At 42.2% G+C, this 72,089-nt stretch overlaps 1 long non-coding RNA gene across 3 annotated transcripts; it reads right to left on the bottom strand.

The window, feature by feature from the left end:
* Positions 1-17,745: 17,745 nt before the first annotated feature.
* On the bottom strand, positions 17,746-48,835 carry LOC308597873. Of its 3 annotated transcripts, none has more exons than XR_014013236.1 (4): positions 48,724-48,835; positions 42,458-42,507; positions 30,751-30,957; positions 17,746-18,293 (listed from the first exon to the last, which is right to left on the bottom strand). It is a non-coding gene; the product is annotated as an uncharacterized lncRNA (long non-coding RNA). The 3 variants fall into 3 exon arrangements; XR_014013238.1 differs by having other exon boundaries at positions 17,746-18,296; positions 48,724-48,834; XR_014013237.1 differs by lacking the exon at positions 17,746-18,293 and adding an exon at positions 20,372-20,458.
* Between the last annotated feature and the right edge of the window lie 23,254 nt (positions 48,836-72,089).

The raw sequence follows: 72,089 nt of genomic DNA, 5'->3' as shown, positions 1-72,089 counted from the left end.
TGGAGCTCCACCTACAGCCCAAGGAGAGGAGGGGGCGGGGAGGCGCCCGAGGGGAGGGGGCTTCGGCTGCCTCAGCCCGCGGGGGCTCCGCAAATAATAAATTTAATAAATTCCTGCTGAGCCTTTGGGGGGGTCCTTGGCTCCTTCGCTCACCCCCAGCCCCAGTGGCGTAGCGTGGGGGGTGCAGGGGGGCCGGGCGCAACATCTGGGGGGGGCGCTCGCACTCGAGTGCTAAAATCCACGGGTTAGGGAGCGCAAATTACTTGCCTTGCCCCGGGTGCTGACAACCCACGCTACGCCACTGGCTGCGGCAACTCAGTCAGATGGGTGGGGTATACATAATAAATTTATTATAGTCACCATCATCATTATGGAATAGGATGTCCCTATTTTCATTGGAGGGACGCGGGTGGCGCTGTGAGTTAAACCACAGAGCCTAGGACTTGCCGATCAGAAGGTTGGCGGTTCAAATCCCCGCGATGGGGTGAGCTCCCATTGCTCGGTCCCTGCTCCTGCCAACCTAGCAGTTCAAAAGCACGTCAAAGTGCAAGTAGTTAAATAGGTACCGCTCCGGCGGGAAGGTAAACGGTGTTTCCATGCGCTGCTCTGGTTCGCCAGAAGCGTCTTAGTCATGCTGGCCACATGACCCAGAAGCTATACGCCGGCTCCCTTGGCCAACAAAGCGAGATGAGTGCCGCAACCCTAGAGTTGGTCACGATTGGACCTAATGGTCAGGGGCCCCTTTACCTTTATTTTCATTGGAGAAATGTTGGAGGGTATGCACTAGCCTCCTGTCAAATTTGGCCCTTTAGGAATGGGGAGATAAGGCTCTGGCCCACCGGTCAGAAAAGGTCCCTGAGCACAAAAGGACACTGAGGGACTGGAAAGCATAATCACCGGACAGACTTTCAAGCTTGAGAGGAGCCTGAGTAACCAGAGGTGTAAAGGGGAGAGTGTTGAGTTTCCTTGCATAGGATATATAGGCAGTGTCTCCCCCCGAAAATGTTTCTGAGGCTTCACCACAAATACGTATCTAAATAATTGCACTCTATTCACCAGGACTAAGAATTCACTTTTTACATGCAACGCAAGACTCTTAAGATGTCAAATACCATATTTTAAATAATAATAATCTGATTGGTTTTGTTTATTATTCATCTTTTCCTGACAGAGTGTTTCACTAAAAAGAAAATCTTTTTTTCTTCTGGCTACAAAACGACTTAATCTGTACATTATTCTTTATCGGTATAATGGAAATGTCAATAAAATCAGTATTAAACAGTAAGCAGTAGTTTTGTACCCTTGAGGTGATTTTATAAATTTTCAGCTTTTTTATAATAAATAAGACAGATATCTGCTAATTAAATCTATATTCTTGAGAGTGCCTGTGCAAATTAGAACTATTTCCTCTGCTGTATGATGAAAGATATTGCAAAGTATTAAAATTACTATTTTTGTTCTGGAGGTTCTTATTAGTTTCATCTTAATCAATTTCAGGAAAAAATGGTTAACCTCTAAGTGGCTGCAGTTGGTTAGAATAAATCTGATGCTCACCCTTTTCCTATCATTACTTTATCATTGCTGTGTCAAGAGCTTATGTTCACTTATTCTGTAAGGGAACATGACCTTTTTAAAATGTGGAGTGCCAGTATCAAAGACCTAAATGTATTTACTTAGACATGATTCCCATTGATTTTAGCATTACTTACCTTCAGGTAAGAGCTTCTACATTTGGTGCGAGGATATGTGTCTGGAATTTCATGTATAATTTACCTGAAGCATTCAAATGTGAGCCAGTGGGCTGTATTCTTATTTCTCCAATATTAAATGTTAATCAGTGGTTGTATTTCTATTTATCTAGAGAAGTGCATTGCTTGATGTCCTTGAAATTCACCATAATATCATATTGAAGTATTGAGAGTGCCACTGCCACTCTTGGCAGTGGGCGTGAATTTGCCACAAAGTCCTCTTATCTGAGAAGCCCTGAATAGTTTCACTTGGAGAGGGATGGCTGTTGGTCACGTAAGGGCTTTCCAGCCCATTTCGGAAGGCGTGAGGGTCAGACTTCTTAAGCTGGCACCAACCCAAGGTCTTCCTTCATTCTCTTTGCAACCCAGCCAGATGGGCAGGAAAGAAGTGCTATTTTTCTAGAAAAAAATGATTCTGGAATTCACCATAAATGCATCCCTTGTTCTCTTATTGGAGTTGACCTTTAAAGCCCTAAACGGCCTTAGCCCAGTATCCCTGAAGGAGCGTCTCCACCCCCATCATTCTGCCCAGACACTGAGGTCCAGCTCTGAGGGCCTTCTGGCGGTTCCCTCACTGCAAGAAGCTAAGCTACAGGGAACCAGGCAGAGGGCCTTCTCGGTAGTGGCACCCACCCTGTGGAACGCCCTCCCATCAGATGTCAAAGAGATAAACAACTACATGGCATTTAGAAGACATCTGAAGGCAGCCCTGTTCAAGGAAGTTTTTAATGTGTGACATTTTAGTGTATTTTTAATCTTTGTTGGAAGCTGCCCAGAGTGGCTGGGGGAACCCAGCCAGATACACGGGGTACAAATAATAAATTACTCTTACTATTCTTATAATGGCAATGGTGGCCACCTGAGCAGGTGCTCTGGGTTCTGCCCAACATTGGAGGTGCCTGACGTGCATGTGTGATGTCACACACACCACATGTATGATGTCACATGGCAGAAGGAGGCCTGACAGGGGCCGTCATGCCCTCAGAAAGGCCCAAGAGGAATTGCCGTGGTTGTGATGAGCTCCATCGGACTCTCCTGCTGCAGTGTCAGGGGGACATGACTGCCTGGCTAGTGAGCCAGGTTCAAAGTGGTCAATTAGGGTTCGAGTTATGGGGAAATTCCTTTCTGGCCAGCTAGGCAATGCAATACAAGGAACTAACTTACTCACTCAAAATCCAAAGCTGTGCCATTTGGAATTTTTATCTTATGGCCTTTGCTTTTTTTATTTTTGCAAGCAAGCGGGATACTAAAACAAAATCGAAGCCTGTTTCAAAAGCAAGGCATGTGTTCTGGAAACTATACAATAGTCTTTCATAAAAGATAGATGACATCTCCTCCTTATCTAGATGGCTTGCCATTGTGGCTGAGGTTGCATTGAAGAGAGAAGATCAAAGTACAGCAAAAGGTGTCTCCCTCAGACTTCACTAAGGAAGAGAGAGCAAAAGGCAGATACAAAACATCTGAAACCAGAGGCAATGCCTCTAAAATGCTGTATGCTGAGGAGGTCGATAAGGATAAAGGTCGCATGTGCTGGAAATAAAAGATATTGCTTTTCTTCTTGTAATGTCACAAAAAGTGCCTATCAGGATTAGCCTTTTCGGAGGGGAGGATTTGATGTACTAGCAAACTGTTTCTTTCTTTCTAATCTCATGTTTCCTCTGTTCTTAATTTTGTTCTTCTTCTCCATTTTCCGCTCCCTTAAAACTCCTGAATGCCATCTTCTCTCAGATCATTTCAAGACAGCTTTCAATCCTTTAGAGGTGACAGGAAAGGAAAATGGCCACAATGGGATTCTGTGAGAAAGGAGATAATCTCCTCCTGCAAACTGTGTCTCTGTGCACAAGTTCTAATGAGGCATGGAAAATAATTCAGGACCACAATCGAGAAAATATTTTAAGAGGTCAAAGGTGACAACTAGGTGACATATGTTTCTCATGAGCATATCATGAGAACTGCATGAACCTAAACCAAACTGTGTACCACAAAGTCACCCAGGTACATCAGCAATAAAGATGTCAATCTGTATTAATTGTTCCACTATGAATAATCTTGCATTCCTAGCAATACATTTAGCTAAATCATTGGCTTGGAATTCACTATCCAAAAGCAACATTCTACTGTCAGAAGAAAGAAATAGACACAGAGATGTTATTTTCTTCTTAGAGAACATTGCACACAGTCCGTCCATTCCTAGGTTGTGGCTCCCCGTTTAGGGAAATTTCTCCCAAGTGAGGTCCACCAAACACCTTATTTAACATCTTTTGGGCATCAGGTAGAAAATTACTTTCCCATTCTTCCCCTGTCAGGCTTTTGATGGACTTTCAATATGTTTTTGCTGTTAGTGTGCTGCAAAAGCTTTCTATGGCTGTATGAGGCAGGGTGGGTGTTTTGCATGTATATTTGTGTGACTGTGTTGCTATTACATTTCCTTCCCCCCCCCCCCACAATGTTTATGTTTTCACATGTGCTGTACATATGTTTTTACATATAGATAGATAGATAGATAGATAGATAGATTCTTTATTGTCATTACACTAGTGCAACATTGCACAAGTGCAACGAAATTGGATGCCATCCCTTAAAAACAGTAAAAGCAAAACAACAACAACAACCAACCAAACCACCTTCCAACCACACCCACACCCACCCCCAAAAACTCCCAGATCTCACTATCGAGTTACAGCATTCAAAAAGGCCACAGCTCTTGGATAGAAACTGTTTTTCAGTCTATTTGTCCTTGACTTGATGTTTCTATACCTCCTGCCAGAAGGCAGTAGTGCAAACAGACTGTATCCCGGGTGAGATGGATCCTGCAGGATGTTGTTTGCTTTCCTAAGGCAACGGGAACCGTACAGTTCTTCCAAAGATGGGAGAGGGTGACCAATAATCCTTTGGGCTGTGGTTATGACCTTCTGGAGCACCTTCCTCTCTCTAGCTGTACAACTGGAGAACCAAGCACAAATACAGTATGTGAGTATGCTCTCTATGGAGCCTCGGTAGAAGGACACCAGCAGTCTCTCACTCAGATTGTTCTTTTTTAAAAGTCTGAGGAAATAAATTCTCTGCTGGGCCTTCTTCACCAGAGCAGTGGTATTTGCGCTCCAAGTCATGCCCTGATCCATAATCACTCCCAAAAACCTGAATTCCGCCACCCTCTCCACCCGTTCCCCGTTGATATACAAGGGCTGAATGTCCGCCTTTTTTCCCCCTGTAATCCACCACCAATTCCTTGGTCTTAGCCGTATTAAGAGCCAGATTGTTCTCTCCACACCAAACACAGAGCCGCTCCACCTCGTCCCGATAGGCGGACTCATCCCCTCCTGAAATGAGCCCCACCACCGTAGTATCATCAGCAAACTTGATGATTTTGTTGCTGGAGTAGATGGCTGTACAGTCATACGTATAGAGAGCATAGAGCAGGGGACTCAACACGCAACCCTGTGGTGAGCCGGTGTTAAGGCTAAGGGCTGTGGACACATGTGACCCTACTCTAACCCTCTGAGAACGTTCTGACAAAAAATCCAAAACCCAGAGACAGGTGGAGTTGGGGAGTCCAATCGTCTCTAGCTTGGACACCAGTCTATGGGGGAGGATAGTGTTAAAAGCAGAGCTAAAATCCACAAACAGCAGCCTCACATAATTCCCCGGCTGCTCCAGATGGGACAGAGCAGCATGGAGAGTGGTGGTGATAGCGTCTTCTGTGGATCTATTTGCCCTGTATGCAAACTGGTAGTTGTCAAAAGTTGATGGAAGACAAGAAATAATATGACGGCGCACCAGTTTCTCAAAACACTTCATGATGATTGGAGTCAGTGCAACTGGTCTGTAGTCATTCAAACTACTGATTGTGGATTTTTTAGGCAGAGGGACAATAGTTGACGACTTCAGGCAGGGTGGGACAATAGACTGGTGTAAGGACTTGTTGAAGATCGTAGTAAAGACCCTCGCCAGCTGATCCGCACAGCCCTTCAACACCTTTCCAGTGATGCCATCAGGTCCAGCCGCCTTCCTCGGATTCACCATCCTCAATACTTGTCTCACCTCGTGCTCCTCTACAGTAAATGAGGGGCCCCTATGGGCTGGTGGCTGTAAAGTCTCAGGTGGCTCCTTCTCGAAGCGAGCAAAGAAGAGGTTAAGCTCCTCCGCCAGCAAAGGGTCGCCGTCGACAGCGCCAAGGTTAGGTTTGTAGTTGGTAATATGCTGAATCCCCTGCCACATCTGTCTTATGTTGTTGCTCCTTAAATTATCCTCAATCCTCTGCCTATAATCCAATTTTGCCCGTCGAATGCCCCTCTTCAAGTTTGCTCTTGCCACACTGTAAAGCTGCACCTCGCCCGACCTGAAAGCCCTGTTCCTTTCCCGCAGCAGGCACTGGACCTCTCCATTCATCCAGGGTTTTTGATTAGGATAAAACCGGATGGATTTATTTACTGTGACAGTGTCTGTGCAGTGATTGATATAGCACAGAACTGCCGCCGTGTGCTCCTCCAGGTCCGAACGATCGAAAATATCCCAATTGGTTCTCTCAAAACAGTCCTGCAGCTGGTGAATAGCACCTTCAGGCCAGATTTTAACAGATTTTAATATTTTAGGAGCCCGTTTCCTGAGTGGGATATATGCTGGTACCAGGAACAGAGACATATGCTAGCCACTTAGAGACCTCTGTGTAAACAACAACAAAATCAAAAGTCAAATTAGGTTTCAATGAATCCTGTGCCTTTTAGGGATGTATGAAATCATTGTTTTCTGGGTTTGTCTCCTGCAGCACTGTTTCCAATATGCCACAGTTCATCTTCTGCCAAAGAACTACGCAATTTGTCTCACTGTTTCCTGCGACGAAATTACCTAACTCATATAATTTATGTAATTAGTTAGGTAATCATTATATTATCCAACCCCATTTATTTCAGTGTAAATGAAACACAATGCAAATGTGAGCAGTGGGGACTTAATCAACAACATATCCATTGTGGACTTAAAGCAACAAGGGTGAATACCGACTGCATTCGCACGATGGGCTTAACAAGTGAACATCTGCAATTTCCACTCCTCTTTCCATTTTGGTTGGAATTCTCCAACATCCCTAGTGCCTAGTCTTCTTTCAAAACTAATCTCTAACTTTGTGACCTTACAATATTTTTCTTATTTCTTCTTTTTCTGCCTTTCTGCCTTTCAAGAGCTCTGCAAGGGCTCATTACTACTGGAAAGATAAATATGCCTCACTTCCAGCTGTTCCATATAGAACATATATATTTTTAATTCACAGGGTGTCACCAGAGAACCTTGGTGAACTTTGAAAACTTGCCTCTGTGGTTGCACAGAGAATGATCATAGTAAGGAAACATATGTGAAAAGCTTCTAGCAACCTTCTCCTTTAAAAAATAAACTTTAAACTTAGCTACTAATGCTACTTAAACATCATTCTTCTGGAGCCTGGTAATGAAACAAACAAAAGATCCTGCTCCAAGCAGTTAGACTAATTATTTTAGCTTTATGCAGCCATCTTGTGTAGCCTCACGGCAATTTCAAAGGCACAAAGTGCTGAAGACATATGTAAACCACAGTAATCATATTTAATATGTGCAACTAGACATATTATAAATAAATTAACTGGCAGAGGCAGTCCCCTACCTTGAATTATAATTTTATATTCATAAAAATAAATGGGAAACCAATACTCTAAAGACTTGGATACTTTCACATACTGCAAAATAGCCTCAAAGTTTGCAAAATTTGCATAGGAGTCTACAGCACATAGGCTGCAATATGTTTGAGCCATGCCTGGAAAAAACTGTGAGAATGGGTTGTCCACTTGAGTACATGTGCTGCCTCTGCACAAGGGGCACCTTGAGTTGATCAGTGCCCCTGATTCTCCTTCCATGCTTTCATTTCTGCAGCACATGAATGCCTGCACAGGGTTCTAGTTTGCTAAGTAGCAATATGAGCTTTGGGGGTGGTGGGACATTGGTTTTCCATTGAATTAAAGGTAAAGGTAAAGGGACCCCTGACCATTAGGTCCAGTCGTGGCCGACTCTGGGGTTATGGCGCTCATCTCGCTTTACTGGCTGAGGGAGCCAGTGTACAGCTTCCGGGTCATGTGGTCAGCATGACTAAGCCGCTTCTGGCGAACCAGAGCAGCGCATGGAAACACCATTTACCTTCCCGCAGGAGCGGTGCCTATTTATCTACTTGCACTTTTTATCTACTTGCACGTGTGTATCTGAAGAAGTGTGCATGCACACGAAAGCTCATACCAAGAACTAACTTAGTTGGTCTTTAAGGTGCTACTGGAAGGAATTTTTTTTATTTTGATTATGGCAGACCAACACGGCTACCTATCTGTTACTTGCACTTTGACGTGCTTTCGAACTGCTAGGTTGGCAGGAGCAGGGACCGAGCAACAGGAGCTCACCCCTTTGTGGGGATTCGAACTGCCGGCCTTCTGATCGGCAAGTCCTAGGCTCTGTGGTTTAACCCACAGCACCACCCGCGTCCCTTGCATTGAATTACCCATTGGTAATTTCAAAATTAGCTGACAAAGAATCTCCAAGATTAAAATTGGTGGGCAGACAGACCTTCCAAGTGTCCCTCTTTTCCGGGGACAGTTCTGGATTTAAATTAGCCATCCCAGTTTCTGAGTTGATCCCGGATTGACCCGCTTTTCCTGGGATGTCCCTACAGGTGTTTTCATTGGGATATTGAGTTATGCAGTGCTTTTTTTCCTGTGGGGATGCAGGGGTACGCATACCCATAAACATTTTGTGAATCACTGTATTTTTGTCCATTTACTGTATTTATTTTCCCCGATTTGAACTATAAGATGGTGATTTTCTTGAGTCAAAATGAGGGTACCCCTAAACATTTATTTTTTTTAGAAAAAAAGCACTGGAGTTATGCAACCCCCGAGCCAAGGAGATAAGTAACTATACTACCTTTAGAAGGCATCTGAAAGCAGCCCTGTTTAAGATTCAGGTAGGTTGGTCTGATGCAGTAGAAATATATTTTAAAAACTTAAAAATTGTCCAGTAGCACCTTAGAGACCAACTAAGATGGTATCTGAAGAAGTGTACATGCACACAAAAGCTCATACCAAGAACAAACTTAGTTGGTCTCTAAGGTGCTACTGGACAATTTATTTATTTTTATATATATTTCAGCCCTGTTTAAGTAAGTTTTTAAAAATGTTTTATTATGTTTTTATGTATGTTGGAAGCCTCCCAGAGTAGCTGAGGCAACCCAGTCAGATGGGCGGGGTATAAATAATAATAAAATTACTACTACTGGTACTATGGAATAGGATGCCCCTATTTTCACCGGAGGAATGTTGGAGGGCACAGGCAGATTCTGTAAGGTGTGGAGGTGTTTTCAAGGTCCAATTAACTTGGGTGCTGTGGGGATCAGAGCCAAAGCCCCGGGCCACCCAATTTTATTCATTCTCTCCGCAGTCTTTTTGTAGCACATACCACAGAGGGTCTTGTACTATTTCATTCTGTGAAACACTTAAGGATCCAGTTTGACGGAAATATGCAATAAGCTGCGGTGCCTTGGGTAAAGTTCTCCCCATCTCAGCTCCAATTTATATTGTTTACAACAGTGATGTTCATTATATTTAGGCATGGCTTATCCTAAGGTGCAGGAAAGTCTCTGTGCAATATTATGTTGGCACTCACTTGTCTTTTGCTTGTTGGCTTCGGTGAGTAGAAAGGCAGAAAATGGGATGGTGTGTAGCTATGCAGTTTATGGGATCTAATATTCTTTCTATAATCACAGTTTAAGTGTCTTGACTCCATCTTGATTGGTTGTGGTTGATTCAGGGTCAGAGGCATTTAAGTAACCAAACTAGTAAAGAATAGGGTTTTCCCCCCCCCTGAAAAGTAGCAGCTGCCCACCCATGAGTTACAAAAACAATTACATTTAATAAACACTGCAATCCAAACATGGCTTAAAGCACTGCAGTTATTTCACGAATTTCCCTGCCATTTGCTAGTCCATTATCACAGCTGCTCACCTTCTGACCCTCTCCGGCAGGCCTGACTGAAAATAAGTAGCTCAAATAGGTCTCTGGAGCCTTTCCTCTGGAGGAAAAAAGCAGTAGCAGGGGATCTGATGAAAAACTGAAGGAGGATCACAGATGAAAGAAAGACCCACATCTAAATCTGTACAAATCCCATCTGGGACTGTGAGCCCTGTAAGGGGTCAAAGCAGTAAGGCATAATCTCCCACCTTGCCTGCCTGCATACACACACAGTGCCATAGCTGTCTTCAGGGACGAAAGAAAGAAAGAATAGGAAAGATATCATGGCTATCTTAGACTGAGAAATGAGAAAAACAAATGGATCATAAGGACTATTCTCATTTCTTTTCTTTTATTCATTTATTGCCTGTCTTTTTCCCTGATAGGGACTCAAGGAAGCTTACTGCAAAATTAGAAACAGCTAAAAACATAGGGGGGGGGAGCAATCATTGCAAAACAAGTAAACCTTTTAATATTTTCATACGCATGGGAAAGGACAGCGGGTAAGATCTGGAGCCTTATGTGTGCAGGAGCTTCCATGTGCATGATGAGGATAACCAGGCCAGAATTTCCCAATTCACTGAATACAAAGAGAAGCGAGAAACAGGAAAAAATTAACACGTGCATATCAGAAATGCTAGGATCACAAGAAAACTTCCCTAGAAAAAATGTAGAGAAAAACAAAGACTTAGGCCAACACCAGTGGTTTAATGACCAACCAAAGCAGGATAAAAAAATTCCTTCCAGTAGCACCTTAAAGACCAACTAAGTTAGTTCTTGGTATGAGCTTTCGTGTGCATGCACACTTCTTCAGATACACTGTGTATCTGAAGAAGTGTGCATGCACACGAAAGCTCATACCAAGAACTAACTTAGTTGGTCTTTAAGGTGCTACTGGAAGGAATTTTTTTATTTTGACTATGGCAGACCAACACGGCTACCTATCTACTACTGCAACCAAAGCAGGGTCGATTTAAGTGTTAGAAAGATACGTTGATGCTGTTTGAGTGATATTTACATTCTTTTGTCACCCTGCTTGTTGGAACAGTCTCCCTTGGGAGGTTGAGGACTCTTCTTCCTTGGAAGTTTTTAAGCAGAGGTTGGGTGGCCATCTGTCATGGATGCTTTAGCTGAGACTGCTGTGTTTTATGGGGCTAGATTTGGTCCCTTCCAACACTATGATTCTGTGACACATTAGATACTGTTCTTCTGTTCTTGAGCCAGTAATTCATAAACACTCCAGCCTATGGAACCAACACAGCACATTAACTTTAAATAAACACACCCCGAAAAGCCACTTTTAACATGGGATGAAAGTTTCAAGTCAGCTACATTGAAGAGAAGATGACCTTTTTGCTATTGGGATTTGCTCCACAAAAGCCAGATACTCAAATAACTTAGGCAGCAGATATAAGAAGCATTGAGGCAGGTCATCTGAAGGCGGGCAGCCTTTTTTCTTCTATAAAACAAAGCCTATTCCCAGAATAGAGGAATCATAGATGTACACTGGCCTTTCAATATGTGAACCTGAACTTACAAGAGCCACAGAGAGGAGAAAGCCATTCAGCTTGGCGGGAGATGAAAGGAATTTCAGCTCAGCTGTAGGTGACCTTTCCTACCCAACTCCATCACATAAAATACTATTTCAGCAATGAATTTGGGGCTTAGCAATATAAATTTGAGGTGACTGTGTGATTTGATTGCTCACTCCTTCTGTCAAAGACACCCTGGCTTTGTCATAAGGTTCGCAATGATGTAGGAACCACTTCACAAAAGTGGCCTCTGTAGCACTGTTTGAAGTTACATAAGGAGTGCGGGGAGTTGCTTATGTGAACTGGGTCTTTGTGTTGGAATGATGTACATTGGCACAATGGCTGCCAGTATATTCTCTCTCTCTCTCTCTCTCTCTCTCGTCTGCTCTAAATATATGTAGTTCTGGGCCATTGCCTCAAATTATATACATTGCACCAGCAGAATCTGGCATTTTATCAACCACATAGCAAGAAACAAGAATCATGTCCAAGTTAGTTTGGGAGTGTGCCCTTGGATATGAATGACTCAGAAGGAAGGCTGTCACCAATTGAGCTCTATGAATCAGGCTATTTTGAAAAAGCATATTATTTTCAGCTTAGTTAACGGCTGGCAGTATTCATTTTAGAATCTTGTTGTCACTAGAGTATTGTAAAAGAGTGACAAATACAGATCTACTAAACTCCTTCTCTGTAATGACACCAAAATACACTCCTTATAACTCTCAGAAGAGCTTCTGCGAAAGAACTGGTTGTTATATGTCAAAGCCGCAGGATGGAGGACAGGATTTTAATTTTTTATTTCTTGCTATCCTTGCTAAGTATCAGCTTATATACTCGACATATTAAATTATTCTGGCAATTTTTTTGTGACGAGCAGTCAAGGAATGCAGTTTCACTGATATTGGGCAAAGAAGTGATGATAGGTGAGCTAAAATAGGAAGCTGGAAAATATACAGTTTATGACAGTGTGTAATTGTAATTTCAAGCAGGGCATTTTTTAGCTGGAACTCACCAGAACTCAGTCCTGACACACCTCTCAGATGGGCCATTGTAATAATAATAATAATAATAATAATAATAATAATAATAATAATAATAATAATAATAATAATAATACAAAAATTGTAATTTATATCCCGCCCATTTGGCTGGGTTTCCCCAGCCACTCTGGGTAGCATACAACATATATAAAATGCAACAAAACATCAAACATTAAAAAAAAACAAAATATCCTATACAAGCAGCAAACAAACCAATAAATCAAAAGAAAAATAATATTAATAACAATAATATAATAATAATAATAATATAACAACAACAACAATAATAATAATAAACAGTTTGCAATTATAAGAGAACAAGAGAGGTGTTCATGGTGTTCTGGCATCTCTTTTTCTAGAAAAATAGCACTGATTTCAAATAAAGGATGTACAGTAAAGATCAAAGGATGTCCAGGTGTACAAAAAAGAAAAACATTAAAATTGAACATTGCCAATTTAATTAAACAATTTAATTAAACCATTAAACCCAACTACTGCATTTGGGTGTATGGCTGCCAAATCAGTATATGTATCACCTTTTGAAGTTTTTCCAGAACTGCAGCTTGCAGTTCAGTAGGAGCAGTTGCCAAAGGAGAAGTGGATTATAAGCTTTGATGGAGGTGTGCTATCACATAAAACACATCTGCATTATCTTTCAACATTGGATATTTCCCTCTCTCATAGGAGCCAGAACTAAAGGAACCTCCAAGAAAAATGATTGTTGGAAGATTCAGGAGAGACAAAGGGAAATACTTACCGTATTTTTCGCTCTATAAGATGCACCAGACCACAAGACGCACCTAGTTTTTGGAGGAGGAAAACAAGAAAAAAAAAATTCTGAATCTCACAAGCCAGAACAGCAAGAGGGATCGCTGCACAGTGAAAACAGCAATCTCTCTTGCTGTTCTGGCTTTTGTGATAGCTGTGCAGCCTGCATTCACTCCATAAGACGCACACACATTTCCCCTTACTTTTTAGGAGGGAAAAAGTGAGTCTTATAGAGCAAAAAATACGGTATTCCCACAGCACATAGTTAAACTATGAAAGTCACTGCCACAAAGGGTACTAATTATGGAATATTCAGCTCCATATAACCAATATACTTAAATCTAATTAATGCATGAAGGAGTTAAGACCATAGAGAAAGATATCCTGCTAGACTTGGCTAAGTTACTTTCCCTCACCTTGGGAGGAAGGGTTATCAAGCCTTTGTTCTTTTCATTCCACCATGTGAACTCTACCAGCAAGGAGGTCTAAGCTAGATGCTCCAAGCTTAGACCACGAGGCTTGAGCAAGCCATCTTTATGTTTCTATACAAATAATTTAGAAACATCCACTACTTTGGGACATAGGCTTTACTGCCTGTGTTTTCTAAATGCTGCATGAATTTGACCTTTGAAGAGTTTGTAAGTAAACCACTTTTAACTTACCAAATGTCTGGTCTCTTTCTCTGCTAAGGAAAGAGGGGAACTTTGGAAGGAACTTCGAAGGAGATGTTTAAAGGTCTAACTGCCTATGTTTCCACTGTTTACTTGGCTGAATATTTTCTGGTTTTAAATCTCTGCTGGGTTCTCTCACCAAACAGTACTTGTCCCAAACCAGGATCTTACGTATCCAGGGAATTTTCCTCTTATTTACCATATGTATTTTCTTTTAACCAAAACGAAAACCAACAGTGATGGCCACCAGGTTGACTGCCTGTAAAAGAGGCTTCGACAAATTCATGGAGGGTAACTCTTATCAATGGCTACAAGCCACAATGGCTATGCCCTACCTCCACTGTCAAACGCATTATGCTTCTGAATACCAGTTGCTGAAAATCACAGATGAGGGGAAACCTCTGTTATTGTTTAACACTTCCATTATCCTCTCAATTTCTTTCCTTTCTGTATTTCTCCACCCTCCTTTATTCAAATTTCTGCCAATCTTTCTCCCCCCCCTTTTCTGTGTTCTGTGTTCCTTCCGTCTTACTATACTATACTAAAAACTTACCCCTCTTCCATTCCTCAGCTGCCTCATGTGAGAGAGATAAAGAATGTGGAGCCCTCAAATATTCCATAGCACTTTATGCAAACCTCTGCCATTTGTTTTAAAGCACCTTTTCCCTCTTCTCTTTTTTTATAATATTTTATCAATAGAAAAGTTTAGAAAAATACAAAAAACGAAAAAGATACAAAATTACAAAATACAAAAATACATACATTAAACACAAAGATAGAAAAAGAAAAAACACATATAAAAGAAAAACAAAAATTCCCTCTTTCTTAGTTTCTCATCTTTAGTTAACTTATTTTCCTGACTTCCTCGCGTCTCCCATTTTTGCATCCCTTTTAGAAATTGGTTCAGCAAATTCATGTCCTATTAATTTATCTATTATTGATCCGTTCTTACATTTTACCTTGTTGCTAGAACCCCCTTTTCCCTCTTCTCTTCTCCCTCCCCTTCTCTCTCCCACGCCCAATGCTGTTGTGCAACCTGCCTTCAATTTTATTCACCTTTTCTACCCTGACTTCCTGCAAATCTAGGATTGTGATGTACAGTGGAACCTTGGTTTTCAAGCATCTCAGAAGCCGAGCGATTCGGAACCTGAATGCCAAAAACCTGGAAGAATCTTCCGGAATGAAGTACGTTTGAAACCCGAGGTTCCAATGTACTACAAACCCTCCAAAGGGTTTGCAATAACTTTCGTACATTGTATATGTGTGTTGCCTATCTACAAATGTTGGCTGGAAGTAATGGAATCCAATATCTCAAAAACTGATGCATTTAATAAAATTACCAATCCAGAAAGAAATATTTTATATAATATATCCTTTCTTTTGCTGCAAACTAGTGCATTCACCCCTTAGAGACAAAGAAAATTCGGTTTCATCCTGTCTGCTGAATACAAGCAGTTCTCTCTTGCTCGTCCACAAGAGGATTATGTTCCACATGCCCATGTTTACTTTTTTACTTTGATTTGTCACTTATTCTAGAAAATAGGCTTGTCTATGCTCCAGGTCCAGTTTGCAATAATTAAAGCTAATTAAAAGGTTTGCAACAGAGCCTGCAAAATGACATGATCTAATGATCATGACTTGTTCACTCAGATACCAAAATTGGCAGCGCTCTTCTTAAATATTTTGTAAAATTATTGCAAAAATAAAAAATGTAGAATATTTCTTAAAGCATTTTTTATTGTGTTTGTTAGATTAGCTAATATCTATAAATACTGCTGTGCATACATCAAAGGGTAAGATTAGATTAATCCCACCTAAACTAAACAACCCATCAAAGAGGATAGTGAATCCTAGATACAGCCATGAAAGAGTTGCAACTATCCTGAGTGCATTTGCTTACGCTTCTCCTTTCTCCTCCCCCAGCCCCAGAAAATATCTTTTTAAAATCCCCTCTGGCATTGCCGCTCATGTTCTAACTGAAGATGAAGCTTTCAGTCAAGGAGACAGAGTATTTAGACGCTGAGGAGCTGATCCTAATCCCTTCCTGCTTTCTTCCATGTAACTCCATTGTGTAAGCAGGGTAGTGCTAGAGTTTCATCCTTATTGCAGATTAATTTCTGACAATGGTGACTGCTGTCACCAGTTGCAGCAATGACAATTACAGCATTGTTAACTTTCTTGGCTGGAACTTTTTCCTCACATGCCTTGACTCATTTGAGGCCTGTTTGTTTCCCCCACCAGAAGTTCTCCAAATAGATGATATCTAGCATTTTCACATGGTTTCTGTGCATGTGTGAATGACCAGGCCTTCAGCCTTCAGCCAACCAGGTTTGGCATTGCAGCTGCTTTTCAATAGGAGTTTGGCTCACATCTGTGATGGTCTGCACCATTTTAATTTACCCCAAATGCAATGCCTCAGCCTATATTTCTGTAACAGAGAGAGAACCCAGCCTAATTGATCTATGGAATCCACACGTTTCATGATTTGTAGGCTGGAGAGATCTGTCAAGTGATTTACTTAATCTATAAATTAGGACTTTCCAGTTTGAATAAATTAAGATAGATGGCCCGTGGCCATCACAGATGAGGGCCAAGCCCGGCTCCCACTCCAAAGCAGTACTGCCCCCTCTCAAATGTTACCCAATGGGTGCGGGGAGCAAGGAGGGTGATGCGTGGTGGTGTTGATGCTGTAACAGCAGCAGAAGAGAAAAATCCTGCAGTCAGGGTTTGTAGTCCAACATCTGGAGGGCATAATATTTGCTACCCTTGTTCTAGTCTGACTTCAAGTTTATCTTTATGTGCAGTTAAGGTGTGCATTTGGTTTGAACAGGTACCTTTCTGACAACCCTTTGAGGTGCATTACGCTAAGAGACTGGCTGAAGGTCACCCAATGAGCTTTCTCGGTCCCACTCTGCTCACCCTCTAAGCTCATGAGCATCCACATTTGAACCTACCTCATTGTTAGACTTTGGTATTTCCTGTTATCTGCTGTGAACCCCTTTCTGTGCCTCCCTTCTCTTTTCAGACAAATTCTTCCCAAAATAATTCAGAGAGAGGTGGGTAAGCAAATCGCTTCCTCTGAAAATTTCAAAACTACCCTTGCAGGCATGCACACACCCCTCTGCACCTATCTGAAATTTAAATTGACCCCTTAGACACAATCCATTTGTTGTAACACAGTTAAAATGAACTTCCATAGTGAACATACAATACAATTTCAGATTTGACTGTTTGACTGAAAGTGAACCAGTATTTGTGTTTGAATGATGATACTGAAAAACAATTAATGTTGCCTTGCATATTTCTAATGTGCATCATGTTATTGGTGCTTTGAAAATAAGAAACAGAAGCAAGGCTATAACAGATATTGGATTATCTCAGAACACCCATTAATAATTGGTATAGCAAGAATAATATGAGACAGAGAAAAATCAGAAACAGCAGCTCTGTTCAATTGATTCCAGGAAACAGCCATAACTAATAGCTGCAATACAAATGCTTATGTCCCCCAAACCAAAAGATGTTATAAATCCTTAGAGCCTAAGATTGAATAACTCACTGGCTTTGGGAAGAATCACAAGTACTTTACAGATGTTAATGTTGCCTAGTCTGTGAAACATCCTCTGAGGGACTCCATTACCTCCCATGGTTACTTGTTCTGCTGTTAACTTATCATGAGAATAGTCGGCAGTAGAACAAATTACAAAGGGAAGCCCATCAATCAGGGATAGCTGTGATTAAAACCAAGCCTATAGAATCCACCATTTTCAATGGTGTACTATAACTTCCTTATTTATAGTCCAATAGAGTCCAATTTCAGGCAACCACAGACATACTTATACCTGGATTCGAAAGGTGGTTAGATCTTAAATTCTAGCACCTTTTTGTAGTCAGTAAAGACTGAGTAGATCTGTGAAGAGTTTTATGAGCGTCAAAAGGATGCTCTCTCTCCTAGTTGATGACCAAACAGAGGCATAGCTTGGTACATTTATTACTGGAAGGCAACATCATCAGTCCATGGTCAGTCACAATAGATAATAAGGCTAAAAGCTCTGTCTAGGTGCTCCCTTCTGATGCGCCTTACTATATTCCAAGTTTAGCTCTTCTCTCACAATGGAATGTCATTCATGATGGTGGATGGGAAAGATGGGACTTCCAAGATGGAGTCTATGGGATGCCAGCCACCATCTTTGCCACTGAAGGTGGCATGAGTTGTAAATCCGTGGAGATGATCAAAAGGATGTCCAGTCTTGGATTCAGTGCTAAGATTTCTTTTAGATGACCATACTGCAAATTTATTTCCCCTCCCTTCAATTTTCTCCTCCAGATCAGGCCTGCACAACATGATCCACCAAACTAATTCCATCAGACAAGTTTTGGGGCCTGTCCATTGTTTGACAGCTCTCTTGTGGTGTTTATTCTTCTGTTTTGTTTCATAGCCTCCAGAAGACCCAGCGGACTCGCAGTTGCGGCACTGTGAGCTGTGCTTGGCTTCCTAGATTTCAACAAGTTGCACAGACCTGCTGAAAAACAACGCAGTTTTTAAAAAAAGCTGGGCTTTAAAAGATTGGAGCCCCAAAGCTGCGAGATAGTGTCTAAATATAAATCCAAATATCTTTGATGCTTTGTCTTACATTCAGTGTAGGACAAAATAACCAGATTATGATCTAAATATTGTCATACACAATAGCTGCAGGTATGGCTATATCAATATGAATAGCAATTTTACGGCAATATATATTCACTTCCAGCTATTCTTGCCTGAACCTTATGAATAAAGGCTAACCTTGGAGCCTATCATGACAAAAGTATCTAAACAACACAGGCATTGGAAAGAGGCATAAGTACAATAGCCAGAGTTGCATTTTACATTGGAGGGAAATTGCGGGGAGGGGGTGGACAGGCGAAATGTATTTTTGGTTTATGCACTGGGACTCTCGATGGTATATTATGATTATTTTTCCACACTGGCACCTGATCCCAACATTTCCTCAGCAGGAGTTACGTACTCAAAAGTAGCATATAATTGAAATAACTTGTACGCTGAATGTGATGTGAATGTTTTGAGTTAAGCTAGACAGGACCAGGTGGGCAACCATTTCCATTCCTTTACTCTGATGTAGACATTAATTTTCCTTACGGTGTAGGGTTTCAGTCAAGAATGTTTATATTTTCAGCAGGTAATGATGCCCCTCCTTCTTCAAGCTTTCAGGGAGAGGTGAGTCACAACGGGCATTGAGAGCGATCTGTTTTTGCTGTGGCTGCTTTGTAGTTTTCTATGAGGAAGTGGAGGCAATAGGAAAGATTGGCTGTACATGCATATTTTCTCCAACCAACAGCTCCTCCATCTTGTCTTGAGCAAGTTTCCATTTCTTTGCTTTCATCTAGGGGTGGGCAAATCTTTCAGTTTAAATGAGAAATCCTAGATTGCTCCTTTTCCACAAAGGTTTCTTTTAAAAAAAAAAAGTTTGCAAAAATATTTAAAACATTTTGAGTGCCTTCCTCTTAATTCACTCATTTATAAGAAATCATTCCTAATGCACTTTTGCATGTTATTTACACCAATATGCAACTTTTACGTACACTTTACCCTTGGCATGCTTTTTCATACACAACTTTTTGGTTGGAGAACTTCATCAAAAAATTTGGTGAAGTGAGAAATTCAGATAGCTCAAGAAGTGTGAGTTATGTAGGGTTCATATTAACATGAAAGCTGAATGAATTTCTCCCCCTTCCATACTCTCATTTAGTCTAAAACTGCCCTGCCCCATACTTGTTCAGCACTTCTTAGACTCAGAAAATGGAAACAAGGCAAAGATTTGCATAGACTCTTAGCATAGCTGTGACATTTCAAAGAAGACATCCACATGGTAGGTTCATGTAGATGTTGGGAAGCATGATGGGGAATAGTTAATTTAATTTGTACAAAGAAACAAGAGCATTGCCTTGCTGATATTTACCGTGGATTAACTATCATGGTATCATTAGTTAACAAAAATATTGTGACTTTAGACTCACTCAGTGATTCTTCAATTTTGTCTAGTACTACTTCAATCAACATCAAAGGTAAGTATATTTTCTTTGGTTTGAGACCTTGCAACATAGATCACTGTATCATCTTAAAGGACTTCTAAATTATGAAAGAAAACCCATCTTTCCTCTCCTCCCACCTCCCTATCCCAACTCATAAATCTGCCATGCCCTTTAAGCGATAGTACTGCTTGCACAGTTTGTTATTCAGTACAGAGTCAATATTTGACTAATTCATTGAGAAGTGTCTCTCAGAATTATTATTTCAAATTCAGGTCAAATATATCTTGTTTCCACTAAATCAAGACCAAAAAAAAATTATGTGGATATACAAAAGATTTGGTTGCAGTTTTTATGGGGTATGATTGTTTTTTCCACCCATAATTTCCAGATGAGGAATCTTGAAATATCATAATAAAGTCATTATTTCCAGTCCAGTGTCCTTATACGCTGTGGAAGGACATTCAACATACATAAATTCTGAATAAATTATTGAAATCTACTATCTGCATCATTGCGGAAATAGCAGAGTATTGTGCCACTGATTTCTGGATTTATTGCCTTTAACGTAAGTCATCAAAAAGCTGATGAACCAAAGCAGGTCTGGGGAATCTGTGACTGTCCAGGTATTATTGGACTGCAACTCTTATCATCCCTGAGCATTACCAAAAAAGAGGGCAGAAATAAGGCAACATATTCAAACTTTTATTAACACACAAAAACAGAATAACCAATAGACACCATACTGATTCCCAAAAGTGATCCCCAAAGTCAACACAAGAACAATTTCATTACCCATGGGCAGCAGCAAGCACACAGCATAACTTCACCTGGCTCCATGTTTGTTTGCTTATTACAATTGTATTCTACCTTCCCTCCAAAGAGCAGAAGGGGACGTCCATGTTTTTCTTCCTCCTCATTTCATCCTCACATGAGGAAGGTTAGGCTGAGAGACTGACTCGCCCAAAGTCACCCAGTGAGTTTCATCCCTGAGCAGGGATTTGAAGTCTGGTATCCCAAGTCATAGCCCAACACCATCACACCACACCACCCTGCTCCATGAGCATAAATATTAACTGAAAGGCTAAAGCGTCAATGGCAGAGCAGATGAGGACCCTGGGGCCTGCTTTAAACCAAGTTCAGCAAGGTTGGGAAAGCCTTGCCTTGGCTTCCTCTTCAACCTTCTCTTGTACTTCATGCAGCTCATTGTAGCTCTTGCCGCTCTTTTGTGCATATGAGCATAATATTCCTTGACTCTAAAAGCAGAGGCTAAAAGATATATTTTGACTTTCACAAATAGCAGCGAGGCATAATATATTGGTTCATTTTACACAAAAGGCTTACATCTCACTTTATAGCCCCTCAAAGTGGCTTGCAAAAGATTCTCAAAACAAAAGTCCCACTCGAATCAAGTACTGCAAGAACAGAAATTAGCCAATATCCTTATGTAACCAGGATTATCCAGGTAATGTTTCCTGAACTTGACCTTGTCATCCAGCTCTGGTTTCCTACCACACAGCAGCTCCCACCAAATTCCTCTGGGGCTAGTGAGTGGGACGAAGAATCAACTGGATCTCACTCAGCTGGTGATGAAAGCAGCCACCTCTTGCTAGTAGTTGCCTGATGGCAGTTCCAACCTAAATCCCTTGAAACAAGGAAGGGAGGCTGAGTGGTTGGTTCTCACTCAGCCTGCAAGGTATCTCTATCAGGAGATGCTCCCTTGAATTGGTCCCAGCTGCTACAGCACAGAACAGATTTCTGAAATATTTCTTGCCCACAGCAAAACAATATATGCTTGGCTTTCTTAAGCACAAACGTTTCTGTGTAATGCTGCAGTCAATTTCCTTTTCGACAATTGATTTTATTATACCCTATAGTCGGGCACCTACGGTGAATTTAAAGATTATCAGCAATATGTATTCTTGGAAGCAAAAAAACTCCTGCAGTCTTAGAAGCAGTTCTGCCGGCACTTCCTGTAACTGCAGTTCAAAATTTAATATCCCCAGATTAAAGAAAGCATCTCTGTGCATTTCAAATGCTGAGAGAAGCAAAATTTTTGTAATGAACAAATAAATGATAAACATTACAATGAAGCTCATAAAAGGCCCAATATGTCTATCTGCAGCGCACAGCTTAATAGAAAATTGGGCTGAACTAATTGGAACACCTTGTTCTGGAAAATCCCACATCCCATTTATATTTATGCTAGTTTTTATCCTAAAAACAACCTAGCCTATTCTCTGCCTCCATTTATACAGAGTAAGTACCTTTGAATGTGGATCAGCAGCAGAAAGACATTTGAATCCCCCTTTCCCAGCATTCAAGTAGATAAATTGCTCCACTTTAACCCCTCCATTGACAAGTAGCCATTCAAACAATGGATTTTTAGACAAGCACAGGGAGAGCTAAGACAACCACATCAATGTCCCTTTCCTTGGGTTCATGCACAGATATCCGCATGGACAAAAGATGAAGAGCTGAATGCCAGATATAATTCGACTTCTCAGGGAAATGCATTGAGTAAGCTAAAACAGGTGATTTTACTTCTTAATTTCTTGAGTGACAAAGGGCTGATTTACACACATATTTTGCACATTAGGTGCAGACAACTATATCCCACATGCTCAGTGCTTGCAAACATACTGTGATGCACATGCAATTAAGAAGCCAGTAATGCGCTGTGGGTTAAACCACAGAGCCTAGGACTTGCCGATCAGAAGGTCGGCGGTTTGAATCCCCGCAATGGGGTGAGCTCCCGTTGCTCGGTTCCTGCTCCTGCCAACCTAGCAGTTCGAAAGCACGTCAAAGTGCAAGTAGATAAATAGGTACTGCTCCGGCAGGAAGATAAACGGCATTTCCATGCACTGCTCTGGTTCGCCAGAAGCGGCTTAGTCATGCTGGCCACATGACCCGGAAGCTGTACGCCGGCTCCCTCGGCCAATAAAGCGAGATGAGCGCCGCAACCCCAGAGTCGGTCACAACTGGACCTAATGGTCAGGGGTCCCTTTACATTTACCTTTAATGTGCTTCCACCTGCTGTGACATTTTAACCACATCCATACTTTATGGTTGGCTGTGCATTTGTTGGTTGTTTAGTAGCACCACTTTATAAAGAATGAATGGGGGCGGATTGCCTTCCTCTGTTGCGACATGGTCTAAACACCCAGTTTCCCACATGGCTGGATCTGTGTCAGATAGTAACAATTTAGGAACCTGCAGAATTTCTGCCAGCTTGAATTAAACTGGTGTAAATTGCACCTATGATCAGGGCAGAGGGCAGCACTGTAAACCTGAACTAAAGAGCAGAGGTTTCAAAACCACTCCTGAATAGCATGGAAGGAAGTATAAACACGGCAGAAAACCCATTAGTCCATGGATGTATAAGGGAGCGGGTGGCGCTGTTCTCTAAACCACTGAGCCTCTTGGGCCTGCCGACTGGAAGTTTGGCAGTTCGAATCTGCATGTTGGGGTGATTGCTCTTTCCCAGCTTCTGCCAACCTAGTAGTTTGAAAGCACACCAGTGCAAGTAGGTAAATAGGTACTGCTTCAGCGGGAAGGTAAATGGCATTTCAGTGCGCTCTGGTTTCTGTCACAGTGTTCCATTGCACCAGAAGCGGTTTAGTCATGCTGGCCACATGACCCGGAAAGCTGTATGTGGACAAATGCCTGCTCCCTCGGCCTGAAGCAAGATGAGCGCCGCAACCCCATAGTTGGCTTTGAGTGGATGTAACTGTCCAGGGGTTCTTTACCTTTTTGCCTTAAGGGAAAGGTTTCTGCATCTACCAGCAAAAAAAAATAACAAATTTTGACATGATATCATTCTATGACCTCACTAAATGGCATACATCTAATTGTGTGACCTGGCTCCATTGAAAAATACTGGCTGCATTGAAATTCTAATGTTGTGTAATGACATTGGATGGCCTCTTGTGTTTGATCTGTTATGGCTGTTTCACACAAGAGAGAGGCAGAAAAATGAAAAAGAAGTCTCTTTTGGGACTATACATTTCCACCAGTCTGGATCCTTCGGACACATTTGTAACCTGGGGGAGCTACAAACATAAGCAGCCTTTCTCTCCTTCCACTCACTCTTATCCATTTGTTATGTCTCTTATCCTTCCAGTTTTCTCAGCTGACTCCTTTCCGTTCCCATTCTTGTGTTACAGAATAGAATTTGACGAATGCATGTTGGGTCCTAATGCCCTACTGTTTCATTATCGCCTATCCTTCTTCCCCCACAGCTGCTGACTGCCCTTTAGCAGGGATGACCTAATTATACCTCCAGACACACTGCCCAGACTTGTGCCCCGGGCAGGTCACTTTGGTGCTGCTAATGCAGACGTTTGACTTCACCCCTGGAGTCATACTCCATTGTCTCTCGAGACAGACAGATGCCAACAATGAGATTTTAAGAATAAAAATAAAACACCATGATTTTAATAATTGCCTTCAAAAATCGAGGACGATTCATCCACCACTCCTTATAATTTAGTCAGTAAATCAAGCATTTGCATCCTCATTTAATACATGACATGCTGCTAGTTGCCCAGTAATTGCAGTTCATTAACAGGGAGAAGGCAAGACAAAAATGCAGGAATACATTTTGATTTTTTTTTTATTATTATTATTCTTTTGGTTCCCATTCTCTGGAACCAAATGAAAAGGGCAAAATCATCACATAACTGCCTTATTTTATGGTAACAAATCTATCTGACGATGTTTCCACACAATTTATTACTTGATACTTTACAATTAAAAGTTTTATTTCTTCTTCTTTTTGCACCCTAAAAGTCATGCAAAAGTCCTGTTATCCTAGTCTATCTGACTGGCTCAAAGACTCATTTTTTTTTAGTTGTTTGTTGATTGGTTAAAGGTACTTTTGCGATAGCCTTTAATGGCGTTTCCAGAGCAGTTTAGAAGAAAGAATGGAAAGTTAAAATGTAAATGCAAACTAACCATAATAAACTAAAAGGCATTAATGCATTTAAGTTGTGCGTTTTTAGGAACTGTCTAAGCCCATCTAAAAATAGGACAGAACGTATATAGTAAAAGCATTATGGGCAGTAAAGGTGAACCAAAGTCTCCTCCAAAAGCCACCCATTTATTATGCTCTCCGGTTCTAAGTGTATTGGTTAAGTGAGCAATTATTTTTCATTGTGTCCTGACAAAAGATCAGGGACTGCATAGAATCATAAGAATGGTTTACTAATGGATGATCTATGACACATTCAGGTGAACATGACATGTTAATTCCCCAGAAGGCGAAATGATCCCATAACCCAAATGGATTGGTGACACACATATTTATAAACATGTCCCCTGTTTTCATCACTTTTCATTCACTTGGATCACTTGGCTGCCCTGCTAAAGTTCAATTGATATTGTCAAGGTATTTTAATTTACTCTAAAATGGTTTCTCTGCCCACAGCTTTTTATGCTATAATGGCCCATTAAAAATTCAAAACTGAAATATGCTCCTCTACGGATTGTTACCTTCCTTCCTCTCACCCTGCTTTTTGCAATTCAGAGAGATTCATCCTCCGGACTGAACCAATACCTTTTCCTTTAGCATATATATTTTTAAAGGATATGGAAACTTTGAAGCATTAAAAATTACTGGAATTTAGGAGCAGAATTTTTACTGCCCTTCCTCTGAAAGCCTGAAAGCTGAAATTGGATAATTGCTATCACTGCACATCCTTTTTCCCCTTCTAGCTTTGATCTTGACAAACCCTCTCCCTAATTTCCACATTAAGCACATAAAAAAGGAAGTACCCTCGGATTATCAGAAAATAGTTAGGGGCGCCCTTAATGAAATTTACAAGCTCCTATTTTATCCAAAGCAATGGAGGGAGGGAGAGAGAGAGAGAGAGAGAGAGAGAGAGAGAGAGAGAGAGACCCACCCACATGATCCTGACACACAAAAAATGCACAAACTCTATGCAATAGAATTAAATACATTTAGCCCCCTCCCCCATCTATCTCCATAGGCAACTATAGGGTTGTGGTGCTTATCTTGCTTCCAGGCTGAGGAAGCCGGCATTTGTCCACAGGCAGCTTTCCAGATAATGTGGCCAGTATGACTAAACCGCTTCTGGCACAATGGAACACTGTGACAGAAGCCAGAGTGCATGGAAACGCCATTTACCTTCCTGCCACAGTGGTACCTATTTATCTGCTTGCACTGGCGTGCTTTCGAATTGCTAGGCTGGGACAAAGCAACTGGAGCTCATCCCATTATGCGGATTTGAACCACCGACCTTCTGATCGGCAAACCCAAGAGGCTCAGTGGTTTAGACCACAGTGCCACCCACATCCCTTTAGCCCTCTAAAATCTGCACCTTACTAAGTTATCACAGAAGGTATGGGGACATGGATTTCTCTTGCAATTCCACTGTGTTTTACTCAGAGTAGACCCATTGAAATTAATAGATTTCAGTTAGTCATGTCTGTTAATTTTGTTGTTGTTTAGTCATTTAGTCGTGTCCGACTCTTCGTGACCCCATGGACCAGAGCACGCCAGGCACTCCTGTCTTCCACTGCCTCCCGCAGTTTGGTCAAACTCATGTTGGTAGCTTCGAGAACACTACTCCAACTATGACTAGCATTCAGCAGAGCCATAAGCCACAGTTCTCTCCAGTTGATCACAGTACAGCCACATGAATTACAACTGCTGAAAACTTTCAATGATAGGAATTATAATAGTCTTGTTAACAAGACTAAGCAGATACTGAATGCATGGAGAAGGACAGGGAAGGACCACATCTGAAAGTTCAGTCATGTAGAAGATGGAGCAAACACTGCCTCTGCTGGTCTAGAGGACATGACCTGAATGAATGGACTCAAGAAAAGTCACTGTTGCCCCTTTATCACTCTTTCATGCATTCCTGAAAAGGAATGACTATTCTTAAAGTCTGCATGAGATACCACCCAGATAGTTAGTTTCTGGGAACACAGAACAATATATCTCAATGAGAAGCCAGAGGAGACAGTCTTTTCCTTTCCTTACTACAGCATATTGGAAACTGACAGGCTGAAGGGCAGAATGGCACATTCCTAATGTGTCAACTGTGTATGAGGGATGGTAGTGGAATATGAGTTTATGGATTGAACTAGAGAAAAGAGGAATTTGCTGACCCGAACCACTTCATTGTTGAGTGTTGTGAAATTCCCTTGTCACCCATTTGTTATGCTTGTGTTTGTCGATGAAGTGCGGTGGTTTATAGCATGCAATGAACCACACGTAAGGTTTGTTGGATTTCAGTGGAAATCAAACTACGTATTTCCTTCCTATAAGATTCAGCATACCTCTACTCCAATTATTAGGGCTGTGATATGTAGAGTACAGAGAGCATTGTGGCATCTGATCAGAGAAATTAAATACCATACCCTGGACTTTAGCCCAGGCTAACTCCACACAACTTTTAGGACCGGTTATTGCAGCTCACACAGGGCATTCACCATGTCTAGGATCAAGTTCCATCACTATGTTTGTTTGACATGCCTGCAAAGATTCTGACAGATCATGAGCCACCTTTACAAACCCCATAAGAGCCCAGCAACATTGGAATGAGTGGTTATTCAACTACAGAAGTATGACGTATAGGTAAGAAATTGCTGGCCCTGTTAGGGACTCCAGCTGAGCAATGAAGTCACTGTTCCCCGTGATTAACTGATGATATATCAGGTGGAAGAGGACAAAGGGAGATGGTCATCTCAGGTGGCAGATCCTGGGGAGATGACAGGACAGCTCTCTAGCCATTCCTCATGAGCCCCCTGGCCATACCCATCTGTTGGGGGGATATACCTGTGAGTTCCACACAGCCTCTGCCCTTTGCCACCTAAATTAGCATGTCTCACTTGGACGTGGTAAATGGAGCTCTTCGGTTGCCAGTGTTGGAGTAAGATTCATCTGCCAGATGTGCTTATTTGGAATGGGGAGGGTGCCACCTTGCCCTCCACTTTGGCCAGCATATGTCCTAGCATGCCCCAGGTTGATGAGTTGGGTTCCAGATCAAGAATGTGGGTGTTATATATGCGTGCAATATTTAAGAAAGCCACATCCTGTCTCGCCCATATCTCTCTCACAGTTTGACTGTCTCTGTGTCAACCACCCTCTAGACCAGTGTTTCCCAACCGGTGTTCCGCGGCACACTACTGTGCCGTGAGACATCGGCTGGTGTGCCGTGGGAGGGAGGCGGGCGAGAGGCGGCGGCGGCGAGGATCCGGCGGGGGTGGGGGGAGCGGGGGCCGTCGCGCGCAACCGAACTCACTTGGCGCGCTGCCGGCTTGTCCTCCTTCAACCCGGGTCGGGCCAGGCCTGCTCACGTCCCCGGATCCCCTAGCAGCAGCAGCAGCAGCAGCAGCCATAACAACAACAATGATCTCAAGCCCCGCCGCCGCCCCCTCCTCCGCCCGCTATCGCAGCCGCCGCCGCCTCAGCTGCCGCCGTCCCTCAGTCCCTCGCTCTGCTGCCTCCTCCCACCCCGGCAAGGGGGAGGGAAAAAACTTTCACTTTTGTGCGTCCCTCCCGGCGTGACGCTGCGCGCTGACGTCACGGGGCGGGGCTTTAATGGTGGTGTGCCGCGAGATTTTTTTCCGGTAAACAGGTGTGCCGTTGCCCAAAAACGTTTGGGAAACACTGCTCTAGACTACGTTAAAACTGGAACAATTGTTGCTGTTTTGAACACTTGGTACATCCACTTGCCTCTGGAGCCCAGGGACAGGCTGTCTGGGAACCACATGTGTATGTGTGTTACCAGAATCCACAGAGGCAGTTGCCTTATACTAATTGGTCCAACTACCTTGGTATTGTGTACACTCACTAGCAGAACCTGCAAGAGTTCCAGCCCTATCTTGAGATGCCAAGTCCTCAATCTGCAACTTTCTGCATGCAGAACAGTTGCTCTGCAATCTTCTCCACATAAACATGGCACCACTCCACCCTAAATGTTGTGACTGGATCTTTTACCACTGCCACTTCTCTATAGTTGAATCCAATCCTCTACCCTCAAGTTCATCCATTTAATATACAATGTAGTTACTTATAAGAAAATGACTACATTTTCTTACAGGTTTCCCTGTCCACCTTGGTTGTAGGTCCTATAACTGATTCCAGCTACAAAAGCTGAGACTGCTGAACAGACTCTTGGGTCTTGTTTGGGTTTCATTTTTTCATTTGGGAGGGTTTGTTGCTCTAATTGATATTAATTTTTGTAACTTTATTTTTAGATCTTAGTGTGATTTATGTGACAATTGTTCAATTTGGTTGTGTACTTTGTAATGTGTTTTATTTATTGTTTATGGCTACTTTTGTTATATTTGTAATTATGTAATGTTTTCATGTTGTAAGCCTCCTTGAGCATGGTTTGGACTATGAGAAGGTGGCCTGAAAATAAAAGGATGTATGTGTGTATGTTAAATGAGAAATAAACAACAACAAAAAATCAGTGGTGTCGGCAAGCTTCAATTAAAATCCTTAAGTCACATGGGGCTAACATTTAAGCATTTTCTGAAAGAAATGGTTGGTTTGCACTAAGAAGGTACTGTTTATTTCAGCCTGCGCAGTCACCCTTCATGTGGTTTTCAAAACTGGCCTCAGTTGCTGAATGGGTTATTCTTCCACCATTCATAAAGCAACATTGAATTCTGCATTCTTCCTTGAACTCTGGAACCCAGACTTGGCTAGAGACATCACTCAAGCAACAATGCTGAGCGAATCTGAAAGGTTTTGAGTTTGATTCTAATTGCTGTGTGCAAAACTGGAACTCATACTGACAATGTGACAAAGCAAATGTGTCACTTCCCGTGCAATATTTACATTAAGTAAATACAAGCTTTTCATTTACGGAACTAATCTGCACATGCTCCCCACCGTGCTGTTTCGTGCCCAGTAACATCTTTGAAAGGATTGGGAGGCAGCATACTGTACTGGAAGGCTTGAAATTCTGCTATATTGCTTTGGGGGAAAGAAGAAAATTGTTGACGTGACCCTTGCTTAGGGCCTTTGCAGATGATTTAAAATGTGGCATTCTGCTATTTGCATTAGTGCAGCTCCACTTTCTAGCGGGAGTTGTGGCCCTTCTGCAAGGGTAAGCCACGAAGTTCTTTCTGACCCTCCAACTGTACCTATTTTCCGAGGACAGTCCCAGATTTACAGAATCCATCCCAGTTTCTGATTTAATCCCAGAATATCCTACTTTTCTTTAGGCCATCCCTATCTTCGCCTGAGAAATGTTGGAGTGGAAACCTCTATTGTTATCAGAGAAATGTTGGAGGGTATGAAATAGGATGTCCCTATTTTCACCAGAGAAATGTTGGAGGGTATGCTATTTGGGGTGTTGTGAAAAGGAGATATGCATTCTAGAACCACAGTAGTGAAAAATATGGCATTCAAATATGAGCTATGCTTTTCTTTGGATGTATATTTGTAGGCATATGGTGTGTGTATATCCAGCTTATATCCAGTGATGTCTATGCTACCCATACATAACAAAATATGAGTAAGAGTGTAAAAAGGACTGGAGAGCTTGGGATTGAAGACTGAATGGTGTAACAGTAATCTTCAGCCTCATCATAAGGAGGTGATATACTTCATCACAATGTCTTCTCCTACAACTTACATTTCACTCACAACCTACAATCACAATGGATACCCTAACTAAGGGGAATATTGCATTTCTCTAACAAAATATGGCAGCCCGGACATTGGGATACATGACCAGTCTCCACAGAAAAAGAAAAACTACTGAAGATGTCTGTGTTGCTCATCTCAAACTAGGAGTAACAATTAGGCTTGTATAGCATATGGGGAGGATCCGAGATCTTGGGATACTGAACAGAACAATATAAAGGGGGTCTTCAGTTTCATCTTTCATCTACCAATGGAGGAGGCTGGGCATGTGAGGGGCATATGAGGAAAACATGGGGAATTATAAAATCATTTACCTCTTTATCTAGCAGTGTGCTCAGTTTCCTTTTTTCTGGAAGATAAATCTTTCAGAAATGTTGCTACCAAATGTGTCAACCACAGCTGTCAGAAGATGCACTGCCGAGATGTGTAAATGAGATCTCTCTTTCATTTCTATGGTAACCTCTCTGTGTGAATAGAATTCATAGACTCCAAATATCTTGGCTGGTCTTTTGTAGGCTGATCTGCCAACAAAAAGGTGTGGAAACAATAATGCAAGATGTGCAAAATGTAGCAAATGGAATGTGTCAGTCAAAAGTAGCTAATCGTCTAAAATTTACATCTATTCTCCAAGTTGTGAACAAAAGAATAATGCAGATTCAAGCTTACATAAGAAGCTTAACTCTTGAGGAACCTTGACAGATTTGGTTAAAATTCAGATTTTATATATATATCTCGAGATAAAAAGAGTGATTTGTATGTCAGCGGGAGGAACATTTTAAGAATGGTCTCCGGAGCATCTGTTATCTCTGGCTAGCTCACAGGTTCTATACACGAAATGGTTGCAATATATTACAAGGTGCTATAAAAATAGGTATGCATGCCAAGAGCACAAATCCCTTTGCCTAAAAAAATGTGCCTGTTTGTCTTATGTGGAGAACATTGCTATAGTTAATATGACATACAGAAAGATAATAATAATAATGAATTATCTTAAAATACCACACTTTTTGCTTTCTAAACATTCAAGATGGGCCTCAGAACCCCAGCAGTGAACCCAATCACTACTGAAGTTCAATATTTTGCACCTTCTCACTAAATTAAGGAACAGTAGCTTGTGTTTTTGTGCTGTCATTAAACTAAAAAGGAATGATGGAGCTAGTACTGTACCAAATCACAGCCTCCAATTTTTCAGAACTTCTCCTTTCCCTGAAAGCCTCTTTCTCAAAGTGCTTAATAATTTCTTTCTAATTTTGGTGGGTTCAGATTCCATCTTACCTTATTCGTTGCAATGTGGCTATAGGTGGTGCATGAGCTTTTCTTTCCGTCAAACACTTCACCAGCAACATAAAGTTCTTTTGGCGGCTTACAATAAATACAGTCTAAAACCATTATTGAAAATGCAAAATTAAGAACGTGCACTTTTAGGGGATTGTCAAGAGGGTTTTGGACAATTTAGGAAGGAGGGGAAGTGAAGAACCGAAGAAAGAAGAGCGCTTTCCATAGCCACATATCCTGGGTTTAGTCGACAAAAACAGATAGTATGATAGTTGCCCATTCAACCTTCTCTGAGCTATAGCAACAGTAATAGAGACAGCAGCTTTATCATGTTATAGCGTTTGCACTAGTTAATGAAGCATCATCGCAAGCTATCAGTATAAGTGACAAAGCTAGCCCTGGGATATTAGGGTTTCTCTCATGTCGTTTCCTTCTTGCTCTGTAAGTTTTACAAAACGACTAGTGAAAAGTCTGTGAAATGTCTTGGGTACATCAACTGGTGTGAAGGGAGGCCCCCAGGCCCTTTCCCCATCACTCCTGCTTCATTTTCTCCAGGAGTTTTCTCTCCCACTAAATCTGTATTTCTTCTACCCTATGTCTGGATGTAGGACTGGCTTAGCAGGAATCCATTAAAAGAATAAAAAAATAAACACATCCCTTCCATACTGGGCAAACATTTCTGCCACAGCAGATCTAGGAAGTTGTGAGCTTCTTTCATACTAGGAATGGGAAATATGTTTGGTTAAGTTCACATTTAAATGCGAATTTACTTAATTTGCACTGGGCTCATCTGGACTTCCATTTGTGCAGTGGTTTGTAGGCACAGATCCAGGTAGATCCAAGCACAGATCCAGGTAAAAGCAAGGGGGGTTGGGAGGGTTGCCCCATTGAGATAACCCACTGCTGAATCGGAACAAATGTCAGTGTAGTTTTAGTATTTGTTCCATTTCAGCACCCAAAGCATGGACCTGTGCCTACATATTGCAACACTAATGGAAGTGTGGATGAGCCCATTCCTGAAACAATATGCAACCTGAAAGCGAAATTTTGCAGTGCAGTAGTCCAGCCAGGAGTACAAAATGCACTTACTAGGCTAAAATGTGCACATTTCTGAAAGTAACATACAAAATGCATTACAGTGGTACCTCAGGTTAAGTAATTAATTCGTTCCGGAGGTCCATTCTTAACCTGAAACTGTTCGTAACCTGAAGCACCACTTTAGCTAATGGGGCCTCCTGCTGCTGCCATGCCGCCGGAGCACGATTTATGTTCTCATCCTGAAGCAAAGTTCTTAACCCGAAGTACTATTTCTGGGTTAGCGGAGTCTGTAACCTGAAGCGTATGTAACCCGAGGTACCACGGTACATTCATTGAAGCCCCTTGCTCAAACATGTAAAAAAACCAAAATGCATTAAGCCATATATATTAGGATAAATTTGCACTAGGACACTGATCAATTTCACAATGATTTTATTTTATTTTATAAAAAGTCACAAAACTGACCTGGAAATGTGTAGAAGGAAAAATGAAAGAAACCGAAGTGTCCGTTTTCAGTGGCGTAGCGTGGGGGGTGCCAGGGGGGCAGGCCGCACCGGGCGCAACATCTGGGGAGGGCGCGCTCGCTGCCTCCGGAGTCGCCGAAGAGCCTCGGGCGCAGGCTGTAGCGGAGCCGCATGTCTCGCGGAACCGACGAGCTGTGCGCGCGTCCGGGCTGAAGGCGCCCGGCAGGCAGCGGCTCTCAGCGCTTGCCGCGGAGGACGCGCCAGGCAGCCCCTCCTCACAGCCCCGCCTCCGCCGGTGCTGCTGCAGCTGCTGGGCCGTTGCATTTTCCTCGCCTCTCTGCCCCCCTCCTCCTCTGGGCAAGCGTCGTCGTTTGGGCGGCAGCGCCAGCGGCAACTCGCAGGTTAGGGGTTGGGGGGGCGCAAATTACTTGCCTTGCCCCGGGTTAGGGGGCGCAAATTACTTGCCTTGCCCCGGGTGCTGACAACTCACGCTACGCCGCTGTCCGTTTTGACCATGTCTACTTCACATACCCACAACTATGCAAACCCAGTTTCCTGTCTCATGATTTGCACTCCAACTGGTTCCCATAAGCCCCTGATCCCATTGCAAATGGGACTGTTCCCAACCTGCCCTGGTCCATGCACATCTTTGCTTCTGTGTTCCTTACATCCCTTCCTGCGCCCCATTTCCTTCCCCTTCCTTTTTTCTCATGGCTTGCATCTTCCTCCTCCACCATCTCTTCTGGATTCCACTCCCACCCCCCAAAAAAATCACATGAAACTTCTGCTCTTCCCATAGAGACACTGGCTTTACCTTTCAGGAGGTGTGGTTCATTTCATGAAGGCAGATACCAGCGAGAAGGGGGGGGGGAGTGTGAACCAGTGATCAGAAACATGAAAATAAAGTCTAGCAATGGAATGACTCAGATTTCCCTAATACCAGATGCTGAAATAAACATTCTGTCTCACCTTCCAGTCCTCTTACCAATAATCAGCTTACAGCACACAGCTTAGCTCTTTCCCGTCGGTGGGCTTCTCTCCACCTTTTTCTCCAACATCATTATTTTTATATGGCAATTTTGAGATAAATGTTAAAGATATATAATCCTGGGGTGCGAAAATTCATAAGCATGGAAAATAGCTCTGAATGAAGATGTAGACGCTAACACAATGAATAAGAAACCGGAACAATAGCATTGCATTGTTGGCTTTCTCACAGAGATGCTTTGGGATTAAATATGTGTGATGTACCCAGATAAAACTTCAGCAACTAATAACAGAATCTAGCTCCATTGTATCCTGCTGTAAAGGAGGAAACAAATGTTTGTTTGTTTGTTTGTTTGTTTGTTTTGTTTTGCAGCAGCAGGGCTTGCTGGGGCCCCTTGCACAACAATGTTTACAGGATGAAATAACTGAAAAAGCCTACCCAAGAATTTACACAGGGCACAGAACTACTGGGTGTTTAATGCTCCAGACATAGAAAGGAAGGCCTGAAGTTGCACCCCCTGGGCATAGACAACGGGATCTGAGCCCATGGCACAGACTTGAACTGCTGACCTTACGATCGTCAAGCCCAAAAGGCTAGGTGGTTTAGTCATGTGGTTTAGTTATGTGGGTACACATAACTGACACACAACAAAGCGGCAGTTAAATTTCGGGCTGGCGGTTGAAAAGAATAGTGGAGTCAGGTAAAAGGGATTATTTTACTTTACTGATGTTGTGAATGATGGCACTGAACGTGAGTCAAGAACAAAGAAAGTGGTTTTCTCTCTTCCCATATAATCCTTGCAACAAACCTGTGAGGTAAGTTTGATTTGGAAATGGTGACTGCCCCCCCCAAGGTCACCAAGTAAATGAAGTGATCTCTCTGATGTATCTACAGTGAGCTATAGAAAAGTAGGGCTTTGCTTTAGTAGTTGTTCTCATTATTAATATTACCTGACCCTTTGCCTCTTGCTGAATTAGCTGAGTTTTGTCCCATTGATTTGCACTTTATTATGTGCCATATTAATTGTGCTCCCCTCCCCTATTGACTGCTTCCTTACTACCTGCCAGAACTTTGCCTTTTATCTGTCTATTTACTGCTATCTTATTATGCACCCCTCTTTTATCTACCCTACTCTTTATGGCTGCTTTTCATCAGCATTGCTAGTTGTCTTGCCTTTCCATATATTGATCGCCTCTCTGAATCCCTGATTCTACTTTTTTCCTGCAGTTATGCCATTCCTCTCTACTTTCATATTGTTAGGGCTGCTTTGTTAAGCTGATGGCTTGCTAATAGTCAAGGACGACCAGTTGATATGTCCCTAATAGGGGCTAATGGTTAGAATAGTTTCCCTTCTGAATGGACTATTTGCCCGCAGGATGGGATCTGAGAACAGAGATATGTGCAGAAAGACCTGCTCCCTACATTGCAGGCCTTTTTCCATCAGGCCTGAGAGGCCAAGGCCCTGACTGATGGACAGACTCCAGCTACATAAGCTGAGGCTGCTGAACAGACTCTTGGGCTGCAGTGTTATTTGGGGGCAGGGGCTGTTGCTCCTTTTGCCGTTGTTTCTTTTTTAAAAAAAATCTTTATTTTAGATCTTTATGATTTATGTGGAAATTGTTCAGTTTGGTTCTGTGTTTTTTAATGTTTTATTTATTGTTGCTAACTACTTTTGTTGCGTTGAAGTTATGTAGTTTTTCATGTTGTAATATTATTAATAATAACCCTAAGAATTTTATTATTTATACCTCACCCATCTGTTCAGATTGCCCCAGCCACACTGGGTGGCTTTTAGCACATATAAAAACCACCTTGAGCATGCTTTGAACTGTGGAAAGGTGGCATACAAATAAAATTATGTTGAAGAAGAGGGGGAGAAAAAGTATGTGAAAGAGAGCGGGGGAGCTGAAATGTTTTTAGCTAAATGCACCTAATTGGCCACTGTGATAATAGTATAAGGCAGAGGTTTTCAACCTTTTGGAGTGCACGGCTTCCTTGACTACATTCTTTCTGCGGTACCACTGTGTGGCTCAGGAGCCCAGTTATGTCACCCCTTGCCTGCAGAGCTGGCAGCCTCACCCTTTTTAAAATCACCCTCCCTTTTGGAGTGTACCCTCAGCTTCCTCTCCTCTCTCCTTGGGAGTCCTCCGGGCAGCTGCTGCCAGTGCCCCTGCCTCTGAGCTTGCCTCCACCCCACCCCCAAAAGAGATGCCTCCTCCCACTGCCCTACCGGGGCCTGGGACTTCTCTGTCCATTCCCAACAGCAAGGCCTGGCAGACTGCCTGGCTGGGCTGCCTCACCCACTTGCTTGCTTACTCCAAGGCTACCTCAGCTCCTGGCAACTAGCACCCCCTGGCCAGCCCCAGAGGCACCATTTGCCTGCAGAGCTTGTAGCTGTAGCTGCTGCAACAAACAGCTGTGCAAGCCTTTGGAAGGCAGAGATGCAAGATGGCATCAGAGGAGGGAAGGAAAGAGGGACAGAGTCCAGTGTTACCTGTGGCACCCCTGAGCATCATTCAAGGCACCTGAAGGTGCCATGGCACATTGGTTGAAAACCACTGGAATAAGGATTTGACTGGACAAGAAGTAGCTGAGGTGGGTGGGTGTTTCTGTGTGTACTTTGGGAAATATGAGGCAAGACTGTGTATAATGAGATCAGGGGTTCTCCAACTGTGGTTCATTCAGGTAGTCTGTGGTGGCAACCCCTCAGAGAAATATCAGCTCTGCTAGAGACAGTGAACTCTGATCATGCAGGGTTCTGCATTTCAGGGTTAGGCTGCATGCAAATACAGGCTCTGCAGATATTCTTCCAAATGTATGGCCTGTTAGAGACACAAAACCAATAGACATTGTCCCACTTTCCTCTCTACAAAGTTGGAGCAAATGTCACAGTGATAACACTTCATGTACATAAGGCTCACTGGGTGCCCTTGGGCCAAACACTGTTTCCCAGCCAAACTTACCTCATAGCTTTGTTGTGAGAATTATATGGGGAGGAGAGAACCACATATGAGACATTGAGCATCACCATCAGAAACCACCATTGATGCAACCCAGCTTCTGGAGGAAAAGATGTGTTGCTCTTTGGGGCCTGTGGAAATCCACTGCACCTTCAGCAAAGACTGGGTTATGTCCAATGCTGATATGGTTTAAATAAATACCCTGAGACTCTGGCCCACCTTTTGCTCTTTGATTTCCATTAGTGGCTTCTTTGTGTATTCAGCAACAATTCAGCTTTTATCACTTATGCTTTCAACAACCCAGCATTGCTTCCTTGGTGGTTTAAAAATCCATCTAAGTCTTTGTTTCTTCCTCCTTTTCTAAAGCTTCTTGCCTGATCATTTTTTACCGTGTGGGTTTTTATGTGTGTGGCTTCTTTTACCCTTGGCTTCAAACTTCCTTCTGCTCACGAGTGCCAGACAAGTTATTTCCCACCCCTAGTCCTATCTATTTTTCAAAACACTTATTTCCTCTACTACTTCCAAAATACTCCATCAAAAAGGATCTTTGTACTGATTTGAAGATTCATCTGATCAACCAGATGCACTCTTTTTAACAGAATATAAAATACATGGACCAAACCCTGAATAAACACAGTAGTCCACTGAGAAAATAAGAAGAGTCCTACTGGATCAAGGCCCACCTACTCTAACATCCTGTTCTTACAGTGGCCAAGCAGATGCCATAGGAAGCCCACAAGCATAACCTAGTGCAACAGCACTCACCCCACCTGTGGTTCTCAGTAACTGTTATTTAGAGCAGTGTTTCCCAACCTTTTTTGGGCAAAGGCACACTTGTTTGATGAAAAAAATCTCGAGGCACACCACCATTACAGCCCCGTGACGTCAGCGCGCAGCGTCACACCAGGAGGGACGCACGAAAGTGTAAGTTTCAATTTTTTCCCCTCCCCCTTGCCGGGGAACCTCCAAGCTTTGGGGATGGGGGGGAGGAGGCAGCAAAACGAGGCAGGAAGGAGAGCGCGGCTTGGCTGGGTGAGCTTTGGCAGGGGCAGGGAATGAGAGCCGCGAGGCAGGCGCTGCGGACGGAGGCGCTGCCCGCCGAGCTCGCAGGCAGCCAGGCAGGCAGACGGCGAGAGCCCCACGCTGGGCGGCCTCTCCTCGCCGCCGCCGCCCCGCCTCTCGCCGCCCGACTCGCCCGCCTCCCTCCAGGCAACATCTCGTGGCACACCAGGCAACATCTCGTGGCGGAACAGTGGTTGGGAAACACTGATTTAGAGGCATATTGTCCCCAAATGTGGAGACAGAACATAGCCATCATGGTTGGTAGCCACTGAATCATCATCCATCATCCATGTATTTGTCTAGGGTACCATAATTACATCTTGCATGGTGTAAAGAAGTGCTCTCTTTTGTCCATAAATAAATTCATGACAATTACCTATAAGCATCTGCATACTATCCCTTGCTTTTTCCTGTAGGACTAATTGCAGTCATTAACCGTCATTAACAGTAGTCAACAGAAACAACAACAACAACAAAATCATTCCAGTAGCACTTTAGGGACCAACTAAGTTTGTTACTGGTATGAGCTTTATGCACACTTCTTCAGAATCTGCATGCACACGAAAGCTCATACCAATAACAAACTTAGTTGGTCTCTAAGGTGCTACTGGAAGGAATTTTTTTATTTTGTTTTGACTATGGCAGACCAACATGGCTACCTACCTATAAGTAGTCAACAGGTTTACCATACCCATTGAGCCAATCACCCATCTCCTCCTGCTCTTCTGAGAAATACCCCACCCTCCCACTATATATAAGGGTGTGGTGACTTCTGCTTCAGTGTATCTGAAGAAGTGTGCATGCACACGAAAGCTCATACCAGAACAAACTCAGTTAGTCTATAAGGTGCTACTGGACAATTTTTATTTTTATTTTTTATTTTGACAATTATATCTATAAGGTCCACTTTAACACGCAAAGGTTCTCTATAGTAATATGTACTTGTCTTCATTTTCAGTCAGCCCATAATGGGATGCAGGTCTACGCATGTTATTACAGGACTAGGAAAAATATTGTGTGACTAGAAAAAAATCACCTGAAGAGAGAAGGTATAATAATGAATCAGTCTGGTATAGTGAATGAAGTTTGGGCTGTTGACAGGCAGCTTCAGGAACTCTGCACTCCTTTCTTACGTTTCTTTAAATCAGACAGCCCTTGAAATAGAGGGCTTTAAAGCAGGACACATGGCCACTCCTGGAACACTTCAAATGCATTTCTTCCTGTTAGTAGCCTCTTTGTTCAGCAAGCATGTCCAAATTAGGAAGCATATTTCACAATGCTGATGCTTTTAGTGATCTGATAACACTTATAAGTAATTAATTGTGAGGAAAACTTTCCTCTCAAATAAAATGGTTAGGACATTTCCCTATGCATTCACAGCCAAAATCTGCTTAAGGGTTGCTTTCATGTCATTTTTATTATATTTTACAATTTTTTTTGTAGGAGTCAGGACTTTCCACACAACATATGGGCCTTTTCATTGGTTACCAGAATATTAACCTAATATGATCCATTTTGGTTTATTATTTTCACCAATATATCCATTTTTTGTGCACACTTTATCCTAGTCTATGCATTTTCGTAAACATTGCTTGGCTGGCAAACTGCGTAGCAAAATTCAGTTAAGCACAATTTTTTAAGGATGGCTGTGCTTCAGTTCCCATCTTGCTTTGGAAGGTACAAATTTGGTAGGTCTGGCTCCAGATGAGACCTGAAGTGAATTTCTCCCCTACCTCTAACTGTGAATTATTATTATTCTTTATTAAACTTGTATACTGCCCTTCTTTCTTAGATCTCAGGTCAGTTCACAACATAAAAATAGGATATAACAAAAATATTAATAATACATAATTCAAATAAAAAGAAAACTAAGAATTTCCCCTCCCACAACATGTTTAAAAGGGTGTTGGGTGTTAATCAGCCAAAGATCCAGTTGAAAAGGAACATTAGCACCTAAGGATTTATACTGAAGGCACCAGGTGGACCTCCCTGGGGAGAGCATTTCACAAACTGGAAGCCACTGCAGAAAACACCCATTCTGTTGTTGCCATCTTCTGGACCGCCCATTGAGGAGGCACATGAAGAAGGGCTTCAGGTGATGATTTGGGGGCCTAGGTAGATTTATATGAAAAGAGGGAGGGGATTGTACTTGCCTGCCTCATACCCAACTTTCATATGTAATCTAAATCTGTAAATAGGCCCCACTCTTCCTTTATAAAAGACGGCACGGGTCTTGTTGTTGCATGAATTACGATGTCAAGTTTCACGCAAAACACAATTTGTTTGTCTAAAACCAATACAGCTTTTTGTTTCTATGATTATCACATGGAATGGAAACAGTTCGGGAGGGAGGGAAGACCCAAATGGCAGCTGATCTCTCTGCTGAGCCAATGGAATACATCTCACCACCTAATCTTTCCATCTCTACAGCCAAGCAGAATGGCACATGCAAGTCTATGGTCGTGATTCAGAGATTTGTTGTTGTTTAGTCGTTTAGTCGTGTCCGACTCTTCATGACCCCATGGACCAGAGCACACCAGGCACTCCTGTCTTCCACTGCCTCCTGCAGCTTGGTCAAACTCATGCTGGTAGCTTTGAGAACACTGTCCAACCATCTTGTCCTCTGTCGTCCCCTTCTCCTTGTGCCCTCCATCTTTCCCAACATCAGGGGCTTTTCCAGGGAGTCTTCTCTTCTCATGAGGTGGCCAAAGTATTGGAGCCTCAGCTTCACGATCTGTTCTTCCAGTGAGCACTCAGGGCTGATTCCCTTAAGAATAGATAGGTTTGATCTTCTTGCAGTCCATGAGACTCTCAAGAGTCTCCTCCAGCACCATAATTCAAAAGCATCAATTCTTCGGCGATCAGCCTTCTTTATGGTCCAGCTCTCACTTCCATACATCACTACTGGGAAAACCATGGCTTTAAACCATGGATTCAGAGATATGGGTACCCAAAGTAATGTGCACACAGATCGCTGGATCATGAACCTACTATTGCCCTTTTCAGTCTTATCCAGGATACAGCTCCCTGTGCAAGTCCCCCTGAAAACAATGAGTCTTAAGCTGCTGGACTGTGGAAAGGAACATAAACTTCAGAGGCATTACCTGCAATCTTCAGATGTCATTACTGTTTTCTTTCCATCCTTTCAGGATGAGATCCACATATAGCTGGATCCCACAATGGGATGATTTAAGAAATGTCAACTACGCAGTCTGATTAGAGCAGGGCGGCTAACCTACAGTCCATGGGCCACCTAACTGCAAAGAGATTTTTTGTGACCTTCATATCACCATTTTAAATCATGAGTTCCTAGTCTCCAGAATCAACCTTACCACATAATCCTTACCACCTTGATTCAGAACTAATTTCAATGCGATTTACTTAGAATTGTAGCCGTGTTGGTCCACAACAAATCTAGTGTTCGCCTGCTTCATCCCTTGGTTCAGAGCTGGGGAACGTGTCGGGGAACTCTAACTCATCAACCCCAACCAACATGGCCAATGGCTGGTTTGCTAAGAGTTGTAGTCCAGTAATATCTAGAGAGTCACAGGTTTCCCACACCTATCCAGTTCCTCCATAAGACCTCCATACACTTTTAATGGCTTTTTCAAATACCCCCCTACTATTTGGCCAACTGTTCTAAAATCAATATAAAACAACGTTTCACTCTTTCTTCATTACAAATTTGCTCCCACACTGCTCACTTTCCTCAACCTGATGTGTGATTTGATATAACTGGCTCCTTACAACCATGGGGTAAAATCATATTATAATGGGAAAATAAAGTCACCTACTGCTACCCTCAGGTTCATATTTACTGCCAGTGCCCTCCTGTGGCAACAATGATGGATTTATTGACAGCAGGCATTCAGAACCTCCCACCCCACCCCAAAAATCTCTTAAGGAGAGATAATTGGCACAGATGCTAAAAAGTGTCACAGAGAAAGCTTGGGCTACACTTTCTCCAGTTGCAAGGGCTTGAATGCATTGAAACAAGGCACAATTTAGGGGAAAGCTGTCTACATATAAAGACAAAGGGCAGGGCTCTCTCTTTCAATGTGGCATAGTCAAAGTCTCATAAGGCTTAGCCTTAGTCTTAATCCCCTTCAGTTGAAACTTCCTTGGCTAAAGGATCATCTGCCAGCACTCTGTCAGTCCTGCTATTTCTCATGTCAAGCAGTGATGAGCAATTTACTGACACATTAATCCTGTATCACTCCCGCACCAGACTGACCTTTGGCCGAGTTTCAAGAGAATTAGATGTGATATATCCACTACTCAGGACTACCAGAGAGAGAGAGAGAGAGAGAGAGAGAGAGAGAGAGAGAGAGAGAGAGAGAGAAGCCAAATAAACTATAAAGCGTTCAAAAGGATTGTGGCCTTTGTCAAGATCAAAAGAAATGTAAGTATCATCACTTTTCATTCACAAGAAGCAGCTTATTTTTAATACAAAAGCAGCACAAAGCTTATTAACGAAGAAAAAAAAATAAAGCCCTTCCAATAACGTTGAGACAAATATGTTCCAAAAGATTCACAGCTTCCTCTAACTCTGGCATATTATCTGACATTTGTAACCAATGCCCCCAGTAGTTTGCTGCCAGAGTTTATAAGATCACATAAGGGCAAAATTTATCAGATTTTGTTCCGTCACTGAGTCACATCATCTGCTCCGTTCCTGATGCAACAGTGGCCATCTCTATTGCTATGCAAAGTGTTCAACTTTTGCCCTAAGTGCACCATCAAATCTTCTGATGAGGATATCCATACAGCATTCACCAAAAACAGGAGGGGAGAAGCTTGACACACAACTGGTACACACAACCTTGCCATTGGGAAAAAGCCTTAGCTCAGTGGTAAAGTCTCTGCTCTGGGTGCAAAAATCCTAAGTGACTCCAGGTAGGATTGAGAATGGCTTGTGTCTGAAACCCAAGAGAACCACTTCTAGTCATTGTGGATAATACTGAACTAAGTGGACCAATGGTCTGGTTCAGTATAAGGAAGCTTTCTATATTCAGACTTTAAAAAAATCCTTGCATGAAAATTTGCTTTAAAAAAAAAAAAAACCACTCACATTTTATGAGATGTCCCGGGGCTGCCTTTTAACTTTTTTCTGCCCATTAACAAGTTCTAGGTGCTGTTGCTGAACACCTTGTGGATGGGAATAGACTGTGGAAGAATGGGATGGAATGGTGCACAATTCAACCCCTTGATTTACTTGTGGCAGCAGCCATCCATCTTCAAAGTTCAGAAGAGAGGCAGTACTCCATCATGTCCAGTCCTCCCAGGGACAACTGCAGCCTGATTCTGAAAGTGTGTGCCAGCTGATATCCTTTCTAGCTGTTCCACACAGCTAGGAGAACTTACGCAGCCTGAAATCATAACCAGCAGGCCAAATTGTGGATCCAACATTACACGCTCGGGCAAAAGCTCTCTGTGATTTTGAGATTTTGAATTTTTGTGCATGCATCTTGGGATGGTGGCGTCTGCAATACGGCATTCCCCACCTTCCCAAAGAAACACAGTGTTCCTCAGAACCTATGGACCTCAGAGTACTTAAATGTTTTGTATTCAGTGTGTTGAACAAGGGAGTTGTTCCTTTTACTAAAATTACATATCTTACTTGAACTTGAGCATCGAAAAATCCTCCAAACAGTTGATCTGCCATATACAGAAATGAAAATAGCTTACAAGCCTTTGCAGTGGTAAAATTAGCCTTCATTTGGATGAAGAAATATGCTTACAATTTAGCATCACTCTTACACTTTTGTTAACACAGAAACAATATATGCCAGCTAAGGTGAGTTTCGCACCTCTACAGTCTAAAAATTATGCAAGGGAATGTGCCAGATTTATACTATTTCCAGTTCTCATTAGAATGGTTCATCTTTTCGATAAGATTAATGCTGTGCAAGACATGAAAATTAGATACCAAAAATGTTATAAACGTCTCATATATTTATCAAGTATACTACCTTGACCTTTTCAGTATTCTGAAATGGGATTGGTTTTCAACATCCCTTTCACATCCAGTGAGGGGGAAGCATGAATGGCTGTACAAAATCAACATACATAAAAATGGTAAAAATATTCACATAACATACCCACACACTGTGTCTTTACACACACACACACACACACACACACACACACACACACACACACACCTCATTTTGGCTTGGTGCTGTTTGAAAGTGTCTGCTGCATGGAAATAGAAAATAAAACATGGACCCTTAACTTAACCGGAGCAACTTTCATGTCCTCTTTGCTAGGAAAACATTTGTGGCTGATACCAATTTCAAAATGTCAAAAGCTGAAAAATGTTCCACTTAATAAAGCACAGTGCAGTCAACTAATTTATTTCTTCGATAAATCAGTTTGGAAGGTTGCCCTCTGTCAGAAAATCTGTCAGTTTCCTATAATCCCCTCAGCTTGCGGTCCTTGCCTAACCCTGAATATAACCCTCCAATGACTATCCGAAACCTACATCGGACATGAAATATTTCCCACACAAAGCCATGTGTAAGTTCTCATGTACGACACTGAAATCTCTGTTTCATTGCAAGTGCGCCTGCAAAAGGCCCCGGCTTTTCATTACATGTAAACGATGTCTACAGAAGAGTAACTCTCTACTATTCTCCTGTAGAGGTTGTTGGGAGTTTGTGTCATCAGGCATCTACCAGGCCCCATATATCATCATGGTACCCACAGCTGATCAGCCGAGTCAGTAGTGATCATTGCTCATTGGGACTGGTAGGGCAGAAGGCAGAGAGACCAATAGTAGGTAGGGCGAGAGCTAATGAATGGCAGAGCCAACTAATTCAAGTTGTGTCCCTATCCTCTAACTGCCTGCTAAGTTCTACTAGGGCAACACTGAGGCCCATGAGGAGGAAGCTGACAGGCTGGTGGGAGCTGACTGAGAGCAGATTGGGGTTCATAAGGCAGTGATCCATTTCTCCAAATGAAACATCCACCACCACTGGCACTGCTGCCCTTCCCACTATTGACACTTGCAAGTAAATATGTGAGCAAGGAGGAGGACCAGCAGTTGACCTTCCTCCTGACCTAGTTGACCTTTTCTTCTCAAGAATTGGGCCAGAGAGGGAGAGGAATGGTGGACAAGATGTGGGGACCACATAGGGGATCTTTTCCAAGGATCCCTCTCCCCGCCTCCAAAAAAAATTAAAAATCTGGAGCCAACAGTGTTTTCACACAATGTTCTATATATTAGTCTTCTTCTTTAATTACACAGAAATGCTATCTGTGTTGGAAATCTTCAGTGTTTAAGGTGGAGCTGCAAGCTTTGAATCCAGTCTTTAAAACTGTGTGTATCGTGGCCAAACTACATGCAACACTCAGTTGTGTGAATCTTCATGCACTTGCATGAATATTTTCTCTGAGGGATGATATTTTTCTAACCCAAAGAACTAAGCGAGTGGATGGGTGGATGGAAAACTTGGGTTGTTCGTGTGGATCTGCAACTGCCCATTTCCCCATTAATATTCCCCATTAGTATTATCTTTCCCTCTTTAAATATCGGGTTCCCCCCCCCCACATCCTATCCATTTTTTAAAACCCACCAAATTTGAAGGAGGAAGGGTCCCCAGTATTAATGAAGAGACAGGCAAATGCATACCCACATTTTGTTCCAGTATGGACAAAACCCTTATTTCATTCACTATGGGGTATTTTTTTCTAATCAGAATACCTCAGTTGCTGCTGCGGTATTACTTGAATTCCACAATATTACACTGTTTATGTGACCATCTGAATGAACTGTTAAAGACATACTTAGCAATGTTCCTGCTAGGTCTTCACTATTGATTCATATTGCCTACACACTGCATACAGTCTCTTTAGCTACAAGAAAACTGAGTAGAATCACAGAATCACAGACCTGTAGAGTTGGAAGGGACTATTAGGGTCATCTAGGCCAACCTAGAGAACCTGGAGAAAGCAAATATTTTCTTGACTTTTCGGAATGTAAGCAATGCATTTAATAAAATCAGGGAATTGGGAATTGAAAGTTGGTGTATGTTCCAGCAACCAGCAATCTTTTCCATTGCACACACACACACATACACACACACACACACATATATATATATATATATATGAGAATGAAATGGCTATAGCAAATTTATAGCTCAGGACACACTTATCAACTTGATTCTTCCATCACCATGCCTTGTTATGGAAAATGCTTAATATTCCATACATTATGAGCTCTAAACTGATTATTTCCTGTAAAAGGCGGGGTCACATATGGGACAGTGAAAGTCTAGTGTATGTTTCATATAAAATTCATTTGTTGGTCAGTGGGGGAGACAAATGTAACAAATTCTCCACCATTTTTATATACTCAGCACTTTTCTGCCTCCCTTTATAACCAGAACTGCAGGAGGTTGTATAGATTGTAACATATGCTTTCCATTTATTTAGGTATGTGTATGGTGATGCTATACATAACTTATTTTTAGTTAATTTTTCAAGTCATCCTGCTGACTCTTGAAAAGGAGGATCTACTACATTTGACAATTTCCATGTCTTGTCCTACCTAATCCCACATTTGGTTTTAGTCTTCTCAGCCAGCCAGAGGTCATATATCCAAAGCCATTGATTTTGTGGCTGAGCTGGCTGTTTTCTTTCTTGGGGTGTGGGGGGGGGAGAGTAGTTGGAGAACTAAGTAGACAACCACACTGTGTTTCATTTTGCTTCATATGATTTTTGGCATCTTGCAAAGCTCTCGCCCCCTCCTTCCCAACCCACAATCTTTCAGACTAGAGATTGATTACTGCAGAAAAGCAACAGTAAGAATCTCCGAGCAGAAGTAAAGCTGTCAAAACAATCTAATCAATTTTAATATATCAAAAACACCTCTCCAAAAGTGGCTGTGATGAAATCTTACGGACAAATATTAAATGTTCCTAACATAGAATCTGCTTAGCAAAACATGGCACTTGCTTTTTTGGCTCACCTAGCGCTTGGCACAAATCATATATAATGATTTCTTTTTCCTTTATTCATTGAAAATACCTGCACACCGCCTTCCAGCCCTTAAAAGGACCCCCAAATGCAGTTTATAACCAATAAGGGCAACAACAAAGGCATGCGGGAATAATGAATGAATAATGTTTTAAAAGGAATCCTGAATTAAATTTTGAAATCTCTTCTGAAGACTGTGGACCTTGGAAACATCCTTCCTTCTCACTGGATGGGATTGGATGGGATCACTGATATGGTAAATTAGGATGTGAATTGAGAGAGGCTGTGAAAGCTTGAAACCAAGAAAGATGGAGGTTGTGGGTGGGTGGTACCCATGTCCAGGAGATAGGCAAATTGCCTGATCTGGAAGTGGTTCCACTTCCTCTGAAAAAACAAGTGTTTAGCTTAGGGAAACTCCCAAATGTCACCCAAGTGTCCTCTGCAGCTAGGAGTGCCTTCTACCAGCTTTGTCTGCTTCATCACCTACGCGGGTTCTAAACCACTGAACCTCTTGGGCTTGCCGATCGGAAGGTCGGCGGTTCGAATCCCCACGATGGGGTGAGCTCCTGTTGCTCTGTCCCAGCTCCTGCCAACCTAGAAGTTCAAAAGAACGCTGGTGCAAGTAGATAAATAGGTACTGCTGTTGCGGGAAGGTAAACAATGTTCCGTGTGCTCTGGCTTCTGTTGTGGGATCCCATTGCGCTAGAAATGGTTTAGTCATGCTGGCACATGACCCAGAAAGCTGTCTGTGGACAAACGCCAGCTTCCTCAGCCTGAAGTGATATAAACACCACAACCCCACAGTTGCCTTTTACTGGACTTAACTGTCCAGGGATCCTTTACTTTTAAAAAAAAAACCAAAAGAAACACCTACTCCTAGAGAGGGATGGCCTGGTGTCATGGCACTGTTAGGCTGTCATTGAAATTTTACTCAATATTGATCCAGAGTAAAAATTGGCAGAGTAAAACTTAAACACTTTGCAGGATTTCCAAAAAATGGACTAGAGGCAATTGCTGTAATATTTCATCCAGCAGAGCTTTACTGCTAGTGAAGGCAAATGAGCATAATGGTCGCGTCCAATACATTCAGGGTTGGCACTGCCCATAAGAAATCCAGTTGCAGCAGACTTAACTTAAACTTACAATAACTTATAATAAGTATAAACCTTAACACTAAGCATACTGCGTACAGAACACCACACCAGAAGGAAAAGAGATAGAAAGAGAAAGTGAAGCCCCGGCTCCTTCTGGCCCCACTTTTATAGTCAGCATGACCTTGACTGAAAGAGATAACCGAACCAATTTAAGCCAGCTTTTGCTTATTTCTTTCACACAGAGAAGCTTCCAGAACGCTATGTGGAAATGTGGATAACCAATTTTAACTTTGGAAAAAATCAGAAAGAGAAACTGAAACTGGCATATTTACCCATTCCTAAAACAGAGTCAATTGTGTGTTTGAGGAAAGTCCTCATGAAATTGTAGAAATCATCCACTCCCATCATAAGAATCATGTGTCACTTACCTACATTAGGCACAAGAGATGGGAAGAAACCTCACAAATTGGGTCAGGAGAATATTGGAATCATGAGGTAGGATTCATGGGAATGCAGTGAGTTGACTATTGTGTCATGAGGATTCAGAGCAGGCTTCCTCAACCTTGGCCCTCCAGATGTTTTGAGACTACAATTCCCATCATCCCCGACCACTGGTCCTGCTAGCTAGGGATCATGGGAGTTGTAGGCCAAAAACATCTGGAGGGCCGAGGTTGAGGAAGCCTGATTCAGAGTGACTGAGATGTTACAGATCTCTAAGTGTAGATTCAGCCTTTGTCTTATAGAATGCTATCATGATGTAAATGCTATTTTGTGTAACTGAACTCATATGTGCATTTGTACTCAATTTGCCTCCTTGTTGAAACAAGTGCTTGAGATTTAAATAGTCTAGACATTGGCATTGCGAAGACCATTTTAAAAATATATTTTATTTTCTGCATTATCAGTCCTCTAAAGGAACAACAGGCCTTGCTCTTTAATCTTTCAAGGGACAATATCCCGAAACAAGTTTAAGCATGGATCTGTCTTACAAGTCAGAAAAGCTTGAAAAATTCATAAGCCAGGAAAATGGGTCAGTGTCAACGATGTATTAATTTTTCAGCACAAGAATGTAATTCTCGTGTGCATCCCTTTCAGGCTCTCTTTGATGTAAATAGTGGGATAATTGGAGTGAATTTTTGACTTTGGAATAGAATCTGCGCTATCACAATTTCTAATGTTCCAGGTTTGGAGTACAAAGGAAATTAATGAGACCTTTAAAGCTACACCGCTTCGTGTTTCTCCTTGGAGTCTTGTGGTTATGATGAGCAAGAAGGGTTTTTTGTTTTGTTTTCTTTTTGCTAAACTGGGCTAAACAAGAAAGGGAGAGCAAGCTCCAGCGTCTCAGCATTTCAAAGAAATACCACAGGGAGCCTGCATCAAACCACAAAATCCCTACCCTTCATTACCATTGTTTTCAAGCAAGCACTGGATGGGGGGAGGGATTAGGGAGGAAAGGATTAGATGGTTTAATATCTCATTCATTGCTTTGTGTTCTCAGAACTCTGTGAACGCCAGGGCTTTGCAAATTATGGAAAGGATGGATGACAGCTCATATCACTCATTATGCAATCACTCACTGGTAGCGCAACCTTGGAAAAGTCACCTGCACTGTGTGGTACAAAGAATCTCCGGTCTCCGGCATAATAAACTCAAGTATGTCACCTCTAGCTAATTATCTTGTTCTATAAATCATTCTTGGAAATTTACACCTCACCCCCTGACTTTCAGGGATATGAATTAAAAATAAGAAATGACACAAGGAAAGATTATTATGTGGGTACCATTCAAAATAATCTTCCATTCCACTCCAATAATATTGGTCATGATCTAGCCAAAGCAGAGCAGTTTTAAGACACCATGACTTCATGTACACACGCAAAGGGAGTTAAAGGGCTGTTATTTGGCAGGACCTTGTCCTAGGCTCTCCAAATGACTGAGGCCACTACTCGAAGCCTGCAATCCTATACCAGCTTGCATGGGTGAGCCCCACTGAACTCAGTAAGGCTTCTGAGTAGGTATGCATATGGTTGCTTTGTAAATTGAGTTTGGTTTCTATCAACCACAAGCACATTTGTGACATTTTGTCTGGTGTTTGGTCCTCAGAAGCGTAAGTTGAATACAGCAACTCAATCTGAATGTTCATTCATTTATCGACTGACAAGGCCATTACTCTGTCACCGTAAAACAAACACATGTTTTTACATCAATGGTTACTATATGAAAAAAGGGCCATGAGAATACATTGTATAATCCAAAACTGTCCTATTTCTTAACTATGTAGGAAGGACAGGAAAGGAACTGATTGTTCACTTAGAGCCAGTGTGCTATAATATAAAGGCAGGTGGACTTAAACCAGGGATAAATAAACCAGTTGAAATCCCAACATAGCCATGAATCCTACTGGTTGACATTGTTCCATTTATCATATTTTAGCCTAATACCCAAGGTTAATGTGAAGCGAAAATGGGGGTTCCACAATATTTATTTTTTGATGGGGCAAAGTGAACCTCTATCAAATCACCACTTTGCTCAACGTTTTTCCTAAACTGAAAATCCCATATCTCTATATGGGTGGAAGAGATACATTTTAAAAAAATGAATTCCATTTCAAGAATTTACAATGATCTGTGTTGCCCACTGTATTGAAACAAAACTGATCATTACAACCTGGACCTAGGTCCATTCTGATTCATAAAAATCAGCTGAGATATGCTGGGTCATGTATTGGCTGGATTTGCCAATGCCTCATGGAGGGCAAGGGAGAGAGCAGATCAAGCAGCCTTAAATCTGCTGTAACTAAACATATGCTTGGGAAAGAAAAATTGACTTGCTACTTGATATTCTGCCTGTTTACTCAGAATATTACCTCACTGTGTTCAGTGGGGATAACGTCCAATAAATGTGTTTATGTTTGCAACCTTAGACAGGCAGCACTCCATTTCTCTGTCTCTCGTTCTCTCTGTATCTTTGTTCTCTCTGTCTCTCGTTCTCTCTCTCTCTCTCTCTCTCTCTCTCTCTCTCTCTCTCTCACACACACACACACACACACACACACAGCTTGTGCAGCTTTAGATACTCCTGAAGATAGTTTTGGCTTTTGATCTGGATTTAGCGCTGAGACTATGATGGCTTTGGTTCATGTTTTCAACCTTGGAACGAGAGATGACATTTTACCCAGCTGATCCTATTGTATGCTCTTGCTGCAGCTTTTGATTCTGTTGATCTTGATTTGCTACTGATCCTATGAGATCTCACCACGGCTTTCAATTTTATCTTGTGTGAAAGATTTGACATATTGACTCTACATTCTGTCGATAACTGTATCTCTACAGTTGCAATGGCATGGATAGAAGCTTTCTCAGTGGCTGCTCTACAACTGTGGGACAATAGGAAGCTGCCTTATACCTAGTCAGACAATTGGTCCTCCTAGCTAGGTATTGCGTGTCAAGGCCCTGCCCCCCCCCATTTGATGAATAAGACACGTGGACACCAGTATTTTAGGCTAATGGGCTAATAAAGGCCACAAATGTATTGGTTACAGAATGTGAATGGTATTGGCTTAGGCATTGGACCCAAACCGACTATATCTGGCTCCTGCCCACCATGCAGGGAGTCTCACAAGGGTTAACCACCAGTAGGGGGAAGCCCTGTTGATGTACATAAACTTGGAGCTCCCCTCAGGGTCACCAGAGAGGTCGTGCCATGGCTCAAGCCTCTACCAAGGCTTCGGACAGGAACCACAACCCCTGGATTCCTTTAATCGAATAACCTTAAAGGGGAGGGGCAGGTGATGGCCACAACCTCCCCTCCCATAGACAAGCTTTTCCAATGCCAAACCTTACAAAGTTGTGATGATTAGGCGAAGACCAAGTGACTGGTGCCAATCTGCCAAATGGGATAATTCCTACCAGGCCCCTTCAACAGGCAACCAACTGAGGTCCATAGCAAGGTCAGGGTGTTGAATGCAAGACATTTTGCATGCAAGGCAGGTGAACTACCACTGAGCTATTAGTAAAGGTAAAGGGACCCCTGACCATTAGATCCAGTTGTGGCCGACTCTGGGGTTGTGGCGCTCATCTCGCTTTATTGGCCGAGGGAGCCGGCGTACAGCTTCCGGGTCATGTGGCCAGCATGACTAAGCCGCTTCTGGCGAACCAGAGCAGCACATGGAAACGCTGTTTACCTTCCCGCCTGAATGGTACCTATTTATCTACTTGCACTTTTGATGTACTTTTGAACTGCTAAGTTGGCAGGATCAGGGACCGAGCAACGGGAGCTTACCCCGTCGCGGGGATTCAAACCGCCGACCTTCTGATCAGCAACTCCTAGGCTCTGTGGTTTAACCCACAGTGCCACCCGCATCCCTTCACTGAGCTATTACCCTTCCCCAAAATATTGTCCGAGGAGCCTTGGCGTAGCTCAAGCTTGAAAATATTTTGCTTGCAGACATTTTTTGTACACAGGCTAAATCATTCCGTCATCTGGTATTTTAAGTGTACATTCCATTCTTTTGCTTTTCCTTTCATATATGCTGTATATGGTTGTATGAGGGCAACCTAGTCCAAACCACCCTCACCACCCAAAAAACCTCACCCTGATTATTTAGCTTAACTAGCTGTCAGAAGAGTGGGTTAGGAAAGTGTCTGCCTCTAGAACATTCTGCAATGCCACAGTAAAGAAAGCTCTGCATTTTAATGTGATTGGACAAACAAAAAAAATCCATAATGTGTAGCACCATCTACATGCACAGATTGGACCTGGCATGTAGCACAATCTACACATGTTTACTTAGAAGTAAGCCACACTATATTCATTGAGACTTACTCCCCAATAAGTGGGTTTATGATTGCATTCTTCGTGCTCCCCGTTTGAAGTGATATTGTGGAGTCAAAACCTTTTTACCTTTCTGTTCTGTTATCCTTCACTACTTATTTTAGTGCAGCCTGCTCTCAAATGTCAATCTGATTCTATTAGACTTTCGCCAAGATTTAACATAGAAGGACTGGTAATGTACCTTAGAACAAAGAATAAGTCCTTTGGCCAGTGATGTTGTTGTCAATATTTCATGTGCTCTTCTCTCTCTCTCTCTCTCTCTCTCTCTCTCTCTCTCTGTGTTGAAGAAACACCAGTGAATACACAAAGTTTTGTTTTCTCGTTCCTTTTTCCAATTGCCTTTATTGGGATTCATGCCTTAGAAGTGATATCATTAATTTTCAAATTTGTTTCTGATGTGCACTGAATGCCTGAGTGCTGCGTTGGGCACATGCAATCAATGAATGTTAATTTCAATAATGAGAGAGAAGTGGGTTTTACGATCCTCCTTCCCTGCCACATGGAGACCTGGTACAGCATGTCTCTTTTGTATTGAAATCTGAAAGCCACAGCCATTGCTGAGGTTCTGAGGACATCGTGCCCATTGCAATAATCTGCAAATTATCTGGGACACAATTATTGGAAATATCCTTCTGCATTACAGTAAAGCAAAATTAGATTTAAAAAGAAACGCATTAGCATTTTTTAAAACACACACACAACTCATTTATTTGGCTTAAAAAAGCAAATTGAAATAATGCAATGTGCTTGCACAGCATGGTTTCAAGCTTCACATCCAAGAGTTTTCTTAGCCTTCCTGGGAGGAAGCTGCCTTATAGCAAGTAAAGTCATTGATCCATCTAGCTCACTATTAAATGCACTGACTGGAAGCATCTCTTCAGGGTTGGCCAAAAGGGTTTGAGGGCTAACATTGTACTGAACATGGTGCAATTAGTGATGATTTTGTTTGGTCTGCATTTTAAAGTTAACAGACCTTATTCACCATTCTCGGGCATATAAGCAGATGAACAGTGAACAATTTGAGCGTGCATGTCCCTGAAGTTTGCAATGCAGGGGTGTTGTTTTTTAAGTGTATAAAATTGCATAATTCATGAGAGAAACAGGCACATTTTTAAAGAGAAATCTGCATGCAAAAATGCATACAATATACACGTGAATCTTCTGTGCATTAAAAATATATATTCCAAACAGTGGCGTAGCGTGGGGGGTTCCAGGGGTGCCGGCCGCACCGGGCGCAACATCTGGGGGGGACGCGAGTCCAGAGGGAAGGGACAAGCAATCGAGGCTTGTTTGCGGTGGGTGGTCGTTGTTTCCATTTGGCCGGCCCCCCTCGAGGAAGCGGGAACCTCTCCAAGGCACAGCGCGCCGTCGGTGGAGGGAAAAGAGCCGCACAGCAGCAGCAGCAAAGCCGGAAGGAGGAGGAGGTGGAGGCTCCGCCTGCCGCAGGATCCGATCCAAGCCTGCTAATCGCTTGCTGGGAATTAAGTGGCTCAAAGAGGCAAAGGAAGAGGTGGAGCCACTGGCCCGGCCGGGAGGAAGCTGGAGAGAGCAGTGTGCCTGGGCGCGGCGAGGTTGGGTAGGTGCGCCCTGGCTGGCTACCCGCCTCCCGGGCTCAGTGCCTCCATGACCCCTCCAGCGGCGATGGGAGAGATGGGGGGGTCTGGAGCAGCCCCGGCTGGCCTGCTCCTGCTTCTCCCCCGCCTCCTTCCCGTTGCCGGCGCCTTGATCTCATCCGGATCAGGGACGAAACACGCCCATCCTTTGCTACTCCTTGTCGGGTCACTGCTTCATTTCTCTAGGGAGAGAGAGAGGAGAGGAGAGGTGCCAGGGATTGCCAAGCGCGCGTGACGCAAAGGGCCTGCCCACACGCAGGCTGAGCTCCGCGTGGCGGGGGCGGAGGGAGGCACTCTGCACATGCTTAGGAGGCGCTCGCCAGTGGCGTAGCGTGGGGGGTGCAGGGGGCCCGGGTGCACCGGGTGCAACATCTGGGAGTTAGGGTTAGGGGGCGCAAATCCACGGGTTAGGGGGCACAAATTACTTGCCTTGCCCTGGGTGCTGACAACCCACGCTACGCCACTGATTCCAAAATCCAGCCAGAAGAGACATAACTAAACTCATGTGAAACTGACAAAGAATGAAAATAGGCTGATCCATCTATTCCAAGGTACAATTTATGGTACAAGTCTTTCTTATTAGGCTTGCTACCTACAATAGACATATATCATAGTTATAGGGATTGGAGCAGGGTAGGGACTGGCAAATGAAACATGGCGATGGGGTTGTGTGAGGACAGAAGGCAGGACCAACGCTTTGCAGACTAGGGTCAATCTTCCAGAAAGCACTTTGCTGAATTTGTGAGCTTACTTTCTTTTCCCCAAAAAAACTGCATTGCCAAATCCCATGAAAGACATTAGTGCCTGATTGGTCAGCAACAGTCTGCTCCTTACAGATACACAGTTTACCTGACTAAACATCAGGCATAAAACAATTCACTATTCAGAGCCTAGGAAGACAAGGCAATTACATAATGAGAATCAGTTCATGCATGCAACTGGCCATTTTTAATCCATGCAGTCATATATCGGATTCAAGACCCCATGCAGAAAAGGCTGCTGCGAACCAGGAAGCTATACTGCCATTTCTGTGGTTTTGACAGTTGAAAAAATATCAGACATGATCCAGAAATCATGGACTTGTGAGTTGGAAGGGACCTGTGTGCCTGTAAATATTTCCACGCAACCTCCCCCCACACTCTTGGATGGTTGCATGCAAACGCACATACAAAATTACATGGAAAAGGGAGCATAAGAACTGTTAGATCTACCTTTTCAACATTCTTATTGATTTGGGAAGAAGAAAGGTAGAAATACTCTGCAATACCAGCCAAATTATCGATCTCACACCAGTTCTGTGTCTTTCTGAAGTACGTTCACATAATGAAATAATTCACATTTCTGCCTTTTTGCAGCTGCTTCCCATACTACCTTACATTTTCAAGTGCACTAGGTAATGAGGGCTACTCTGCATTAGCTATTTCTCCTCCATCTGAGTTTGTGAAGTCCCATCAGCTCTTACCGTAGAGCATTTTCAGTCTCTCAAGACTTAGACCCACAAGTGTATTCAATACACAATCATACACTAACTGAACCTTTAATAATTTCACAGTGATTCATATTTTTGCAGGCACTGGACAGTGATCGAAGGATTATTCTTAAGAGTTATAGAGAACCCTTGAAGAAAGTCAGTGAGAGTGATCTTTGGACGCTATAACACCAGTCTCCATGAAACGCAATTCTGCTTAAGAGGCATGTGTGTCCGAAATAACCATTTCACATATCCTAATTGTGCATGTCTCCCTCCACCTTTCTAGCAAAAGGCTTTGAGAGTACTAGGCTACTCTTCATCAACCTGGGACAGTTCATTCAGTAGATGATGAGACACTTAATCTCAAGTTCGTGGGTTCGAGCCCTTTCTTGGGGAAAAAAAAGATTCCTGCATTGGAGGGAGTTGGACTAGATAACCCCCTTCCTTTTTTTTTTTTTTTTAATAAATTTTTATTGGTTTTACAGCATTTTTAAGAAAAACAAACAAACACAAAACAAAACAAACATAGAAAATACTTTCAAAGATATTTTCATAAACCTCTTTTCTTGGACTTCCCCATACCTCCCCTCTCTGCATCCCAGTGTCCATATTTGAACTAGCAACTTCCAATTGTTACTTTCTAATCTCTGTCATCTTAGTCCTCCTTTATTATCTAGCCTTGTATCCCTGTACCCTGTTACTTCTAGCAACCACAACATTTTAACATTCGTTAAGTTTGTAGTAGTCCTTAAGATAGCTCTTAAATTTTTTCCATTCTTCTTCCACCATCTCTTTGCGTTGGTCACGGATTCTGCCTGTCATCTCAGCCAGTGTCATATAGTCCATCACTTTCATCTGCCATTCTTCCAGAGTAGGTAAATCTTGTGTCTTCCAATACTTTGCGATGAGTATTCTTGCTGCTGTTGTGGCATACATAAAGAAATTTCTGTCTTTCTTTGTCACCAATTGGCCGACAATGCCCAAGAGAAAGGCCTCTGGTTTTTTAGGAAATGTACATTTAAGTACCTTTTTCATTTCATTATAGATCATTTCCCAGAAGGCCTTTATCTTCGGGCATGTCCACCAAAGGTGATAAAAAGTACCTTCAGTCTCTTTACACTTCCAACATTTATTATCGGGCAAATGGTAGATTTTTGCCAGTTTGACTGGGGTCATGTACCACCTGTAAACCATTTTCATAATGTTTTCCTTTAAGGCATTACATGCCGTAAATTTGATACCGGTGTTCCATAACCATTCCCAGTCATCTGACATAATGTTGTGTCCAACATCCTGCGCCCACTTAATCATAGCCGATTTAACTGTTTCATCCTGTGTGTTCCATTTCAACAGCAAGTTATACATTCTAGATAAATTCTTAGTATTGGGTTCTAACAATTCGGTCTCTAGTTTTGATTTCTCCACTTGGAAACCGATTTTCCTATCCTGTTTAAAAATTTCCATTATTTGACGATATTGAAACCAATTTTCTACTTTGTGCTTCAATTTCTCCTGACTTTGTAGTTTAACCTTGTCTCCATCCTGTTCTAAAATTTCCCAATACTTCGGCCATCCGACCTCCATATTGAGTTTCTTCACTGCTTTAGCCTCCACTGGTGACACCCATCTAGGGGTTTTATTTTCCAATAAGTCTTTGTATCTTATCCAGACATTAAATAATGCTTTTCTAACAATGTGATTTTTAAAGATACTGTTAACCTTGTCATACCAAAGATATGCATGCCAACCAAAAGCATTATTGAAGCCTTCCAGATCCAAGATGTCCGTGTTCTCGAGGAGCATCCATTCTTTCAGCCAGCAAAACGCTGCTGCCTCATAGTACAATTTTAGGTCCGGCAGGGCAAAACCCCCTCTTTCTTTAGCGTCAGTCAGTATTTTGAATTTAATTCGGGGCTTTTTGCCCTGCCAGACAAATTTCGAAATGTCTTTGTGCCACCTCTTAAAACATTCCATCTTGTCGAGAATCTGCAAGGTCTGAAACAAAAATAACATTCTAGGCAATACATTCATTTTAATTACTGCAATTCGGCCTAACATTGACAGTTTCAGATTTGACCATATTTCTAGATCTTTTTTAATCTCTGACCAGCATTTTTCATAATTGTCCTTATACAAATTAACATTCTTAGGTGTTAAATAGACCCCTAGGTATTTAACTTTCTTAACCACAGTCATACCTGTTTCCTCCTGAAATTTCTCCTTTTCCATATCTGTGAGGTTTTTCCCTAAGACTTTAGTTTTTTGCTTATTCAACTTAAATCCAGCCACCTGGCCAAATTGTTGAATTATTTCTAAAACCCTTTTCGTACTAGTGTTTGGCTCTTGCAAAGTCAATACTAGGTCATCTGCATACGCTCTTAATTTGTAATGTTTAGCTCCGACCTGCACACCTTTGACCTGCTGGTCATTTCTTATCATATTCAGCAACACCTCCAGAACCGAAATAAAAAGTAATGGGGAAATTGGGCACCCCTGCCGAGTTCCTTTTTCTATCTTAAGTTCCTCAGTCACGACATTATTTACAATCAGCTTAGCTTTTTGTTCAGAATATATTGCAGCCATACCATTCTCAAAACCCTGGCCTACCCCCATCCCATGAAGATTCTTCCTCATAAAACTCCAAGAGATATTATCAAAGGCTTTCTCCGCGTCCACAAAGATCAATACTGCTTTAGTGTTTATATTCACCTCCAGCTTTTCCAAAATGTCTATTACATTCCTTACATTGTCTGCTAGCTGTCTTTTAGGGAGAAAGCCTGCTTGGTCTTTATGAATCTTCTCCATCAAAACTCTTTTAAATCTTTTTGCCAAAATGTCTGCAAAAATTTTGTAATCCACATTAAGGAGTGATATCGGGCGGTAGTTCTTGAGTTGAGTCTTTTCAGTCTCTGACTTTGGTATGAGTGAAATATATGCCTCTTTCCACGATTCAGGTGCCCTTTTTCCCTCAAGGATCTCATTACAAACTTCTCTTAGTGGTTGAATCAACCATTCCTTCAGCGATTTGTAGTATCTAGAAGTCAGTCCATCTGGTCCCGGAGATTTGCCCAGTTGCATACTCTGAATGGCAGCCTCTATCTCTTGTTCTGAGATTCTCTGGTTCAAGTCCATCTTACTTTGCTGAGAGATATTTTGTAGTCCGTATCTTCCAAGGAATTTGTCTATATCTTCTTCATTTTGCGGGCCTTGGGTGTAAAGTTTTTTAAAATAACTTAAAAAGCAATTTCTAATTTCATTAGGTTTAGATATGCTCTTTCCATCAACCTCTAGGCTTGTAACTGTATTTAGTTTCTGCCTTTTCTTCAATTGCCATGCCAAAAGTTTACCGCATTTATTTGCTGATTCAAAAGTCTTTTGTTTCATTTGCTTTATCTTCCATTCAATCTCTTGGTTCATCAATTCCATATATTGAGTTTGATATAACTTAATCTCTCTTAAAATGTCCTGAGACTTTGGTTTTGTTCTTAATTTCCTCTCTCCTTCCTTTATCATTTCCAAGATCTTCTCTTTTTTCTCATTTTGTTTTTTCCTCTTTATTGAATTTTGTTGAATCAAAAATCCTCTCATAACAGCTTTACTTGCGTCCCAGATCACTCTTTTCTCCACGTCAGTCCTCAAATTTATTTCAAAATAATCTTTTAAGGTCTTTTGGGCCTTCGTGAGAATCTCCTTATCTCGAAAGAGGGTGTCATTCATTCTCCATCTAAATTGACCAGTTATTGTGAGTTTCATCTCCATCTTCACGGCGTTATGGTCGGAGCAAGTTTTTGGGCAGATTTCCACTTTCTTAATCTTTGGAGCCAGTCCACTAGTAACCCAGATTTGGTCAATTCTGGTCCAGGTCATCATTGCTTGGGAGAAGAAGGTTCCCTCTCTCTCCAGAGGGTTCCTTGTTCTCCAAATGTCTATCAAGTCCATATTTTCTGTCATTTCGAAAAAAGTCGAAGGAAAGAGATAAAATTTTAGGACTACACTTTGGAAAAGCCCTCCAAATTGGAAATTCAGCAGTACAGATCTTTAAAGACATACCAAAATATATCTTGGACTTAAGAAACTTCTACAAGGATTTGGTGCTTTTGTTAAAGAAAAATCAGATCCGCTTCAGGTGGGAATTCCCACAAGGACTGTCATTCGACTACAAGGCAAAGAAAGTGAAAATAAAGACAATTCAAGATAAAGACAAATTTCTGGCAAGATATCAGGAGGACCTACAGAAGGGGACTGTGGACGTACTTGCAGAACAGAGGAGAGCACTGGACATCCTGAGTCTCTCGTTTGGACAAAAACCACCACCGTCAGAAGAAGAGCAACAACTTGGAGCTGTTGGAGGAGCCTTAAGAAAATAACAAGATGGCTCTGCAATTCCTTAGTTGGAATTGTAATGGACTGAATGGGCCTCTGAAGAGAAGACAAGTATTTCATATTCTGAACAGAGAACAATTGGATTTGATTTGTTTACAAGAAACTCACATAACTAGAGCCCACAGGAGATTACTCACAAATAAAAGGTTAGGACAAGAATTTATTTCATCAGACAAAGTTAAGAAGAGAGGAGTGGTAATATATGTGAAGGAGAAATGGGCTCCAAAAATGATATTTAAAGATGAACAAGGGAGATATCTGGCTGTGGAGATACAAGTACAAGGAGAAAAACTTTTAGTTGTTGGAATTTATGCACCAAATGAAGGCAAATCTGACTTCTTTAAGGGACTTCATGAAACTTTGACGGACTATCTGGATTATAATATGATAATCATGGGAGACATGAATGGCGTGGTCTCCACTAATATGGACAAGGCACAAAGACTAACAGTCACTAAAGAAGGGAGACTCCCTAAGATAACCCCCTTCCAGCTCCACAATTCTTTGATTCTATGATTCTAAGAAGATGGGAGCACAAACTCAACTGTCGTATATGCAGATGTTATTCAGGTTCAGCCAATGAAATCTCCAGTTAAGGGGAGCTCTTGTTGTACAAGATACCTTGCCTGAAATTCAGAAGAACCATTACCATTCAGATTAGACAAAACTGGGCTATCTGGACTCATTGTAAAGCAGTTTAAGATTTTCAGTGTGTTGCTTGGAAACACATAGAGTGCTACCCTGTGTATAAATGGGTTTCATTTCACATGGACCTTGGAACTTAAATCTGCTGACCTCTTACACTTGCCAAAGAGGGTCAGTTTTTCTGTGGGTGTTACGCCAATGGGAGCAAAAGGCACGGGGCAAGCATACAGATGCAACAAATAAATGAATTTGCTTGTTGTTATTGGGAGAGAATGGCTCTTTATATAATAAATCAGATATTGATTAGCCAAAGCAGTCTCATTTGTTGAGAAGTGCAAGTAAGGAGAAAACTCAGTCCATATTGGGCCTTTTTGTTTTATTAAAAAAAAGAATCCTTTAGCCATTCACTTTATATATTCTTAAGAAAAGGGGGAAAATGTGTTCTCAAGAAAAAGGTCTGAACCTCACTTGTATTCATGTTGAGACAATGACCCTGAAGAATTTGCATTTGACTTTTCAACAAATGAGACTGTTTTGGCTAATCAAGGATCCAATTTATTAGTTTATTTTAGATACAATTTATATTCATTACATTTAGGCATGCATATTAGATGAAGCACACACAGATGAGGCAAAGATTAAAAAATTTAGAACCTATTTTATAACCCCTGAGAGGAAGCACATAATGCGTCTTTCTAGATTTCAATTGTTTCTGTTTATGCTTCTTAAATAATTATTACTTAGTGTTAAGCCATCAACCTTCCTCCAAGGGTGCTTCAGTGGAAATGAAGAAGCATGCCTGGTCAAAGGACAAACACAGCTTTGAGTGAGATTCCATCTTCTAGCAAAGTTTTGGATGGTGATCACTGAGCCACCAGCTTGATGTTTCCGCTACCCATTACGCCTTCTTATGAGTGCCCTTCTCTGCCATGTAGGAGACACTGCTGCATGATTCAAGATGTGCAATGGGAAAGATTTGTGCAATTGATCTCAACCACATAATTACATCATTTACCTGCAGCTCTCAGTAACATGAAAACACATTGCAGGAAAGCAGCTTCCACATGGCTGGGGTGTTTGTATGTGTGCAGCTGATTATACAACAACTTAGGCAAGAAAGAGCCACCACTTTGGAACACCTGCTCATTTTTGTTTCATCTAGCATGAAACAAAACAACACGTCAGCCCTTCATGTGATATTTTCCATAAGTACTTTGCTTTTCATTCAAAGGACCTTTTACCTCTTTTGAACATTGTCTTGACAAGACTAATCTTAAACATGCTTTAAACATTTTGGTAACACCTTTCCATCCCTCTGGAATCATGGGGCGACCATGTATGTGGACTGTGAACAGCAGAACAATGGGCAACTGTTTCTAATACATGGATTTCAGCTGATACACATAATGCCAGCCATATTATTCATGGAATTATTTCCCTTCAAGAAGAAATACAGTGGTGCCCCGCAAGACGAAATTAATTCGTTCCGCAATTTTTGTCGTCTAGCGAATTTTTCGTCTTGCGAAGCACGAAATCCCATAGGAATGTATTGAAAATCAATTAATGCGTTCCTATGGTCAAAAAAAGTCCAAACAAAGCCAAATTTGGTACAACAACAGTTTATTAACTGCTCTTTAAAGTCACACGTACTGTAAAGAGCAGTTCAAAAATTGAAGGGAAAATAAATTAACTTTATAAACAAAACATGTCTTTGTTTTTAGACAAAGAAAACAAAGTCGCGAGACGTTTTCGTCTTGCGAAGCAAGCCCATAGGGAAATTCGTCTTGCGAGGCAAATCGAAAACGGAAAAACCTTTAGTCTAGCAAGTTTTTTGTCTTGCGAGGCATTCGTCTTGCGAGGTACCACTGTAATGTAACTCTAGGACTGTATAGTCATAAACCCAAATTCTCTAGTGAGTCAAGTAGTGCCAGTGCCTCAAACGGCTGTAGGCAAAAATGTTTCCAAGTTTCGCTATGTGAAATTTAAAAACAAACTGGAAATTGAACTTCTAGGCCTTTCTGCGTGTGTCCAAGTCACAGTGGTCCATCCCATTTGTTTCTGCCAGCCATCTTCAACCTGGTACCCTTCAAATGTTTTGGATTATAACTTCCATCTTCCTTGGTCACTGGCCATGCTGAGTGGGGCTGGTGGGCATGGGGGGCATGTATAACCAATTCTGGAGGGCACACAGTTGGAAAAGATTGGCTTATAGAATCCTTTTTTTCCCTCAGGTGAAAGACCATAGGATATCTGACTCTAACTACTGATCCCCAACATCCCACTCTCCAAAATGGCATCACTTTCTTTTTTATATCCAGCTTTTTTTAAAAAAAAGATATCTGCTCCAACATTAAAATGTTTATTTATTGTACCAATTAAAAGAATTGTTTTGTGCCAGAAGCTATCATTTTGCCAGGGGATTCCATTCCCGGCCCCCACATGCATGGGTGAAGTTTGCATAAGCACGTTACACCTCAGTTATGCCCTTCCCTTGCTCCACCCCCATTCTGCCCTCTTCCTGGTCCAAAAGGACCTGCATGTCAGCGCTCACATGTCAATTAGTAAAGGGACCCCTGACCATTAGGTCCAGTCGTGACCGACTCTGGGGTTGCGGCCCTCATCTCGCTTTACTGGCCGAGGGAGCCAGTGTCATGTGGCCAGCATGACTAAGCCACTTCTGGCGAACCAGAGCAGTGCACGGAAACGCCGTTTACCTTCCCGCTGGAGTGGTACCTATTTATCTACTTGTACTTTGACATGCTTTCGAACTGCTAGGTTGGCAGGAGCAGGGACCGAGCAACGGGAGCTCACCCCGTCGCGGGGATTCGAACCGCCGACCTTCTGATTGGCAAGTCCTAGGCTCTGTGGTTTAACCCACAGCGGATGTGCCTAAAATGGTCGCCACCTGTACTGGGAAAATAGATAATCAAAGGTTTGAGTTTCAGCATATGACCCATTTGTTTTGCCCTGCCATATAAGAGACTTGTTATAAGTGTTACCTACACCAGGGGCATCTAGTTCAATAGGAGCTGTAGTCCCACAACAGCTGGAGGGCACCATGTTGGTTACGCCAACCTTTCATTATCTGCAGTGATTTCTCGTGTAAGTGTGAGAAAATGAATTTGTCATGACAGTGATAGGCTGGTCACACTCTCTCAGAAGACATGTTGTGTCCTTCAGGCAGCCTCCCCCAACCTAGTGCCCTCCAGGTGTTCTGAACTACAACTCCCATCAGCTCCATGCAGCACTGCTCAGCTGCTGGGGCTGCTGGGAGTTGTAGTCCAAAATGACTGGGGGGCACCAGGTTGCGGACGGCTCTTTTAAGGATGGCTGTTAAGCTCCCCCATAAATGTTCTCTATAATACATGGCAGTCCTGACAACAAGGACCATCTCCATCTTATGCCTCTGAAAGACCACTGAGTGCATCATTTTCAGAAATGAACAGATGAGGGTAGTTTCAGGTTGAGAACACCAAATTAATTTTCACTTTCTGCAAATGGAGGCAATGGGTTTTATTAAGTGGCAGAGACAGAATGTAATTTAAATGGTAACAATGAAGAAGCTTATGCAGAATACTTCTTTCCCCAGAAGTTTCTTTCTTCCATTTATTAATATGCTTCTTGAGACATTAATGAAAGCTTGACTGAAGGAAACTTTCACACTTCATGAATCTGAAGTTGTGGATCACAGGACTCCTGATGCCAGTTTTATGATCTGCAAAACAATAGTCAAGGGCCAAGGTTTGATTGCATGGTTGACAAATGATGGCATTCTTTCCAGCAATTCAGAAGCGATCTTGGTCATGTGTTGATGATTTGAAGGCTAGCTTTCCTAACTTTTGCTACCTGCACAAATTGCATATTCATTTCATACAACCTGCTCTCGGGCTAATTTTGTGTGTTATGGAGAGATGCCATTCTCCAGTCTCCCAAGCCTGAATAACCTAATTTGCATAGGGTGCAAATTGCTCACTGCTAATTTCACTCTTACTTTTGTAATAAATTCTCTGAGCATTTTCATAAGTGATTTGTCTGCATGCAAGTCAATGGAACACAAGGATTCAGATTGCAACTGAACGCTGAATTTGAGCTGGGTGGGAGACATTGAGAGGGAGAATGGAACAAGACTGACCATATCCTCGGGCTGTTCTGTTAGGTATATTTTCAGTGTAAATGTTAACCAGCCTCGGCCCCACATCAAACACACAAAATTAAGCAGAAGCCTATATTTCAGAGTTGTCATAACGCCCCACTTTTGGGTATGCTGCTGCCTAGTCACAGGGGTTGACTGGGAACAGTACAATGCATGTGGATTGTGTCCTCTGCTCCATCTGCAAAAGAAGACACAAATTTGCATAACATTTCTGTGCGCATTGACTAAATGAAATTTGTGTTCTCTTATGCAGATAGACCAAAAACAAATCAGGGAACATACGCAAGTAATAAGACGTCAGACAAACAGAAAACCAACAGGTGAAGATCTGTATTCTGATACTAGGAATTTATGCCTGCCACACAGCCAGTGGCATAGCAAGGTCAGGTGGTACCCGGAGCAGAAAATTTCTTGTCACCCCTCCCACACACACACACACATACATTGAAATCTGGTTGGACTCTGAAGAGACTGCAATCTACTCACAGTGTAAAAATACTAGGTGTGATCTACCTATTGTCACTGCCAGGAGTTGAGCTTTTTTAAGGGAAGGATTGACCGAAGTTGTTGAGCTTTTTGGGGGGTTACAGGGTTTGGGTCCTGACTTGAGGGAGCTTCTGCTTCTCTCCTTCCCTCCACCCTCCACTTGCTCGCCAGCCTCATTCCCGTCATCTCCCTTTCTGCCTGCACGCCTCCTCCAGCAGCCCCGGAGATAGTGGTCCCCTCAATATTAGGGGGGTCAACCCCCCTGCCCACAAATATTGAGGGGGACAAAGCCCTTTCCACCCCCTATAGTTGGCATCCCTGGGCCAGTGAGTGTAGCCCTGCTGTTTCCCTCCCTCCACTTTGAAATAGAGCTCAGATGAAATGGCTACTAGACAGGCGGGTCTAAGGGAGAGAGGCCAGGTGGACCATCCTGTCTCATATTTCCCTTGCCAGCCATCAGATGCAATGGCAGCCAAGAAGTGAAAGTATCAGTAAAAGATGAGCTAAAGAGCAGATTGTCTCAGCTGAGCCCAGTACACTGGGATGTGCTCCCTGTGCCATGTCTTCTACAGCAGAAGTCAGGTGGAAATCCTAGTTGTAGATTCCTGCATTGAATACAATAGAGGTTGGCAACAGGGTTCTTTCTCACCCAAAAATTTGGTTGGAATATTGCCTCCACATTTTGACTGCTATCTCTTTTCATTGAAAGGAAGGAAGGATTCCAAGCCAAATAATAGACCAATTAGATACTGGGTAGTAAAGCCAGTATCCAGGCAAAATTGCATCAATGTAGGTCAACTTTCTATCCCTTAAAAAGAGCAAATAAGGGAGATATATTATCATACAGTATGTTAAAACAGCTGCCTTCAAAACCTCAACAATATAGCAAATCATTTTACTTCCTAGATTCTCCCTGTTGACCAAGATATGTAATTTATTATGATTACAGGGCAAAAGTACTTTTGCTGTTCTATAAATCCCATCACATAAATAGAAAAACATTCAATCTCTCCTTGAAGAGTGATGCTGTTCTGTTCACATAAACACACACACACAAAAGACAAACTTGCTGGATACAGTCATTGTTTTTTTATGTGATCTTTGATGAGAAATTATGTCCATTGTACATCTGTTATCCATAGTAATTGTGGGCAGGTAATCCCTCCCCTACCTGGCCTGGTCTCCTTGGCAACGCTTCCCCCAGGTGGGATTGGACAACTGACTGAGGTAGGCGGAGACCTCCAGGTATCACACCTGAGGGAAGGCAAAGCCAAGCCTATGCTGTTGGGGCCGCTCCAGATCTAGGGGCTGCACGCGCCCACGCAAAGGGCGCCCCCCGTTTTAAGCGGGGAGCGGTCATTGTGGAAAGAGATTTCTAATTTGTGTCTAATGCTGTGATCCTGTGATGACTTACTTGGGAGTAAGTCCCATCGAACCTAGTGGAAATTACTTCCAAATGAACATGCATTGGTTTCAACAGTACTTCCTATGTTGACATAAATCTCATGGGTCCCTTTATTTTAGAACAAAGAACTCAGTATGAAATAAAAAGGCAGAAGTCTAAATATGGCACCCTGATGTCAGTTATGTGATCAGTTCATGATGCTTTAAGCAGTATACACTGCTAGGTCCACAAACTAGGAGAAAAGGATAAGAATGTAATTCTGCTTCAATCTAATTAATTCTTTCTCATCATTCATCTTGTGTTTGATTTTAACTCAACCATTTTTCATGCCAGCCCTCTCCTTTAATATTAAAGGTGTAAAATTAATTTACTTGGCTATATGTTGAGCTGAGCCATAAAGGGAACTAGTTTCATTTCAAAAAGAAGGAAGATGAAGAATGGAGGTGGGCAGAGCAATTCTATATTCTAATTATATAGAGGAAGATGGGAGACCTGCCCCTGCCACCATATCTTATGCATGCCCAGCCCAGGTGGGAAAGGGGGAAACATCCAAGCATGACCTTTTTTTAAAAAAAGGGTGAATGATCTCCTGTTTGCCAGTGCTATTTTTCTAGAAAAAGATGTGCCAGAACTCACCATTAACATCTCCCTCATTCTCTTAGGGGATGCGGGTGGCGCTGTGGTCTAAACCACAGAGCCTAGGACTTGCCAATCAGAAGGTCAGCGGTTCAAATCCCCATGATGGGGTGAGCTCCCGTTGCTTGGTCCCTGCTTCTGCCAACATAGCAGTTCGAAAGCACACAGTGCAAGTAGATAAATAGGTACCGCTCCGGCAGGAAGGTAAACGGCGTTTCCGTGCGCTGCTCTGGTTCACCAGAAGTGGCTTAGTCATGCTGGCCACATGACCCGGAAGCTGTATGCCAGCTCCCTCGGCCAGTAAAGCGAGATGAGCGCCACAACCCCAGAGTCGACCACGACTGGACCTAATAGTCAGGGGTCCCTTTACCTTTACCTTTACATTCTCTTAGAATAGCAACGGCACCCACCTGAGAGGTGCTGGAACTGAGTTCTGAGGAGTTCCAGCTCAAAAAAGCTTTTGTGTGTGCCCGGGAATGACAGGTGACAACACCAAAACAGTGTGCCTCTGGGGTATCTATCATGGCAGAAGCATATCTTGCATTTTGCCCATGTAGCATGGCTTTAGCCAAATCCCAAAATTTCTCAATTGGCATAACTAAGGTACAGGATTGCACCCTTACACAGTGAACAAAATTCTCAGTTGATATGGAGGAGCTCAAAGCATCAACACCCCAAAAGATCTTGGTTCTATAGCCACAGATTTGGCATCAAGCATAAATCAAGCATGGTTATTTTCATGTATTAGTTATAACAAGATCCCTCTCCCTATTATACTGTAAGCCGCTTTGATAATGTGTTAAGAGGGAAGTGTGTAAATCTAAGATAGATGATAGAGATAGATAGATGATGATGATGATAGATGATAGATAGATAGATAGATAGATAGATGATAGACAGACAGACAGATAGAGATAGATAGATGATAGACAGACAGACAGACAGACAGATAGAGATAGATAGATAGATAGATAGATAGATAGATAGATAGATAGATGATAGACAGACAGACAGATAGAGATAGATAGATGATAGACAGACAGACAGACAGATAGAGATAGATAGATAGATAGATAGATAGATAGATAGATAGATAGATGATAGATAGATAGATGATAGATAGATATAGATAGATAGATGATAGATAGATAGATAGATAGATAGATAGATAGATAGATAGATGATAGATAGATGATAGATAGATAGATAGATGATAGATAGATAGATAGATGATACTGTAGGTAGGTAGGTAGATAGATAGATAGATGATAGATAGATAGATAGATAGATAGATAGATAGATGATAGATAGATAGATAGATAGATAGATAGATAGATAGATAGATGATAGATAGATGATAGATAGATAGATAGATAGATGATAGATAGATAGAGATAGAGATAGATAGATAGATAGATAGATAGATAGATAGATAGATAGATAGATAGATGATAGATAGATAGATAGATAGATATAGATAGATAGATAGATGATAGATGATAGATAGATAGATGATAGATAGATAGATAGATAGATAGATGATAGATAGATGATAGATAGATGATAGATAGATAGATAGATAGATAGATAGATAGATAGATGATAGATAGATGATGAGAGAGAGAGAGAGAGAGAGAGAGAGAGAGAGAGAGAGAGATGATATAGATAGATGATAGATAAACAAATAGGTGGATCTGTCACCTTATATGAGAATCATAGCCCAGAGTCAGTGCAATGTTGAGGTTAGGAAGGCCTGAGATAAAATGTTCACTTTTTGAAGATTACTAAGTGACTATGGGACCAGTCACTTTCTAACAACCTAAACTATTTCATTGGGTTGTTGGGAGGGTAAAATGGTGGTGGTGGTAGCTCCCAAGTTCTTTTAAGAAAGGGCCAAATAATGCAAGATTTGTTGAAGGGGCCGGGGCAAGTTTCTTGGTGAGTTAATGGGCCCTAAGAGAAGTGGCTTTGTGCCAGAAGACAAATGGGTGGACCCCCTCCACTACCTGGTGGGTAATGAGAAGGATAATAGTCAGATTAGAGTTGTGAGAGAGAGCTGGGCTATATGCAGGCTTCTGGCAAAAGCCAGAGAGTGAGACTCATGTTTGATTTATGCTTGGTGCCAAGTCTGCAGCTATAGGAGAAGCAAGATCTTTTGGAGTGCTCAGGTTATGTATTAAAAAAACCATATATCATAAAGACACTACAGTCTCCACTGTCCGCCATTCCAAGGAAACTGAACCCTGGGCAAGGGCCTGGAAACTCTGGAATCTTGCATGGCTCAGAAATTTGGGTGGCGTGCTACAATACTTTTGCAAGAAATGCTTGGAGATGTGCCATTCCACTATTCCATTAAAGATTAAATACAGTTTCTACATATGATTCTGATATATTTGGGGGAGAAATTTCAAAGGTAACAGAACCAGTTGGGGCAGGGTAAAGACTTTTATTTTTATATTTACATTCAAACTATTCAGGAACAGAAAATGTATAGCTTAGTCGTTGACAGTGAGAATTCCAGTTTCCTTAGCTTTATTCAGAGGTACACACATAGTGTACAAAACTGACAGGAAAATTGTGGCTCAGCGGTTGTTCAGGCCCCAGCAGAAATAGCTTTTTGATTCAACACTACAGCTTCCTTTCCACCATCCCTCTCCTTTCTCTGTCACCGAGCTAAAAATATTGAAAGGCTATCCCATCTTCCATGTGTGTCCAATAGAGATTGATAGTTTCTGCATGAGATGCCAGTTACAGGAAATAGATTTGGGGAAATCAGCAGTCAGCACAGAAGGGAAGCCACCGAGCAGTAATAAAATAAAAAAAAGCCTCCACCACTTTTCATTTCCAAACGAAGAAACTCTTTGAAACCAGGGTGGCTTTAAATATATATATATATGTCTGGAAATATAACCACAGAGTTGTCATATATCTTATCCACTACACAAAATTTCTAGTCAGATGAATGGTACAAGGAACAAAATGTGATGGTTTTTGTCAAGATGGAGAGAGGCACGAAGCAGTAATTGCAAGAATCCTTTCACACCAATGATTAGCCTAAGATAAGGCATTTCAGTCTAAACATACATAGGTTCTTCTTGCCCTCACCTCAAGAACAAAGTTTTTCTCCAACCTCTGAGTCTGCTCCCCCCCCCCCATGTTTTATCCAGACTATGAGTAAAATATATGCTTGCAGATATGCAAACAGTTATCATTTAGCGTCTCTAAATGATGATGCAGCTGATGACAATATTTCCGTGCAGTCTGTGACCTGTGCCTATGTATGCAGATGATACCTAGCTCTACCTCTCTTTCAAATCGGAACCGACAACCAAGGTATGACTGTACTTATAAAGGTTTGCTCAGTAGTTGCCCCATAGCTGAATGCATGAAGCCACCTTAAACCACTGGTCCATCTAAGCCATTCTGGCAGCAGCTCTCCAAGTACTCAGGCAGGGGTCTCCCCCAATCCTGATATCAGTCATTCTCTTTTAGCTGGAGATACTAAGGATTGAACTCAAGATCTTTTTCAGGCAAAGCAGATGATCACCCATCTCTCCTACTGTAGAACAGCTGCCAAACTGCTACATTGAAGGGGAGGGTGATGTTGTTTTGGAAATAATTTTTTTCACAGGGTCAGCTCCAGATTTTGGAGGGCCCTTGGACAAGTCACAAGACACCCTCCATGCCCCCTGTCTCAGTGAGCCTATCTCTCCCTACAATAGGTCCAGGTGGGGCTTGTCAGCAGGCAACCTGCTGGGAACTTGGCCTTCTGCAGTTACCCAATGAGGCCCACCATTGATGCTTGCAGAAAGGTGGCTTATAAAGGAAGGAGGGAGAGGGAGATGGAGCTATTCAGAAGTTACAGCTCTTGTGTAAAGTAATGGGAAGACTATGCTAACTAGCTCTTCCACCTAGCATCCATGCAGACAACATGAATATCTACAGGGAAGTGGACTTTACACGTAGAGTCAGTAAGCATGGTTAGACTGTTCACACAACTTTTGGAAGGGCTAGTCATTGCTGGTTGCTATGCCCCACTCCCCAATCCATACATATACTCTCCACCCAATAAAGCTATATTCTGTAACTTCTAAAGATAGCTTAAGGAAAGTTTATAAAATGGAGTCTTCTGAATTGTAGAAAGCCACGTAGAATGTGTAATTTA

This window comes from Podarcis bocagei (genome assembly GCF_964188305.1).
Source record: "Podarcis bocagei genome assembly, chromosome: 11".
Lineage (NCBI taxonomy): Eukaryota > Metazoa > Chordata > Lepidosauria > Squamata > Lacertidae > Podarcis > Podarcis bocagei.
This window is presented reverse-complemented; position numbering and strand designations above follow the sequence as displayed.